The following is a 72,089-nucleotide window of genomic DNA, read 5'->3' on the forward strand; positions in this document are numbered from 1 at the left end:
ATATATATAGCTATATATATATATATATATAGGGGACCAAATACTGACTCCTGTGGTACACCGCTAGTTACGAATCCTCAGTCCAATTTGGTACCATTTATTAAAACCGAACTCTTTATTTTCGTCCTTTCAGCAAGGATGCTATCCATTTTAAGATGTCGCCGTCTATAACATGTGCTCTAACCTTCTAAGTAACCTTTAGTGTGGAACTCTGTCGAAAGCCTTATTAAAGTCAAAACTATAATATCGTAAGTTTGAACACCATGTACTACTTCATAGACCTCCGAGCAAAATTACATAAAGTCTGTGAGGCAGGATCGTCCTTCCATTAATCCGTATTGACTTTCTTTTATGAGATTAAAGCTTTCTGGGTCTACCCTTAGCCAGACGTCTTAATTCCGTAAGGGGTGGCCACAGACAAATCGCCTCCATGTCGCCCTTTCCCCCGCCACAACGCAGCCCTCCCCCCAACTCACACACCCTCTCTTATATACCTCTCCACTCCATCCCTCCATTTCATCCTCGGTCTCCCCTTTCCTTCCTCCCCCCTCTCCACCTCAATCACATACATTCTCCACGTTAGTTTCTGGCTCTCTATCCTCTCCACATGCCAAACTGCCTCAATGTATTTCTCCTAACGCTTTCCATCACATCCACATCCACACCACAGCGCTCCTTCACTTCATCATTTGTCAGGCTCTCTCTCCATGAAACTCCACATGCTTCTCTCAGAGAACTTATTTTCACTGCTCTCACTCTTGACTTAACAGGGTCCAAGATTCGCTTCCATACTTTAGAGTTGGTATAACAGTTTAATCATGCAGCGACCTTTTTACTTCCATGCTCTCACCCCTGTTTCATATCACTTCTTTCAAAGAACCAGTAACGTTTCTTCCCTGTTGTACAGTTTCAAACACTTCATCTTCTAAACTTCCATCCTTACCCATCACACTACCGAAGTACTTAAATGCACTCAAATTTTCCATTTCCTCATCCAACCTCACTCTGTATTCAGACTTCATTTCTCTCGAAGACCACAACTTTACTCTTCTCTATATTCACCTTTAAATTTTGTTTCTTACACACTCTCCCAATCCCATTCACCAAATCTTGCAGTTCTCCATCGTCTTCACTTAACAATTCATGATCATCTGCAGACAACAGAACAGGAAGTTTCCCAACCTGCCCCCTTTCATTAGGGCCGCTTCAACGTCCACTGCCCTACCCTGTATCTTTTTTACAACCCCATCTATATATAAACTGAACGACCGTGGAGGTAAGCCACATCCTTGTTTCAATCCAGCATTCAGATAGAAAAATTCACTCAATTCACCATCCACGTAAACTGTAGCCTTAGCGCCCTCACAAATACTCTTCCCGGCACTCAACAGCTTCCCATTTACTCCATGTATTCTTAGTATTTCCTACATTCCATGTCTATCCACTGTGTCATATACTTTCTCCAAATCCATGAAGGCAGCAAACAATTTCTTTCCCTTCTCCAGAAACTTTTCCACTGAAGAGGTTAGAATAAGGTGTGACCAGAGTTCCGCTTGTAGGCGGGACAGTCCCGCTTTTTGGACGTCCGTCCCGCTTTCTTAATTGTGACGTGTAATGTCCCGCTTTTTAAGCAAATTACCTTAACTGTCCCGCTTTTAGAAACTTACTATTGCATTAGATATAACATGACCTTTTATGAAATTAAGATGAATTAAAAAAACTATGCATAATCCTAACCAAATGAAATACCGAATTATTAATACATTAATACTTAGTGGGTATTACAGACTTTATATTATAAAGTCTGTAATACTCACTAGGTGGTAACTTTGGTCGACCCATTCACTGTACCGTACGGTATGTTCGGAGTTCGTAGGAGATTAGTGTTTGATTAGCAGCCTCAGTTTGAGGTGTAGCGCAGCAGCGGTCGGTGTCACATTAGTCAATCTCTCTCTCTCTCTCTCTCTACACACACACACTATGTAAAGACATAGAGGTACACAAAAGGTTAGGGAAATACGAGAAAAGCAAGACAAGACCTCTAAAGGTGACTTTCCAGAGTGTAAACTGTGGAAGAGATACTAAAAAATGCAAAAGAATCTTATGGAAAAAGAGGAGTTCAAAAATGTATGGATAAAAAGATGCCTAACACAAGAGGAACTGGAATTACTGAAAGAGAAAAGGGAGGAAACAAAAACAAAAAATGAGGGAAGATCAGAAGAGGAGAAGAAGAATTTTTTTTTTACAAAGTAATAGGATTGCAGGTACGAAAGTGGTACACAAACAGGATGGAATAAAAAGGAGGAAGGTAGTAGAACCAAGTCATGACAAGTATATAAACAAGATGATAAAGTTGATGTACTCAAATGTGGATGGAATGGTATCTAAATTACTATGAATGATTATGTCAGAGAAAATGAACCACAAATAATATGCCTAACTGAAACAAAATTAATACCAAGGACATCCAATGACATACTAAACTTAGAGGAATACAATATATGGAGAAGAGACGAAAATTTAAAAAAAGGAGGAGGAATTATAATATTAACTAAGAAAAATCTAAAAGTCAAGGAAATAAAACTAGATATACCATCACAAGTAGAACTGATTGCAGTAGAGATCAACACATCTGAAGGGAAAGTAATTGTAGCCAATTTGTACATGCCACCCTGATCAAACACATGGGAAAGAGACGAATATGAGGACCTGGCAGAGAGTACAATTCAGAGTTTAAGATCATTACTACATAAAATGGAAGAGAAATCGGAAAGAATTATAGGCTACTAACTGGGGACTTCAATACAAATATAAATTGGAATACTCTAGATATAATTAGCCAAGAAAGCTGTTGGGACCAAAGCTCCTGGATCTCGTGCAAGAGTTTTTGCTAACGCAACATGTGAAGGAAACCACCAGAAAAAGAGGACTTGATGTACAGTCGTCAGCATAAATTCGCTGCAAGTCTACTATTGTGATGTGAGTCCTTTTGTCTGGCAACAGTGTAAAGGGACGAGTTGCCACATAGACTTTTATTCACTTTAACCACGTGTTTTTCAAAAGTGGTACTAGAGACTGCCTAGAGTACAATTTTCTGTACACCGTAATTGATTAGTGTAAAAAACTGCAAGAGTGGACAATGTTATGGAACGACGTATGAGCGTAATACACAGGTATTCATTATAATCGTGTCTAAGCTCCCTTCCCCTCTCTCCCCCTTACTCCTCCTGATATTCCCCCCACCCCTCCCTCTCCCTCCTGTCCCCCACTCACTTTCATGCCTCTCCACTGTCTCCTTTCCCCACCCTCTCTACCTTCATTCATTTATCCACGGCACTAACCTGATTGGTGCATCGCAATTCTCTCTTGACTGTTTTCTAAACCAAGTCAGCCATATTCCCAGTTGCTTGCAGTACTACCAACTATATCCAAGGTTTATTATCAGTATTCCTTCCTGTTCTAGTCCCATTCTTACCCTCCTCGTCTCCTTCCCATTCCTCTCCAGTTGTCTTTCTGTTCTCCACCGTTTGTCACTACCAACAGCCGGGAGATACAGGAACATTGAGGTCTCGTTCTTGTGATGTATTCCTTGCTAGTATTTGTTTGAGTGAGCCTGGAAGTCTGTGCCTATTATATCAGTAGGCGAAATTAAACCAACATTTGTGCCCACTCCTCCTACTTCTCGCCCTCTCTCTTCCCTAGGAAAATGTTCCCATTCTCCTCTTACTGTTCACTGAATCACGAAGCAGTATCAGAAACATCAAAGTTTCGAACTGCTGCATCATGTTTGGAGTAACGAGTGGGAGAAAGAGACTGTTGCATGGCATGAAACTATCGAATGTTGGGGAGCAAAAAGGTTACAGGAATAGACAAGAAATAGAGAAGAGTGCAGTTTACTACGCAGATTAGAGTTGTGGGTGATATTAGGTAGACAGGGCGGAGAGAGAGAGAGAGGAGTGGAGATGAAGGATAGCGGGAGAGGGAAGGAGGAGGGGAGGGTGGGGAGGGACAAGGGATGGATACGAGGAAGAGAACAGAAGTTTCACCATTCGACAGCATTCATCTGTCGTCTTTTGCACATTTTTACGCTAATCAGATATAAAGAATATTGTATTCTGGGTGATTTATAGTACTAATTTTTACAAACACGTCCTTAAAGCGTATAAAAGCCTGTGTGGCAACTAGTTTCCATACACCGTTGCCAGACCAAACGACGCACATCACACGAGCAGGCTTGCAGCGAATTTGTGCTGACGACTGTACCTTCAGTGCTAGATCTAATATTTACTAGGCAAGAAAATGATATTGACAGTTTAATATATCACCCTCCACTCGGAAAAAGCGATCATGCAGTACTAAATTATAACTTCAGGATAGCATATGACATAGTAAACAGCAATGATAGTTACAAAAAGAGCCTAAACTATAAAAAGGGAAATTATCAAGACCTAAAGAAGTATTTCTTAGAAGTTGATTGGGAAAATGAGCTTAGAGGACAAGATTTAAATGCTGTATATAAAAAATTTTGTGAATTTTATGAAATAGGAGTCCAGAAGTACATCCCACAGCACAAAGAAGCAGATAAGAAAATACAGAAATGGTTCAATACAGAATGTAAAAAATCAAAAGAAAGAAGAGATTTGTTGTGGAATAGATACAGAAGACACAATAGTGAAAGGGCGTATAATAATTACAAACAGGCAAGAAACGATTATACAAGAATAAGGAGGGAAGCCCAAAAACAGTTTGAGGAGGATATAATAAATAAAAGTAGTGATCAACCAAAGCCGTTTTACAGCAATATCAGAAGCAAAACCAAAGTAAAAGATATAATACAATCCATTACGGACGAGGGAATCACTTATACGCAAGAGAAAGATATTTGTGAGGCACTAAATAAGAATTTCCAATTAGTTTTTACAGAAGAAAAAAATTTTGAGAGGGACTATGTGGAACATGCATGTCCACACATACTACCAGATATACAAATAGCAGAAAAAGTAATACAGGAGAAGTTAAGTAGATTAGACAGAGGGAAAGCAAGTGGTCCTGATGAAATTTCATGTTGGGTATTACGACAATGTGCAAAGGAGTTAAGTAAACCATTATTTTTAATTTTCAAGAAATCCTTGAGTCAAAGTAAACTACCTGATATTTGGAAAAAAGCAAATATTGTCCCCTTATTCAAGAAAGGAAATAGAGAAAATCCCCTCAACTACCGACCAGTATCACTGACCAGTGTTGTAAGCAAGGTATTAGAAAAGCTTATAAGAAAAGCTTGGGTAAATCATCTAGAAGAACACAGTATGATACCAGAAAGACAGTTTGGTTTCAGAAAAGGAAAATCATGTGTTACTAATCTGTTGAGCTACTATGACAGAGTAACAAACACAATACAGGAAAAGGAAGGATGGGTGGACAGTATCTATTTAGATTTCAAGAAAGCTTTTGACACAGTACCACACCAAAGACTTTTATGGAAACTGTACCATCAACGAGGAATTCGAGGCAAACTGTTTTGTTGGATGCAAGACTTTCTCATAAAAAGAGAAATGAGAACAGTATTAAGAGGAAACTACTCATCATGGAAAGAAGTGACTAGTGGAGTACCACAGGGTTCAGTGCTGCCACGAATCATGTTTTTAGTGTATATAAATGATATAAACAGTAACACTGGAAATGAGAGCTATCTGAATATGTTTGCAGATGATGCAGAAATACAAAGGAGAATTACTAACACAGACTCTTGTAAAGAGCTACAAGAAGAATTAAATAAACTTCATGAATGGAGTAGTACATGGCAAATGGAATTCAATGTGGACAAGTGTCATGTAATCAAGTTTGGTAAAAGTGGAAAAAGACCTGATTGGGATTATAAGTTAGGAAATAAAACCCTATACACATCAGAAAGAGAGAAAGACCTAGGTGTGATTATCAATAACAGACTATCTCCGGCTGACCACATCAGCTAGAAGGTACGGAACATGTATACACTGCTTGCAAATATGAGAATAGCATTGACAAACATAAATGAAGACATGCTAAGAAGGGTAATAATATCATTCATTAGACCAACCCTGGAATATGCATCAGTAGTCTGGAGTCCTCATTTCAAAAAGCACATAGACAAGATTGAAAAAGTTCAAAGGGCCGCTACAAGATGGATACCATGCTTAAGGGACCTAAGCTACGAAGAAAGACTAAATAAACTGAATCTACCAACACTACAGGAGCGAAGGAAATGAGGTGACATGATAATGCTATATAAGTGCATATCAGGGAAGGAGAAAATAGACATAAATGATTACTTAACATATGGAGAAGCATCAGCAAGAGGACACTGCAAAAAACTGCATAAGAAGAGAGGTGATAAAGACGTAAGGAAATTCAGTTTCCCAAACAGAGCAATTGATCAATGGAATGCACTACCGAATGAAATAGTGTGTGCCAAAACAATTCACAAATTTAAGGATATGTACGATAAATATGGTTTAAGACACGGGACAGTACGAGCTTGACTCATTCCTGTAAAGATACAATTAGGTAAGAACAATAGGTAGGTAAGAACACACACACACACACACACACACACACACACACACACACACACACACACACACACACACACACACACACACACACACAGTATCTATTTAGATTTCAAGAAAGCTTTTGACACAGTACCACACCAAAGACTTTTATGGAAGCTGTACCATCAAGGAGGAATTCGAGGCAAACTGTTTTGTTGGATGCAAGACTTTCTCATAAAAAGAGAAATGAGGACAGTACTAAGAGGAAACTACGCATCATGGAAAGAAGTGACTAGTGGAGTACCACAGGGTTCGGTGCTGGCACCAATCATGTTTCTAGTGTACATAAATGATATAAACAGTAACACTGGAAATGAGAGCTATCTGAATATGTTTGCAGATGATGCAAAAATACAAAGGAGAATTACTAGCACAGACTCTTGTAGGGAGCTACAAGAAGAATTAAATAAACTTCATGAATGGAGTAGTACATGGCAAATGGAATTCAATGTGGACAAGTGTCATGTAATCAAGTTTGGTAAAAGTGGAAAAAGACCTGATTGGGATTATAAGTTAGGAAATAAAACCCTATACACATCAGAGAGAAAGACCTAGGTGTGATTATCAATAACAGACTATCTCCGGCTGACCACATCAGCGAGAAGGTACGGAACATGTATACACTGCTTGCAAATATGAGAATAGCATTCACATACATAAATGAAGACATGCTAAGAAGGATAATAACATCATTCATTAGACCAACCCTGGATTATGCATCAATAGTCTGGAGTCCTCATCTCAAAAAGCATATAGACAAGATTGAAAAAGTTCAAAGGGCCGCTACAAGATGGATACCAAGCTTAAGGGACCTAAGCTACGAAGAAAGACTAAATAAACTGAATCTACCAACACTACAGTAGAGAAGGAAAAGAGGTGACATGATAATGCTATATAAGTGCATATCAGGAAAGGAGAAAATAGACATAAATGATTACTTAACATATGGAGAAGCATCAGCAAGAGGACACTGCAAAAAACTGCATAAGAAGAGAGGTGATAAAGCCGTAAGGAAATTCAGTTTCCCAAACAGAGCAATTGATCAATGGAATGCACTACCGAATGAAATAGTGTGTGCCAAAACAATTCACAAATTTAAGGATATGTACGATAAATATGGTCTAAGACACGGGACAATACGAGCTTGACTCATTCCTGTAAAGATACAATTAGGTAAGAACAATTAGGTAAGAACACACACACACACACACACACACACACACACACACACACACCGCTCGCTGGCTCAGTGGTAACGTTCTCGCTTGCCATCTGGTAGACGGGAGTTCTCGCCTCGCTCAGGTTGTGAAAAGTTTCACTGACGAAGTGGGTGGTTACTGTCCCCCTTGAGCAAGGGGATGGGTGTGTGGGTGTGTGAAGGTCACAGCCTTGCCCTTAGATCGGACTATATGAGCTCTCAGCTCCCTTCCGGGAGGGTAAAATGCTGACGATCTCGACCATCAAGTGATTCTGACCGACCCGGTGAATTACACACGCGCGCGCGCGCGTCCCGCTTTTAACGCCAATAAATCTGGTTACCTTACGTTAGAATGAATTATGTGATTTACGCAACCTCTTTCTAAATGCTCTCTACTTCTGTTTGCCAAAACTGATTCTAGGATTTTGCCAACTATTGATGTTAGACTTATCGGACAATAATTTGATGCAGCTAAATGATCAATTAAAAATGGGTACCGGTACTACATTTGCGATCTTCCACGCCTGTCGAACTTAAAGAATGATTAAATAACGTAGTATTTGGCCGACATAATTCTCCTCTGGTTTCCTTTATAATTTTTGCATATATACTGTATGTTAGAGAATTTGTGTAACCCGTGATTTCATTGAATCCCTAGGGAATTCGTGAAAAGAGTTTAACTTAGGATAGGTTAGGTTAATTTAGGCTGCAGTTAGGTTAGGCTGGGATAATCTAGGCTAAGTTAGGTTAGGATAGGATAGGTTGATTAGGTTGGGTTAGGTTAGGTTTATTTAGATGAATGCTATGTTAAGCGTTCATCTAAATTAACCTAACCTAACCTAATCTAATTAACCTAGCCTAATCTAAAGTTAACGTTGATTTACCCAGCCTAACTAGCCTGACCTAAACTTAACCTAGATTTACCTAGCCTAACCAAACCGCAGCCTAAATTAACCTAACCTTAATGAACCAGTCCCAGTTTAAACTCATTTCACGAATTCCCTAGGGATTTCATGAAATCACTGGTTTCACAATTTTCCTGTATTATATCATCCGGACCTGACGATTTTTGAGGCCTTAACTTATTAATTTCTTTCAATACTTGCCCCTTAGTAATGTTTTCTTTTTTAAGAATATTTCTCGTACTACCATAGTGAGTAACTGTTGCTTGAAGGATCCGATCAAGATTTGTTTTGGTAAATACTGATACAAAATAGTTATCTAGGATAGAGCACATTTCTGTCTGGTCCTTTCGCAGCAAGAAGTCCGTTCAGGGTGTGGCAGAAGTTGGAATTCCCCCTAGTGCGACGTTGCCATTTGACCACCAATTATCGGATTATCACTCTGACCTACCCCCATCCCACCTGTTTCTCTCTCTCTCTCTCTCTCTCTCTCTCTCTCTCTCTCTATATATATATATATATATATATATATATATATATATATATTGCATATATTTATTATTTATTTTCAACTTTTTTCCACACCACCTATGAGGTAAAAGTCTAGGCGCGTTTTATTTTTAAGAGGTTTCCCCTGTAGGCCTAATCCTCTCTCTGACCCTGGGTCCCTCGCCGACCTCGGCGTGGCAACATGGGAAAAAAGCACTGTCACGTGTCATAGAATTCATTCAAATCGTTGTTATAATTCTAAAAAGAGATAGTGTACTATATAGCTTCTTTTACTATATACAGAATATAAAAAACAATTTCAAATAGCACATAGATGGGAAATAAGAGAGAGAGAGAGGCATGTACTACGGCTGATTTGGCAGCATCGCAAGAGGTGATTCACCAGGTGGGCCCCACCCTGAACGGACTTCTTGCGGTGAAAGGACCGTTACCTGGTTCTGTTCTAAGAGGTCCTATCCTATCTTTATTTTTTGTACGGTACAACTGATAAAAACCCTTGGGGTTTTCTTTCGATTATCGAGCAAGCTTAATTTCATAACTATAGTTTTCTTTTCCATATCTCCCTCTTTGGTTCCCTGTTCAAAATCGCGTACCGGTTACGTAAGTGTCCCTCTCCTCTTTTATATTTTTCTATATATTCCTTTCCTTTGGCCCATGAGAAATTTTAAACTGCTGTTTAGTAATATAGGTTCTGAATTATTCGTTCTAAACGCTTTTGAAGGGCTATATCTCTTCTGGCCTTTGTTTAATGTGTTTACTAAATCATCATAAATCTCACAGACCGAACGGCCAAGTGGTACCTGCGTAAGGTGACCAGAGTCCCGCTTTTAGCCGGGACAGTCCCGCTTTTTTGACGTCTGTCCCGCTTTTTAAATGGTGACTAAAATGTCCCGCTTTTTGCACAAATTATCTTAAATGTCCCGCTTTTAGAAATTACTACTATTTTAGATATAAAATGACCTTCTTTTATGAAAATATGGTGAATTTGCAGAATTATGCACAATCCAAACCAAATGAAATACCGAATTGTTATTATATGTAATACTAACCGGTATCTTTGGTCGGCCCAACCGTACCGTATGGTATGTTCGCATTGTTCGTTTGAGACGTTAGTGTTTGATTAGCAGCCTCACGGTGGGGTGCAATGCTACATATTTAGCTCCAGTAACTCTGGTCACCTTATACCTGCGTGACCTGAGCTACACTCCCACCTATATCCTTTCCCTCACCTATGACCTGAGTTTCCACAGTGACTACAGTGACCTGACTTACCCTTCCACGTAAGTCCTGTCCCTCACCTATGACCTGAGTGGAATATAAAGTGGATGACATTATCAAGAAACCAGACAGACCTCTGACATCCATGTGCTCACGTCCCCTATTTCAGATCGTTTTTATTATTGTGAGGGGGGCCGACCCCCCTCACCCACAAGAATCATTAGGGGGTCATGCTCCAAAATATCGCATACGGATTAGTCCATTGTGAAATATGCATTAAGATATCAAAGCCACATCTGCTCTCCTTTCACTGAGATTTTTTTTTTTTTTTTGGGGGGGGACTAGCCCCCCTAAAAATAATTTCTGGAAAAATGTGTATATAGTGGAAGACCTTTGGAGCAACCAGACGAACTCACCTGAAAAGTTTCATCCAAATCCATTAAATAGCCTACAGTCGTTCTATTTTATCAAGTCAGTTTGCGTGGGGCTCTCTGGGACCTCACTCTGTTAGTTCTGTTGCCACATCGTCGCCACACACGTGCGCTCTCTCTCTCTCTCTCTCTCTCTCTCTCTCTCTCTCATATTATATATTAACTATTACTAATTGTATTTTCTTAATTTTTTCTCTTGTTTTCGACTTTTTTTCCACACCATCCCTGAGGTAAAAGTCTATAGGTACTTTTTTTTTTTTTTTTTTTTAAATAGCTTCCATGGCGGGAGACTGACCAAGTATGACCCACTCACGCAGGGCTGTCCCTCATGTCACCACCTGACAACGTCTCAAAGGCAACCCTGACAAGTCTTATGAGATTTATACTATACTACAGCTTTTTTATTGAATTACATCTATACAGAGTGTTTAAAATTCATTTATAAGTAGTTACTAGCTTAAAATAGGAGAGTGAGAGAGAGAGAGAGAGGTGAACACAAATAATTACACGTGTGTCGGCGGCGATGTGACAACAGAGCTAACAGTGTGAGGTCCCAGAGCGCCCCACCCAAACTGCCTTGATAAAATAGAACGACTGTAGGAGGAGTTCACACACACACACACACACACACACACACACACACACACACACAGGCAACTATATAGGGCGAGTTGCCGAAAATTCTGATTCGCAGGACTGATAGTTATTCATTAAAAGTCCATATGTGCGGAAGACACGCATGTGGTACCAGTTTTTATGAAGGGGGATAAATCTGATGCATCCAATTATCGTCCAGGATGCTTAACATCATTAACAGGGAATATGTTAGTCAATTATAGCAAGTAAAATACAACACGCCAAGTGCGGTTTAACTTTGTTAATGAAATTTAGTATCAACTCATGGAAGGTCGATCCTGCCGTAAATACTTATTAAAGTTTTTATTCTGAGGTGTATGAAGCAGTAGACAGCAGTAAGGCATACGATGTTATTTAACTTCAGCAAAGCCTTTGATATGGTTTCTCACGAGAGGTTAATTAGGATGGCTCGAGATATATATATATATATATATATATATATATAATCTAGACTTAGGGATCACTAGCAGTATGAGCGAACTGCCGACGGCACAAAACTAGATCGACTTGCGACTGCGTTAGACTTCAAAATGAACTAGATATACTGTAGATGTGGTCTAAGAAGTGACAAATAAAATCTGACATGGAAAAAACGTGAAACAACGCGAGCAAAACCATCGTAGATGGAAATGAAAAAAGAAAGGGGGGGGGTGAAGAGAATGTAAGGAGGATCTTGGAGTTTTCATTTGCGAAAACCTTAAACCTCGGCAACAGTGTGTTAGTGCAAGAAATAAAGCAAATTAAGGCCCTAGGATTTCTTTCTAGAAGTGTAAACTATAGGACATACCACGTAATGTTACAGCTTTATCCAGCATTAGTAAACCACATTTAGAAAATGCCTTTCAGTTTTGGTTCCGCACTATGCAATGGACATAAATCCCTTAGAGAATGTGCAGAGAATAATTACAAAAAATATATACGATATTCAGAACCCTCAATATGAACACAAACGTAAAAGATTAAACATGCCCTCAATAGTAAGGGGATATTTAATTGAGGTGTTTAAGTGGATTAAAAGAATAAATAAGGGAGATATTAGCAATGTTTTAAGACTGGGCACACAGGACAGAATTACATCAAACAGTTTCAAACTAAATAAATTCCGTTCTAGCAGTGGATAGGTAGAAACTGGTTTGGTAATAGAGTAGTAGATGAGTGGAATAAGTTAACTGGTGAAGCAGTTGCTTCCCCATCCACTGAGAGTCTCAAGCATAGGTTAAATAAACACATGATAAGGGTTTGAAGGCCACTTCCAAACTCAAAAAGGACACTGCAGCGAGTCACCGGGCGCAAAATGAAAACATAACCTAAATACAGGTCTTTTGCCTGAAGTTGCATTCTGACTGGTGGCTTTGAGAACAGGACCTACAGACGTATTGATCCCCACACATCAACGTCCTCATTATTTTCCCACGCCTCGCTACCACCCTCTCTGACGTGATCTAGCATATTTCCCTCAACGTCTTTTTTTTTTTTCCCTCTCTTCCTCACAGCCAGCTCACTCTCATCTATCTCTGTCTTTTAGGAGTGTTGGGAACAATGATTTCTGGCTGTAATTTTTAACATATAAAGTAGAAATTATACTGTTACACCGTAGAGTTCGTTGATAGGTTGAGAAGGCTGCATAGGCAAGCCAGGATGTTAATGAATGGCCGCTGAACGCTTCAGAATTTTATTCTTTCCGGGCACAGATGAGGTACACTTGCAAAACTCAATGGCTTCTCTTTCTCTCACGCTACCCCCGTCCTCACTCACTACTACTCGCTCACTAGCCGTCCACTGATTGACCACTGTCAGTAACTCTCTGACTGACTACTCCGTCCTTCGCTGACCAACTCTCACTGTCTGTCTTACACTGCCACTCTCTCTGTCACTGTCTGTCCGCCACTGACTAACTGACTGACTGACTCACTAATTGTTCACTGACTGTCCGTTACTGACTCTTTGACTCACTATCTGACTAGCTGTCATTTACTAACTGCTACTAGCTCACTGACTCACTGTTACACTCAAAACTCTGTCCGTTACTCTCTGGCCCACTCTGTCACTGTCCGTCCGCTACTGAGTAACTGACTCATGCTCGCTAACTGTCCTTTACTCCTCTCTGACTGGCTGCTGCGCACAAATTCACTGCCTGTTGCTGACTAAACTCTTGGAAGTGTTGTTGCTGGTGTAGATTTTTCCACCTGACACAGGTCAGAGTAGAAGCTGGCCTATGGGCCCGCCAGTGAAAAACTGCGGATGGAGAAGAGAGGACTAGCTAGTACTAGACGGTACGTTCAACTTCAGGATAACATGGACGACGTACTCTAAGCTGGCGACGTCATTGGCGTGGCTCTGGCTGGTCACAAGCAGGCAGTCAACGTGGCGGTCCTCGAACTGAAGGTGGTGGAAGTGCAGGCAGTTGAGGGAATCAGCGACATCCTGGAAGTTGTCCTCGAGATATCGATCCTGGTACTCGAATACTCGTACCTCGTCCCGTGAGAGTGACTCGAGGTAAGCGCGAGTTTTGGCGGGAAGCGGTGGATGGCGGGCCAACGTGCGCTGACGTCGTTCGGCGGGGGTGGTGCAGGCAGGAGTTGGAGACACAGGATCGTCAGTCTTCATCTCGTCAGGTGGAGGTGGCCTGGCTTTTTTCCCTTTCTTGTTTTTCTTCTTGTGCAGCTCAATGTCAGCAGCAGGTGGTGGCATCGGGTAGGGGTGGTCCTCTTCTTCCCGGTGGATTGAAGGGATGGGAGAAGGAGCCATTTCCTCGGCTACTGACGGCGGGAGGCGGGAATCATCAGGGGGAGTAGGATTGGTGGTATCCAGGGGCGGTGCAGAGGTGGTAGTGGAGGCGGCGGCGGCAGTCGCTCTGTCGAGGGGAGCGTCTAGCTGTAGCCTTTCCGCGGTGTTGTTCGGGGTGTGGGTGGCTGCAGCTTAGTTGCGCGACGCTCCTGACGAGGGGCAGGATGCACACCTCGGGCGAATCACTGTAGGATGACAATGCGCAGAATCCCGTTCTTCTCATATATATGTGAGAGAAATTGAGCTTCACCGCCTTGTCACCGCCTCAAATTGCCCGCGCCATCGCAATGCACATGGTGTCGATTGTGTCAATCTCCCTAGAACATCGAGGATCCCTGGGCCGGCGATCTCGGACCACGGGACGCCACCATAAATGAACAGAGCCCTGCACAGCTGCGCCCCCCGCCCCGGTGACGCCAATAGCCTCGGGACCCTTCGGTGTTTGTAGGAGATGGAACACAACCGACTCGCCCTTGCACAACGAGCGCTTCCGACCTCGTGAAATGGGAGCAACGATCCCCAGGCGGTGTATGAATACATTAGCGCCGGTGTCCTGGCGCCAGATGAACCCATACCCAGCCCCCACGTTGTACCACCTCACTGTGCACGAGGTGGTCTGGGCCTGTGGCGACTGGAGACCTGCCTCGTCAGCCCACCCTCAACGGGTAGAAGGCTAGAGCAGGCGAAGAGGGCGTCGCTGGTCGTGTTGCTGCCATCGCTGCTGGACCGGAACAGCAGGACAGTCCCTTCAAATATTCCCACCCACCCCACGACTCCACCTAGCAGAACATCACCAAGCACTCCACAGCCTAGGAGAGAACGTACATTTTCTCACAGAATACTGTGTAGTATAGATAACTCACATTTTTCCATGCAATAATGCACATAAATTAACAATACACAGTAACAATAATGATAAAAATAAATCTTAAGGTAAGAGAGAAAGAAAATCAGATATACATGTCGATGTTTATAGAATGTTCCTCTCATCTCCAGATATAAAAAATTAACCTAATCCCATGGCATAACACCAAATTTTTAGAATGTTCCTCACATCTCCAGATGTAAAACATGAACCTAATCCCACTGCCACAATAATATCATTGTTAAAACTGGATATTCGTTTTCTCCAGATGTTTAATATATTTATGGATGTGGTGATGAGGGAACTAAAAACACGAGTAATGGAGAGGGGGATGGCGTTGGTAATGAATGGTGATGGATAGAGTATCTAAAAATTGTTGCATGCTGATGATGCAGTACTTCTTGCAAATACAGGACAAGAACTTGGTAGACTAGTGCAGAGTTTTGCTGATGTCTGTGAGCATCGTGCCCTGGGAGTAAATGTAAAAAAGAGTAACGTGATGGTTATTGAGAGAGAAGGTGACAACCAGTGTGATGTTACAGTGAATGGAAGGAGACTGGAATTGATGCGAGAGTTCAAATTGGGTACAGTGTTAGAAAAGAGAGGAAAATGTGCAAAAGTGGAAAGTAGAGTGAAACAAGGAAAGAAAGTAGCTTGTGCAATGAAAGCCTCGATAAGAAACAGAGGTTTGAGTGTTGCAGCTGCACGAGGCTTACATGAAGGAGTGTTAGTGCCAACTTTAACATATGGATATGAGACTATGGTGTGGCATGAAAAAGAAAAGTCAAGAGTAAGAGCAGTAGAGATGGGACTGCCGAGGAATGTATGTGGAATACAGAGTGGACAGGATACGAAATAATGTGATTCGTGAAAGATGTGGAGTGAGGAAGTTTGTGGACACCAGAATCGAAGACAGTGTACTGAGATGGTATGGTCATGTGGAGAGAATGGATAACAGTAGAGTGGTGAGAAAGGTATATTTGAGCGAATTTAAAGGAAGGAGGAGGCGAGGTAGACGAAGGAGAAGGTGGAACGGTAGGATAGATGAATGTGTGAGGAAGTGAGGTTTTGAAGTCGGCGAGGCTAGGAGACTGACAAGAGATCGAGCTGGCTGGATGAATGTTGTGAGAAGAAGCGCATGATCAGGGATTTGGCACCCTATTTTTAACGTGACAGCGTCCGGACTGACTCTATCTGATACGTTTATGTGAAGCTACAGAACACGGTGAATATTTTTCGGCGTATCAGATAAAGCCAGGATTCCGGGGGCTTGAATGGTAAGTGAATTGAAACGTGGTCCATTGGATTGGGCAAATTTGGGCTGTCTGGACGTTGCTATTCCTCACTCTGCCCTAGGGTGGGAAAGGAGGTCCGGATGATGACGTTTAGAGATTATAATAACTAAAAAAAAAAAAAAAAATCCCTGACACTGGACTGGAACTTTTTTTTTTTTTTTTTTTTTTTTAATTATTTACTGATTAGAAATGAAAGCTAAGAGTTACTTGAAGTGAAGGATGAGAGGAAGGTTGAAGGATCTCGTGAATAAGGGTGCAACTAAGTTCACTCGTAAAAAGCAAGTGAGTGTCAGGTGTAAGAACGCATTCAGTGCTTTGTGTGATGAGTGTGAGGGGGAGAAGGTGAGAGAATGTGAGGGGTCTGCCAGTAGTCTGGGTGGTGCTGAACTATCTCACCCGGCCACTAGGGCTACAGTAAAAGGTAAAAAATTTTTATTGTAGTTGGAGACTCAGATAGGGTATTTAGACAGAGAGCTCCGTGTTTCTTTAAAAAAAAAAAAAAAAAAAAAAAGTGTCTTCCCGGGACCAAGGTAGGGACTGTACTGGGTAAGATGGACAGCATCATGAACGACAGAACAGATAATCCCATTGTCTGCATCAGCGTTGACGGAAATGATGTTGGTAGGCACAGGAGTGAGATACTGTGGCGACAGTTCAAAGAAACGTTAGAAACTGTAAAGGGGGAGGGTGGGAGCTCTGTTTTTCATGGAGTTCCTCCGAGAAGAGTTGGTAGGGAGCGGATGTCCAGAGCATGTTAGGACTCAACTGTCGCTTATACATTTAACTGCAGGAACCATGCAATACCATTCACTGACAACTGGGACAGGATCCACGGACGCAGTGCTAGTAAAACTAAATATATACAATTTACTAATAGACAGGTATTGCCAGAATCGTATATTACCTTCAGTGCTACAAATATTCCTATTTCCAAAAGTACTAAAATTCTCGGCATCTCGCTTAACAATGCCCTCAGCCGGACCTCTCATGTTAGATCACTTGCTAAAACCGCCTCAAAGAAACTTGGATTATTGTACAGAGTCCGTAACTTCTTTACTGACGAGCAGTTATAATTTATAAGAGTCATGTGCGCTCTCACTTGAATACTGCTCACCCTTGTGGAATGGTTGTGGAGAGGTTGCATTAAAACAAGTAGACAAAATTCAGAACAAAGCTGTTAGAATTATTAATAACCCTGCCATTACTAATAAACTACCTCCCCTACAAGTAAGAAGGAATGTTGCCTCCCTTGCATTATTTTACAGATATTTCTATAGCAAATGCTCAGACGAAGTTGCGTCCATGGTGACACCTCTCCATGCCTTCCCTCGTGCTACACGGGCAGCTGGCAGCGCTCATGCCTGGTATGTCACTCATCCATACTGCAGAATTTCTGCCTATCAGAATTCTTTCATTCCCCGAACTGCGTCTCTCTGGAACTCGCTTCCCCAGAGTTGTTTCCCTACAAACTTCAACCTACTTCAGTTCAAGTCTAACTGTTACAGATATTTTATGAACAGAGGACACCAGTAATCTGGTGCATGGATTTTTTTTTTTTAATTCATTTGTTTTTCCTTCCTCTGTTCTGTTATTAAAAAAAAAAAAAGTACAGCAGGGATGGGAATAAATCTTAGTAGGCGGGGGTTTCTACTTTAGCTTGGTCTGTTTATAGGGAGTTGGGGGAGTTTTTCGGAGTTGCTAGGTGCTTAGTAAGATGTAGCCAATCCACTCAGTCACCCTTAACATCAGATTTAGATAGATGGAACCATGTATATTTATATATATATATATATATATATATTTATATATATGTTTGTATATATATATATATATATATATGTATATATATGTATGTATATATATATATATATATGTATGTATATATATATATATATATATATATATATATATATATATATATATATATATATATATATATATATATAAGGTAAATACAACCATTAGTATAGACACATCCACTTGAGCACCTTAAATACAAACAGACGAAAAAAGTACTTCCCAATGTAACAACTTAAGTGCTAGTAATAATTTACAAGTGTATTATATCAACAGTAGGAGCTCATGTAGCGAAATGAACGAACCAAAGGCTATAATGAATACGAGAAAAGTAGATATTGCCGTTATTAGTGAAACGTGGGTGAATACAGACGCGAATTTCTGGCAGAGTATCAGATCCAGGAGGTATATTATTTTCAGTCTAACCGTTTGGGAAGAAAGGGAGACGGGTTAACCATTTACATAAAAGATTCTTTAATTTTTTACAGCAAAAGAAATATTAAAGTCAGACGGGATACTGAAAGAGTCTGGATTGAAATTAATACGAGTAATAACAAGGAGAAATTAATCATCGACGCTATATACAGAGCTCTAAAATTAAGCAGAGAACACAGGTAATACCTTTGGAAGGAGATCAAGAAAGCAGCGCGGTCCAGTTCAGTAACTATATCGTAAGGGATTTAAACATGCCCAGGACAGATTGGCAAAATCTGACATTGCATGCAGGGTCAGAAGAATTTCTAGAAGTAGTGCAGGATAATTTCCTTTATCAGTAATTCAGGGAGCCCACTAGAGGTAGTATACAAGATTTGCTTTTATCCAATAGAAAAAAAAATAAAACATTATTAGTGATATATATAGAAGTTGGAGGATGACTTGAATAAGGTGACCATGAAGAAACTAAGTTCTGTTGTAGCTGGAATATCCTTTTTACTGAAAACCGATTGAGTTTCCCAAATTTTCATTTAAGGGATTTTGATGGATTAAGAGCTTGTTTCAGAACCGTATTCCATGGGGAGACTGGTAACTTTAAAGAAACTGAGGTCACTGGGGAAGCTCAGGTCATAGGTGAGGGACAGGATTTAGATGGGAGGGTGCGTCCGGCTACTGCAATCACTGGGCAAGCTCAGGTCATAGGTGAGGGAAAGGATATACAGTAGGTGGGAATGTAGCTCAGGTCACGGAGATTAATTCAGGGCAGATACCACTTGGTCAGTGAGAAATATAATGATATAGTAAATATAATAAACGGAGGTCAAGATAAGTGCATCCCTTCAAAAGTGTTTAGCACAAATAATTCGGAGCCGATATGATTCAACAGCAGATTAAAATTTCTCATATGCCAAAAGAATGGAATAGCCTACACAGAAAAAAAGGTGAGAGGAACGCTTACGAAACCGGTTACACGATTTTGAATAGGGAAGCAAAGCGGGAGATACGAAGCGCAAAGTGAGGTTATGAAAGTAATATTGCTCATGAATCAAAAGAAAACCCCAAGGGATTTTATCGGTTGTATCACACAATAGAGAGAGAGAGAGAGAGAGAGAGAGAGAGAGGATAGGACTCCTTTGAACAGAATCAGGTAACGTTTCCAGTGAAGATAAAGAAATTTGTTCTATTCTAAATAATTAATTCGTATCAGTATTATCCAAGGAAGATCTAGACCTCATCCCTCAAGTAAAAGTTATTCACGATGGTAGTGCGAAAAATATTCTTAGTAAAATTACCATTAAAAGACAATGTATTGAAAAAAAAAAAAAAGCAAGTTAAAGCCTCAAAAGTCGCCAGGTCCGGACAGTTTATATGCAAAAATTATAAAAGCAACTAATTAGGAATTAGATGCCAAATACAATGTTATTTACTCTTTAAGTCCAGGAGAAGTTTCAGAGACGTGGAAGACCACAAACGTAGTACCCATTGTTTAACCCGCCGAGTGCCAGTGCCGTTTTAAAACGGTCTGACATAACTGGGCGGCCAGTGCCAGTTCCACTTTAAAACGGTCTAAAATAAAAAAACTTCACTGTGACCGCATTTTTCAAGATTCGCGGGTAAAAACTGGCAGGCATGTAAGGTAATTGCTCCTCTACCATCCCTCAGGCTGTCAAGGCCATACACTCACTCGCCCTCCCCCTCACGCTCGCTCTGCCTCACTCTGCCTGTGTGCCTCACCCAGTACTGTACATAGTGAAGGCATTTTGTAAATATTTTCATGTATGTGTAAGTTGTAAATATTTTCTTGTAAGTGTAAAGACTATATAGTGAAGTCAAGTAGTAAATACCTTCTTGTAAGTGACAGGACTGTACGTAATGAAGTCAAGTTGTACCTATCTTCAAGTAAGTGTAAGATAATGCATTCACAGTGAGAAAGACATGCAAATTGTGACAGATGCTGAAGTAATAAGTAATCAGAAAAGTATACTGAATATTGCAATACTTTCCCAGCATAAATACCTGAGTATACCTTACATAGAAAACGGCTTTCTCTCACATACGTAGTGAGCATGAGAGAGCGACTATACCTGTACACGAGTATACCAGACTGAATAAAACCTATTTCCGAGCCTCGGTCAGCATTTCAACGGTGAAATTCGTTATTTCCACATGAAAATCTATCATTTTAGCCAAAAAAAAAAGGTTGAAAAATGGCCAGCACTGGGGTGACCCATAGGGCTAAAAATAGGTGGCATGCGGCGGGTTATAAGGGTGGCCAATCAGATGTGTTGAATTATCGTCCAAAAGGTCTAACATCTGTAGCTGGCAAAATGCTAGAGTCAGTTTTGGAAAATAAAATTAGAGAGATCGTGTAAATGAAAGTCAACACGAATTTATGAAAGGACAATCCTGCCTCACAGACATGATATAAATTATATTGGAAGTTTATGACAGGTAGATACCAATAAAGCTTATGATATTACAGTATTTTTCATGACTTCAGTAAAGCTTTCGATAGAGTTCCACACGAAAGGTTAGTTAGGAAGATTAGAGCACACTATACCGTGTGCTGTAACAGTATATCTTAAAATGGATAGAATCCTGGCTGAAGTGACAAAAGCTGAGAGTTTTAATAAATGGTACCAAATTGGACTGGGGATTAGTAATGTTATGCGGGGTGTTTTTAGTTCGACCCCTCGTCCTAAAAATGCCCGCGACTGAGCGGGGTCCTCTTTCCGGACCGGAAGTAAAGCACCCACAAAGGAACAGGGCATAAAAACTCGGCGGTATACCTTAACACATCTATTGTATTAGTTCAACCACCTTACAATATAAGAACAGAGAGACACTGGATATGGCATAGACAAGAAGACAGAGTTGGTTTTCCAACACAAAATGTACACAAATACACAACGGTGTCAAGGGCAGAATTCATACATACACAGATGTTGATAGTTACTAGAACATGACATCGGTATTATACTCAGTGCATAATTGTTATTTACTGTTCTAGACTGGATGCACTATGTGTGGGTGGAATAAAGGGTCAGGTTGGCTAATATTTCTATACACTTGTTATAGCGCGAGTCATGGCACCAGGAATTGTCACTTAGCCGCGGCGACACTGTTTCACTAGTTTTCTCGTTCTTTTGCCACTAGTATTGACATGAAGTTTCTTTACATCCAGTCACCTTATTGTGCATGTTCACTGACCCTTACTTTCTGCCTTGGTGTTCACTTATATAGTATGTCACTTTATATTATTTTCCTCACTGTTTCACTGTCACCTTCATTCCTGTCTCTGGGGTCTACACTTATGCGTGAGTATGAGATGCGTTGAAGTCGCCACAAAGCCCCTGGTTCCTAGGCTAACAGAGGTGGCCCTACTGGGGAGACCTCCTGCAGGAGGCAGTGGACCACCCGCAGGGGTGTCATCGCCCGGGCCTGCTTCAACAGGGGGCTGCAGGGAGGCCCTTCCGTCTGGGGGCCTCGACCTGATAGGTGGTCCTCGTGCTGGGGCCTCGTTGGTGGGGTGCAGGGAGGCCCTCCTGTCTGGTAGGTGGCCCTCAGGGCTGGGGCCAAATAACTCCAGGAGCCGGGCCTGCCGCCTCTTACTCCTGGCTGAGGGCCGTGGGGGAGTGGGGCCCAGGCGGCCCTGCTGTGGGGCCTGCTGCTGGCCCTGGGAGTCTGGGTGCTGTGGTTGCCTGCAGGGTGGGGTGCCGTCAGGAGTGAGCTGTGGCACCTCTTCTGCCGGACTTCTGTCAGGGGCCAGTGTCATCCAGGGGTCGGCTGCAAGACCAGGACAGGACCATGCCACCACTCCAGAAATGGCAGCACCTCCGGGGAACCACACCTGGAGGGAGAGAGAGAAGGGCGTTCCATGCAGACGAGAGGTAGTAAGCAGGCCACACAAGGGATCTTCCCCTCCGGGAGAACCCTAGGAACCACGGATGAAGGACGTATGGGGGCCGCTCCTTCCCCCACACGTACAATGGCTGTTGTGGCGGTTCTCCAGTTCCTAAGGGTAGCAGCTGAAGGGCGTACGGTGGAAGCTTCTTCCCCCACACGTACGATGGCCATTGTGGCGGTGCTGCTCCCGAAGGAGGAAGAGGCAGATGAGGGGCATACGGTGGCCGCTCCCTCCCCAGTATGTATAATGGCCGTCACCGCGGCTCTGTCTGCCCGATGGGAAGTAACTGAAGGGTGTACGGTGGCCGTTCCTTCCCCGGTACGTACAATGGCCATTACCGCAGTGTTACTCCTGTAGGAGGAGGAGGAAGTGGATGAGGGGCGTACGGTAGCCACTCCCTCCCAGACACGTATGATGGCCGTGTTCGCGGTTCCACTTCTCCTTCCTTTGCCAGTCGGTGTGCGCTCAATAGCTGATGCTCCGAGGCTGTCTCCAGATGAGTCTATAACTGAAAGGCACACGATGGCCTCTCCTTCCCCCATACGTGCGATGGCTGTTGTGACGGTGTTACAGGGGGAAACAACTGAGGGGCGTACGGTGGCCACTCCCTCCCCGGTACGTGCGATGGCTGTTACCGTGGTGTTGTTTGGGACTGTTTCTGGAGCAGTCCCACCCTGAACCTGGTGAAGGCTGCTCCGCTCGCAGGGTCATCTCTTCTTCCTGCGTGGTTGTTGTTGGGTTGGTTGAGCGGAAGAGGGACATAAGGTAGGGGCGCCCCGGCGCCCTTCTCGCTCTGGGTCAGTTTCACCCTGACCTAGCCTGCCGTGGTGTCCTCCTGGGGTGGTGGTGGGGCTGTGACTTGGCAGCGGGGTGGGGGGTGGCAGGGTGGGTGGTCCAGTGGTGGCAAAGTTGTGTATTTTTTAACCCGCCCCGTCCCGGAGACGTGAATTCACGTCCTCACATGATGTGCATTCATATCCCAGAGACATAAATTAACGCAGCAACATTGCAACGTCCCTAATTTGCACAATTTTCAATTTTCGCGAGTGATTTTGCGAGTGATTTTTGGCACGTATACACGGGACACCTTCCTTTATTTCTCTACAAGATGCCAAGCAGGGACAATGCCTTACACTGCATAACCTCTCCTCCCCCCCCTGCACGCCATTGTCTTGGCAATTCACCTGTTACCAGTGACCTGGCCAATAAAGACATTCAGGGCCAGAGGGTTTCCCCAATCGATGACAATGTGGAGGACAAAGTTTACATAGCATTAGAGGAAGAAACAGTCAGAAATGATGATCAGGTAATGTGGGAAAAAAAGGTCATGAGTGGTGATGAGTTAGTGAGTGAAACAATGCTTATAATGCCTATATTACTGTTTGAAAACCAATATACTCTTGTACTTCATATAAATTCGTACCAAGTAAATAAATAAATACTGTTTATGAGTGGATAAAATAGTTACCCTCCCATAGAACTCGTTTTCTTTGGTGCCAGCCTGTTAGAAAACCCAGTCAGGTAAGGAGGTACTCGTACCTGGATCGAGTATTTTAAACCTCAGGTGAGCGATTTCTCTATGAATTTTCGATGTTTCTCACCAAAAGCGAATGTTTGAGCCTAAAAAAAAAAAGGTCCAAAAATGTCGGGACTGGGGCGTACCACTGCCCAGAAAACGTCGGGATGAGGCGGGTTAAGTAACTATAAAAACCTCATACCAATTAATCTGGCCAGGCATGTAGGGCAACACTGTTCCCGTCAAGATTCTGATTGGCTGGAAATGTTTGTTCGATTTTGTTGTTGCTTAAACCGATACTCTCTTTATTATCAGATGTGATATTGAGTTTGTCGAAGTACAATCATCAAAAGCAATAAGAAATCCGTTATATATTTAACAATAATGAATTTTGCATAGGAAGATAGAAATATGAGTCAACAAAGTATTATAACAGTCCAAGTCAAGGTCAGCATTCGAACAGTTCCTTTAAATCTCCGACACTCGATAATATAACAAAATTAAGGAAACCTGCTTAATCTAAGCGTGGTGTAACACACATTTAAATTTTAAGATCAGTCCTTACTGTGATAATAGAGAAGATATATGAAGTAGTTTTCCTTTAGCTTACTTTGATTTTCGCAATTTTTTCAAACCTCCCTCCCCGCACAACTCGTCTTTTCATTAGAATTTTTTAATTATTCAGAGTTGTTCTCGATTTAAGGGTGCGGACTGATCTTAAAATTTAAAAGTGTGTTACATCAGCGCTTAGATTAAGCAGGTTTCCTTAATTTTCTGTTATATTATCGAGTGTCGGAGATTTAAAGAAATTGTTCGAATGCTGACCTTGACTTGGACTGTTATAATACTTCGTTGACTCATATTTCTATCTTCCTACGCAAATTTCATTGTTGTTAAGTATATAACGGATTTCTTATTGCTTTTGAGATTGTATTGTCAACAAACTCAGTATCACATCTGATAATAAAGAGAGTATCGGTTTAAGCAACAACGAAATCAAACAAACACCTCCAGCCAATCAGAATCTCGACAGGAACAGTGTTGCCATACATGCCTGGCCAGGTTAATTGGTATGAGGTATAGCGGTGTACCGCAGGGGTTGGTACTTGGTCCCTTATAATTGCGAAGGTATGAACTAGAGCAGATGGAAGGGGTGGAAGACGTATGTAAGATATTCACGGAAGAGATAGGCACAGCGTGTGAGGCGGTTTGTGGAGAGAGGAGGAGATGCAAGGGTGTGCAAGGGACAGCATGGTGGAATGATGAGGTGAAACGAGCTGTGGAACAAAAGAAGAAGGCATATAGTGAATGGTTAGCGAGTAGAGGTAGGGGAGAAGATGAGAGAGAGAAGAGAGAGGTATATGTGAGCAGGAGAAGGGAGGTTAAGAGACTGGTGAAGGAGATTAGGAAGAAAGTGGACGAAGAGTTTGGGAGGAATCTGAGTGTGAAATGGAGGGAGAGTAAGAAATTGTTTTGGAAGGAGGTAAAGAAAGTAAGGCAGTGTGAAAGGGGAAATAGTAGGGGAGTGAAAGATAGGAATAATAGATTGTTGGTGGAGAAGAGAGAAATTGAGGAGATGGAATGAGCACTTTGAGGATTTGTTGAATGTAGAGAGTGAGAGCAGTGTGAGTATAAGTGGTTGGGGAATGGCTGGGAGAAGAAGAGATGAGAGGAGGGAGGAAGAGATCAGTAGGGCGGAAGTAGTGGAAGCAATGAAGAAGATTGAGTTGGGGAAGGCCCCAGGAATTGATGGAGTGTGTGGTGAATTGCTTAGGTATGGGGATGAGATTGTTGTGGAGTGGATATGGAAGTTGTGTAGATTGGCTTGGGAAGAGGGAAGGGTTCCAGGGGACTGGAAATCAGGTATAATTGTTCTTTTATACAAAGGAAAAGGGGAGAGAGAAGTATGTGGTAACAATAGGGGTATTTGCCTTCTTAGTGTGACTGGTAAAATATGTGGTAGAATACTCATTGATAGGTTTAGGCATATGACAGAGGAGCTAGTTGGAGAAGAACAAGGGGGATTTAGGAAGGGAAAAGGGTGTGTAGATCAGATATTTGTTCTAAGATGTTTAGTGGAGAAGTATCTAGAGAAGGGAAGGAAAGTGTATGCTGCCTTCAAGGACTTGAAGAAAGCTTATGACAGAATAGATAGGCAAGGTATGTGGAAGGTATTAAGAATATATGGAGTGGAGGGGAAATTGTTGAGTGCTGTGAAGAGTATGTACGAGGGAGCTAAGGCTACGGTGCGAGTGGATGGTGAGCTGAGTGAGTTCTTTGATCTCAATGTAGGACTGAAACAGGGTTGTGTGATGTCTCCATGGCTGTTTAATATATACATGGATGGGGTTGTAAAGGAGGTGCAGGGTAGGGCAGTGGATGTGGGGGTGGCTCTAATGAATGAGGGTGAGATTTGGAAGCTTCCGGTGTTGCTGTTTGCTGATGATACAGTACTGTTGAGTGAAGATGAATGGGAGTTGCAAGGTTTGGTGAATGAATTTGAGACAGTGTGTAGGAGGAGGAATCTGAAAGTTAATGTAAACAAAAGTAAAGTTATGGTGTTTGAGAGGAATGAAGTCACAGAGTGTGCAGTGAGGTTGGATGGTGAGGATATGGAGAATGTGAGTGCATTCAAGTACTTGGGTAGTGTGATAAGTAAGGATGGAACTTTGGGGGATGAAGTGCGTGAAAGGGTACAGCAGGGAAAGAAGGTTGTTGGTACACTGAAAACAGTGATGAGAAATAGGGAGGTGAGTATGGAAGTTAAGAAGTCACTGCATGATAGTATTGTGATCCCTACCCTGACGTATGGAAGCGAGGCATGGACCTTGGAAGAAGGGAACAAGTCAAGAGTGAGAGCAGTGGAAATGAGTTACTTGGGACGAGCATGTGGAGTGACGTGGAGAGACAGGTTGACGAATGAAGTGAAGGAACGCTGTGGGATGGATGTGGATGTGGTTGAGAAGATTAGGAGAAATACACTGAAGTGGTTTGGACATGTGAAGAGAATGGAGAATGAAAGACTGACTAAGAGGGTGTATGTAGGTGAGGTGGAGGGAGGGAGAGGGAGAGGTAGACCGAGGATGAGGTGGAGGGATGGAGTTGAGAGGTATGTGAGGGAGGGGGGGGTGAGTTGGGGGGAAGGTAGTCAAATGGTGGGTGACAGCGACTTGGAGGCGTTTTGTCTGTGGCCACCCTTTGCGGGATTAGGGCGTCGGGCTATAGATAGATAGATAGATTATTTATTTTTATTATTATTATTATTATTATTATTATTATTATTATTACACACACACACATTATATATATATATATATATATATATATATATATATATATATATATATATATATATATATATATATATATATATATATATATATAAGTATATATGATCTAGAGTCCTAGACTAAGGAATCACTAGCAATATTAGCAAATTCGCCGATGACACAAAAATCCGAGTTATCATTAGCTCAACTGACGACTGTGTTAACCTTCAAAAAGACCTCGATATATTGTCCAAATGATCTAGAGAGTGGCAAATGGAATTTAACGTTAAGATGGTTAGTGGAAATCTTAAACCATGGCATCAGTGTTTAAATGCGATATATAAAGCAACTAGAGTCCTAGGATTTATTTCGCGAAGCGCGAGCAATACTTCGTAGGACATCGAAATTAATACTGCAACTTTATCTAGTATAGTAAGGCCACATCTAGCCTTTACTGTGAAGTTTTGATGTTCGTACGATAGAAAAGACGTAGCTTCGTTAGAAAATGTAAAGAGAAGAACGACAAAAATAATACATGGTGTTCGGAACCTTTCATATGAAGACAAACTGAAGAGACTAAAATTTGCTCTCACAGAGGAATAGGAAACTTAACTGGGGTGTTTAGGTGGATGAAAGGAATAAATGTACTTATGGTAAGCATACAGGATAAAACTAGAAGTAATGGTTTCAAACTAGATAAATTCCGCTTTAGTATGGAAGTAGGTAGAAATTGGTTTGGCAATAGAGTAGTTGACGAATGGAAAAAGCTACTTAGTAATGTGGTTGCTACCCCTTCCACTGAGAGTTTCAAGCACAGGCTAGATAAGCATATGACAAGAAAGGATTATAAAAGAAAAAAAAATATCTAATAGCCTGTATTAATTCATTTATTTTCCCTTTCAAGTTACACCATGATATTCTCTTTTTTTACTTTCGTACTTTCTCATAAAATATCCTTGCCAATCTCTTTTTTACTTTCGTACTTTCTTATAAAATATCCTTGCCAATCTCTTTTTTACTTTCGTACTTTCTTATAAAATGTCCATGCCAGTCTTTCTCTCCTGCGTGGTGTTCCTTCGTAATTTTTTCCTGCCGGTTTCGGCTGGAGGGTTTGGTGGGCGGGGGAGAGCCTATTTTTTTTACTATCCTTGTCTTCTTATGGTAGTTTAGTTACTATTGTAGGAGCTGTCTCGCATGGGCCAATTGTCCTACTGCAGTAACTGTCTCTTCTTATGTTCTAATGTTTTCTTTTATTAAGCGCGGCTCCGCGTACATTTACTGAACCATTGTAATATGGGTTCTTTTGGCGTGCTTCAGTCAATAATGTATAAGTTTGTCTAGGGTGAAAACTAGATATTATCTACCCAAGACCCCAAAAGGCAGACCAATGAGCTTCCGGACAGTGGCTGCGCCAGTCGGAGGACAGGATCAAAAGTCTGACGTCTGGCCACTCTAAGAACATAAAAAGAGAGGATAACTGCGGTAGGGCAGTTGGACCATGCTAGGCAGCTCCTACAAGATTGACTGAATTACTAAAATAAGACAAGGACAGCAAAGAAGAAAGCTGTCTCCCCACCCACCAAACCCTCCAGCCAAAACCGGGAAGAAAGTGAGTAGGAACACCACGCATTATAGAAAAACTAGCATGGACATCTTATAGAGAAGTGCGAAAGGAAAAAGAAGAGGCTATCGTAGTGAAGCTTGAAAAGGGAAAAACAATGATTTAGTGTCAGTTACTATTCTTTTTTCTTTTTCTTTTCTTTTCTTTATCCAACCCTTATTTGTCACATGCTTATTTAGCCTATCCTTGAAACTCTCAATGGAAGGAGCAGCAACATCACTAGGTAGCTTATTCCATTTGTCCATTACTTTATCGCCCAATCAGTTTCGACCTGTCTCCTTATGAAAGCAGATTTTATTCAATTTGAAACCTTTACTTCTAGTTCTAGTCTGTATGCTCGCTTTTAGTCCATGGCTCATATGTCCCTTATTTACTTGCTTCATGCACTTAAACACCACAGTTAAGTCTCCTCATACTCTACATCTTTCTAGTGAGTGATAATTTAGCCTATTTTGTCCTTCTTCATATGATAGATTCCGAACATTATGTATCTTTTTTGTCAAACTTCTCAGTACATTTTCTGACAAAATTATAGTCATTCGATACTACGGACACTAAAATTGCACAGCGTAGCCCAAATGTGGCCTAGTAATGCTAGATAAAGTTGAAGTGTTGCTCGAGATGTCCCATTGCTCACGCCCCGCGACATATGTTCTTGGACGCTGTTTGCTTTATTTCTCCCATTAATATACTGTTGGCTTGGTATGAGGTCTTTACTGACCATGACTCCTAAATCTCCCCTGCATTTCAGTTTACTAGTTTCCTTATTATATAAATTCTACCTAGTATCAGCGACGGTCTTGTACACATTAAGTACTTTACAATTTCCCACGCTAAATTCCATTTGCTAAGGAATGGTTATAAAAAGTGTTTTACTAGTTCTTCGTCTTCTTTTTCTTGTTTTAGGTTACGAGCCTCAATCTCTCTCTCTCTCTCTCTCTCTCTCTCTCTCTCTCTCTCTCTCTCTCATCTTTTCCTATACTATTTCCATGTAAGTTTTTCTAAATTACATTGTATTATCTTTTCATATTCCCATGCCAGTTTTGCCTGGAGCGTTTGGTGGGCTTAGGATTTTTTTTTTCTGTCTGTGTATTATTCTAGTAGTCTATTCTTATTCTAGTGGTAGTATACTATATATATATATATATATATATATATATATATATATATATATATATAATACACTATAGCACTAGCCGTGTGTGTGTGTGTGTGTGTGTATTTTGGGCAGCCGAAACTACACATTCAAATTGCACCAAAATTGGCACAAAAATTGCAAAAAATTCACTGATGTGAAAAAACTTGGTCCCTCACAATTGAAAAACTTTTACTATATTTAATGAGCGATCACATTTTGACCAAAAAACGCTACTCCCGGCGCCCAGCATAGGATCTCTGTAGAATTTTTTGCCCACAGGTACAACTAAAGTATTTCGGACTTGTGTTCGGACAACTTGGATTCCATTCCCAAAGCAGCAAATAACACGATCAATTGGTTAGCTGCAAAAAATCCAAGTGACAACGTTACACTAGAACAGCACGTAAACGGACCATCATGGGCCCTTCGATGTCGCCTTGACGGCCAATAGTGACGTTAGACTAGAACAGCATGTAAATGTGACAGCCATCCGCAGGAGCAAGTGCAAGGGGCCCGAAGGGCCCACGAGCACTTGTGTGTATATATATATATATATATATATATCTATTGCCAGACGCCTCAATCCCGTTTGGGGTGGCCACAAACAAATCGCCTCCAAGTCGCCCTGTCCCCCGCCATTTCACTGCCCTGCTTCCAACTCACACCCCCCTCTCTCATATACCTCTCCACCCCATCCCTCCATCTCATCCTCGGCCTCCCCCTCCCTCTTCCCCCTCCACCTCACTCATATACACTCTCTTCGTCAGTCTTTCACCCTCCATCCTCTCCACATGGCCAAACCACCTCAGTGTATTCCTCATAACGCTTCCTATCACATCCACATCCACACCACAACGTTCCTTTATATCCTCATTCGTCAGCCTGTCTCTCCACGTGACTCCACAGGCTCCTCTTAAATAACTAATTTCCACTGCTCTCACTCTTGGCTTGTGTATATATATATATATATATATATATATATATATATATATTGGTATACTGTATATATACATATCTATGTATATAATATATATATACATATATAGTAATCCCTCCAATATCCGACGTAATAGAGCCATAGGCAGGTCCGGATAGTGGTCCTGTCCAGATATTGGGCCCCAGCTTATGGACTTGTACCTATGGACCCTAACTCAGAAAAACACCTATACAACTCCCTCTGGACATGCATTGCACCTATTTAAGACCCAAATCACGCCAATAAGGGACATAAAAGACTGAAATAAATGCAAAAGAACCATAAAATGAGGTTTTAAAGGTGAGTTTATACAATATTAAACATTCTGGGTACTTACAAGTCCCTTGCTCCTGGACTGGTTTGAACCGCCAGTTTGCAGTCCACAGTTAATCCTCTGCACTGTAAATTCTAATTTCTTAACACTGCACAACACTGTAAATTCCTGTGTGTTCTAGTGGCGAGGTATTGCAGTTTATTCACAAAAAAACAAGCACCTGTGGCTTGCACTGCTATGAGCATCTGCTCTCGATCGGAGTTAGACTGTGACTGTTGATGATGGCGAGGTAACAGAGTTGCCAGATTGCAACGGCCACATTACCAATCTCCTCAACTTTCATTACCAAATTTAACTTTTCATTGCCAAATTCGTAAAGCTAGCAATTATTCTTCACTAATTATATATACAAGTGGAAATACATGTAATCACTCTCCTTATAATTAACACCATGTTGATTATTTTCACGCTATGTAGGGTAGCAGATTAATCAGAGAGAGCAAACAATCCACCATCTCCATCCTGTGTATCCTCATACATGTGAAAAATCCATTTGGTAATGCATTATTCTGATTCATTACCAAACGAATTTTTCATTACCAAAGTGGCCCACACTTTTTTTTTTTTTTTTTTAAATAGAACGGAGGAAGGAAAAACAAATGGGTAAAAAAAAATAATCCATACACCAGATTACTGGTGTCCTCTATTCATAAAATATCTGTAACAGTTAGACTTGAACAGTTGTGGGTTGAAATTTGGAAGAAAACAACTCTGGGGAAGCGAGTTCCAGAGAGATGCAGTTCGGGGAATGAAAGAATTCTGATAGGCAGAAGTTCTGCAATATGGATGAGTGACATTCCAGTCATGAGCGCTACCAGATGCCCGTGTAGCATGAGAGAGGGCATGGAGAGGTGGCACCATGGACGCAACTTCGTCTGAGCATTTGCCAAAAAAATATCTGTAAAATAATGCAAGGGAGGCAGCATTCCTTCTTACTTGCAGGGGAGGTAGTTTATATGTAATGGCAGGGTTGTTAATGATTCTAACAGCTCTATTCTGAATTTTGTCTAGTTGTCTTAATGCAACCTCTCTACAACCATTCCACAAGGGTAATGAAAAATACCAAATGGCAACCCTGACAGGGGAGGGGGAAGAAGGAAGGGGTGAAGGGACCATGGTGTAACAGCTGTTCGGTGCCAGGCGGGAATTTCAAATTACGGGAGGGAAAAAAGTCAGATTTTTTTCTAATTTTTTACAGTTTTCGACCCATTTTGGGAATATTGGATCCCAGGACGATTATGTCCGGTTAGTGGGGATGTTCGGATATTGGGCGTTCAGATATTAGAGGGATTACTTTATATACAGTAATCACTCCAATATCCGGATCAATAGAGCCATCGGTAGGTTCGGATATTGGTTTTGTCCGGATATTGGGCCCCAGCTTATGGACTTGTACTTACGGACCCTAACACAGAGAAACACCTATACAACTCCCTCCGGACATGCATAGCACCTATTTAACACCCAAATCACACCAATAAGGCACATAAATGACTGAAATAAATGCAATAGACACATAAAATGTGGGTTTAGAAGTATGTTCATACATTAATAAACATTCTGGTACTTATGGACTCTAACCGAACCTAACCTAACCGAACTCTGAAAAACACATTCCTACTGCACATGCATGAGGTAGGTTTAGTATGGAAAGAAGTACAGTATGACACTTTCTGGTAAGTATAGTATGGGAAAAAATACAATATGAAACATTCTGGTAAATATAGTATGGAAAATAGTACAACATGAAACATTTTGGCTACTTACAGCAAGTCCCTGGCCACCTCGATGAATAACCGCCTCCTCTCGGACTCTGACAGTAAGAACGATTTCCTGAAGCACTTGCACTACACTCTTCCTGAAGTCTTGCACTGAACTTAGTCACTAACACACAGAAGTCCGTTCTTTTCACAGTGTTCACTTTAGTCCAAATAATGTTCCATTAAATTTAAGTGTTGCACATTAACTTTTCCCAAGTTTTTTTAAGTTTCCAAAGCCAAAACAAAGAAGGTTAGTTACGTTAAATTTCTTTTCTACTTAGTCTTTTCTCCCAACTTGAAAACCTTAACACAACACACCGTTTTTTTCACTGCACAACACTCAAAATTCCCGTGTGGTCTAGTGGAGAAGTTCTTGCTGTTTATTCACTGTCAGAGCCCGAGAGTATCACTGGCAGGCGTCCAAGGGGTGCATCGGTGGGTAGTGGTGATGGCGTACCGACTACAGAAGACTCTGAAGACAGCCGCAAACTCACGTCGAGCGGTGACTCCACTGTAGCTGATGTGCTGGGCTGTGGCTCGGAGCATGAGGGCCTGTCTTGGGGAGGCAACGGAGTGGAACCAGGGCTTGGCACAGCGGGGGTCACGGGCCTGAAAAACTGTCAATCGTTGACTGACGCAAGGACCGACGATTCTGGCGATTGATGATGCGCTGCCGGAAAGCACGCACTTCCTCCACGAGTCCCAAGGGCCCCATCTCCCTGTCGCAGTCCGGGTGTTCCAGGTAGTCTAGGACGAACTCTAGATGTTCCCGGAGTGCGCTCAGCTTGGGGATGGCTGGAGTAGTGTCCTGCTGGGCGGAGTCTGCATCATCATCGCCTTCGTCGTCGGAATCTTCAAGTTCGGGACTGACACCAGCAACCGAAGACGCGATCTCGATATCAGACAACGTCTGATACCCAGGATCGCCCTCGTCGTCGTCCAACCACTCACGAACATCGTCCACATCAACATCGTCGCCGTGCGTACGTAGCCGTGCATGGAAGTCATCCACGTCAAACCCTAGGAAATCGTACTCCACATCTGTTCCAAGAAGCAGATGAGACCAACCATTTTCAAGAGTTTTCACAGGGACTTCCTTCCATGCACTAGCCCAGTTGTACAGCGCAGACTTGATGTTGTAGCGGCGAAGGTTTTCCAAAGTCCGCTTGCCTCGAGTGTCACGTCCTTCCCTGCGCTCGTCCTCGTCCTCGAGAACCACCATCACCTCATCCAGGAACTTCCGACGGTACAGGCGCTTTGTTGCCACGATCACTCCTTGGTCCATTGGTTGAATGAGAGCAGTCGTATTAGGTGGCAGAAACATGCACCTAATACGGCCATTCTCAGCAACCAAGTCCTTGTCGCACGGGTGGGCAGGTGCATTGTCGAGGAGAAGGAGAGCCTTTACCTGGTCGCGAGGAATTCCCAGTGTCTTCGTCTGGTAATGTATGACCTCCTTGACGAAGTGATGGTGAAACCAGTCTTTGAAAATCACAGCTGTGAACCATGCTTTCAAAGAATGGTACCATACGACAGGAAGGACATCCATCACCCCACGAAGGCACCGAGGCTGCTTTGCACGGCCAACAATAACGGGCTTAAGCCGGTGCATGCCGTTAGCATTGGCACAACACAAAGCAGATATCCGTTCCTTAGAAAGCTTGCGGCCAGGTACACGCTTCTCCGTCTCATCGGCGAGAGTGTTCGTTGGCACCGAGCGATAGAATAGGCCAGTTTCGTCAGCGTTATAGACTTGACCGAGAGTGAGGCCCTCCCTGTCGATCAAGCCTTTCACCTTGTGCCGAAACTCGTCCACTCCATCCTCGTTAGCGTCCAATGCTTCGCCATGTGCTTTACGGTTAGTAAGGCCATGTCGCAACTTGAACGCGAAGAGCCAACCCTCGGATGCCTTGAAGTCTAGGGCGTCGTGAAGCCTTGCAAACTTCTCAGCAGCAGCCTTCAGCTCCGTTCCACGTACCATCACACCAGCTGCACGTTGCTGTCGATACCAAATCAACGTGGAGCGGTCGATCTCTGCATACTTGGGAGTAAACATAACCTTCCTCTCCACGTTGCGTTTGCTTCTCGACGAGAAGTCAGCCGTGTACTGCATGAGCTTGTCTCGGGAACGCTTGATATCAAACAAAGTCGACCGGGCCAGGTTGAACTCGCGGAGAATGCGAGAGGAAGACCAACCCGCATCAACCTTCTCCAATATCTCCCGTTTCTTCTCCAGAGTCAACACCACTCTCTTCCTTTTCTCAGGAGGCGGGGCCATCATCACACACACTAAGAGTAGGGCAGAGAGCAGCAGGAGGCCTTGCAGCAAGTACGGCACCACCACAAAAGCGAGCACGTGGGCAGCCATGACGAAGAGCGTAGGTCTAGTCGCGGTGAGAGACAGGCGGGAAGTGGGGAGGATGCAGCGGCGCTCTATCGGACGTCGGAGGAATGACGAACCAAAACAATGCTCTCACGCGGCGCGCGGCAAGTTCAAATTACGGACGGCAAAAAATCGATTTTTTTTCCAATTTTTTTGGATTTTCGAACCATTTTGGGAATGTTTGATCCCAGGACGATAAGGTTCGGTTAGTGGGGATGTTCGGTTATTGGGCGTCCGGATATTAGAGGGATTATTGTGTATATATATATATATATATATATATATATACATATATACATATTGTTACATAGCCAATGATTTCATCATCCTTTGTGTAATTTTAATGCACAGTATGCTGCATGTTTGATCACGAGCGTGTTCTGCCTCAGTCCCCCCCTTCTACCGTTATAGTAGAGTAAGTCGTCCTTTCTGTTGTTTAGTGCGGGATTGTCAACTCTTTGTCCCCATGGCTTCATTTGCGCGTCCTTCTTACAAGTTGTATCAAGCTCTGCTGGCCCCTATATAATGAGCTCAGTCTCTGCATCATTGCCACTTAGATCTACTCCTCATTTTGTTCACATCTCTGTCCTTCCCTGTACAGTTATTATTGTGAGTTTCTCAGGAAGTCTCCAACCATCTAGCAGCTGTGTGAAATTTGAGTATAACTGTTATTGCATTTTGTTCTTGTACTGTGTAGCATAAGGTTAATTCTTAGGCCTAGTAAGGTTCTTTTGTAATTAATGTAAAGTTTTTGATGTCAGTCATTTTTTATCATATTTTGTATGTGTAATAATTTATCTTGCATTAACTGAGCATTACCCAGTGTATTTTCATTTTATCAGGGCTGACTTAGGTAAATTTACTCTTGCTAATTTCGTGTTAATAAAGGCTATTGCAGTTAACCATATTTTTAACCTGTTTTTTGCCATTACATTATCCTTATGAGTCCTGAATGTTTTGTTGTTAGTTTGAGCATTAAACTTTGACTTGTAATTTTACCTAACTCTTTTGTTTTGAACCTGGAACTTTATGGGACAGTAGTGATTATTAGTATTCTCACTTAAAGTGTACATTATCTTTCTCTGTTCCGTAACATAAATTTGGCGACCTCATATCAGGATATTCAGGATATTATCATAAGGATATTGTTTGATATTTTGTGACTGTGATTTATTCATGATGTCTACTATTACTACACTTGATGAAGCCAAAGATTTTTTGTCAAATGTGCAAACAGTGTGTGATGTAGAAAACAGAACAAAGAATGAACTTAAGCTTGTTGCTCAACAATTGGGAATTGCAGTTCACTCTCATCATTCTAAAGATCAAATTGTTGGCATGATTAATAAAAGTTTGTTTAATGTAACTCCTCCAAATGAGCAAACGCAGATTGAATTAGCTAAGTTACAGCTAGCCCTGCAGGAGGCTCGTGTTAAGGAGGCTGAATTTCAAGCACGTGCTAAGGAGGCTGAGTCTCAGGCTAAGGAGGCGGAGTCTCAGGCTAAGGAGGCGAAGTCTCAGGCTCGTATTCAGGAGGCTGAATTTCAAGCAAATGCTAAGGAGGCGGAGTCTCAGGCTCGTATTCAGGAGGCTGAATTTCAGGCAAATGCTCGTATTCAAGAGGCACAGGTACAGGCTCAGGCACAAATTGAACTTGCTAGGATTCAGGCAGACCATGAGTATCGCATGAAACAAGGTGGAACTGGATCATCTAGCTCTGATGATTTTGATGTGGCTAAAAATGTTAAACTTGTCCCTCCTTTTAATGAATCTGATTTAACCAAGTATTTTCAGTTGTTTGAGAGGGTAGCTACAGGTTTTAATTGGCCTAAAAACTATTGGCCAGTACTCCTTCAAACTGTTCTCACCGGTAAAGCTCAAGTAACTTATGCATCTTTGCCTCAGGATCAATGTGATAATTATGATGTAGTTAAGAGCTTGATTCTTAAGGCCTATGAGCTTGTTCCTGAAGCCTATAGAGTAAAATTTAGGACAACTTATAAGCAAGATAAGCAATCCCATGTTGAGTATGCAAAAATCAAAGAAGATCTGTTAGAGCAGTGGTTAAATTCTAAGAATGTGGATTCTGATTTTGGTAAATTTAAGCAGATGATTTTGCTGGAGGACTTCAAAAGGTGCATTAGTAAAGATGTAAGCCTATATCTTGATGAGAGAAGAATAGATAATTTGTCTGATGCTGCAGTTTTAGCTGATGAATATGTTCTCACTCACAAGAGATATTCTAGAGAAAAAGGGAAAGCTGAGAGTAAGTACGTTGCCTCTACTCAGAGTACAGGTAACAGGAAAGAGAATAAAGATGATGTTTCTCAGGAAGTAAATACCAGCTTCACCTCTAGATTTCAGAAAAGTAAATGTACTTATTGTAGTAAGCTTGGTCATACTACGGAGAAATGTTTCAGGAGACAGCGTGATGTGAACAAAAAGGAGTCTTTAAATATTCAGTCAATTGGTCTAGTGTCCACTCTTGAGAGTTCCCAGAATTCTTTAACCGAGTTAACTGAACCTGCTTTGAGGGGTAACTTAAATTCTCATGATGGAGCTCCTCTTTTGAGCAGTAACGTGGGTGACACTCTCAAGAGTTCATGTGCTAATTTCCTGTCTGATGGTTTTGTCAGTCCTCTGGACAGTAACGACAGGAAATCAGTTAAAATATATCGTGATACAGGTGCTTGCCAATCCCTTATGCTGACCAGTGTTCTAGGCTCTAATGTTAATTCCTCTGATGAAACTGTAATCTTACAAGGTGTAGGGAATAATTACTTCTCTGTCCCTCTGTGCAGAGTGAATTTAGAGTCTGGTTTTGTTAATGGTTCCGTTATGGTTGGGTTGGTTGAGACACTCCCAATGTCAGGTGTAACTTTCTTACTTGGAAATGATATTGGTGGAAGTCAAGTGTGTCCGGCTCCTCAGTTGTCTGGTGAGCCGGTGGCTGCGTCCCGGGATTGTGATGTCCCTGATGTGTTCCCTGCATGTGCTGTCACTAAGGCTAAGTCTAAAGTTACTGGTGATTTAGAGGATAATGATGATGATGATGTTATCCTAGCTGACACTTTTCTTGCTAATTTGGACCACTCACCAGATGAGGCAGTACCCCGTAGTGTTGATAATTTGTCTCGTCAAGAGTTGGTTGAGTTGCAGGTTGCTGACCCTGAGTTGAAAGGTCTAGCTAACTCTGCTTGCAGTGAGGAAGAGTCAGCCGGTGCTTCTACTTGTTATTATATAAAGTCAGGAGTGCTTATGAGGAAGTGGAGACCCCCAACAGCATCAGCCGACTATGAATGGGAGGTTGTACATCAAGTTGTCATCCCTCATGTTTGTAGGCAGGATATCATTAGAGTAGCTCATGATTCCAGTTTGGCAGGACACCTTGGAGTGAGGAAGACTGTGGCACGCATTTTGAAACACTTCTACTGGCCAGGTATCTTCAGGGATGTTTCCTGGTATTGTAAGTCTTGTCACACCTGTCAAGTTGTGGGGAAGTGTAATCAGACCGAAAAGGTTGCACCTCTAGTTCCCATTCCTCCTTTTGAGGCGCCATTCACCCGTGTGTTGGTGGATATTGTGGGCCCTCTTCTTAAGACTTCTTCAGGATTTTCTTATGTGTTGACCCTGATTGATATGGCTACTCGTTATCCTGAAGCCATTCCACTTAGAAATATCTCAGCAAAGAACGTGGTTAAGGAAATGCTAGGGTTCTTCACAAAGTTTGGTCTGCCCAAGGAGGTACAGTCAGACCGGGGAAGTAATTTCATGTCAAACGTTTTCAAGCAGTCTCTGAAAGAGTTGGGCATCACCCAGATCACGTCTTCAGCTTACCCCCAGACCCAAGGAGCGTTGGAGAGATATCATCAAACACTCAAATCGATGCTCAAGAAATACTGTTTGGAACATCAGAAAGACTGGGATAAAGGTCTTCCATTCGTTGTATTTGCTGCAAGAGAATCTCCAAATGAATCACTGGGCTTCTCACCTTTTGAACTACTGTTTGGCCATGAAGTAAGAGGACCCCTTAAGTTACTCAAGGAATGCTGGCTGTCGGAGGAAGATGACGTCAACCTGCTGGAGTATGTGATGAAGTTCAATGAACGGCTGTCCACTGCTTTACAACTGGCGAGAGAGAATTTAGGAGCTGCTCAGGAGAAGATGAAGACTTGGTATGATAAGAAGTCCAGGTTACGCCACTTTCAGCCAGGAGATCAGGTTTTGATTCTGCTACCAGTTCATGGGCAACCTCTTCAAGCCAAGTTTAGTGGTCCTTATTTCGTGGAGAAGAAACTCAGTGATGTCAACCTTGTCATCGCCACACCAGATCGTAGAAAGAGCAAGCAACTATGTCACATCAACATGCTAAAGTTATATCACAGGTGGGACGAAAATAATCCAGTCTGCACTGTAGCTGTTCCACCCGAGTCTGCAAGTGAAGCTCTCCCATGCAGTATGAGCCTGAGTGATAGTTTAGGGAAGAATCCTGATATCATGAATGATCTCCAGACTAAGCTTTCTCACCTACCTCCCGAGGAAAGGCAGGAGTTTTCGGCATTACTGCGGGAGTACCCGCAAGTGTTCCGTGCCACTCCAGGAAGAACCACTGTGTTGATGCATGATGTCGATGTTGGAGACGCAAAGCCAATTAAACTGCCTCCTTACCGTGTGAACCCAGTGAAAGTTCCTCTCATCCAGAAGGAGCTTGGCTACCTGTTGGACCACAAGATGATTGAGCCCTGTCAGAGCGAGTGGAGTTCTCCTGTCACTCTAGTCCCTAAGCCAGGTGGGTCACAGCGGCTTTGCATTGACTACAGACGTGTTAATCAGATAACCAAAACAGACACTTACCTTCTCCCTCGTGTGGAAGATTGCATAGACAAGATCGGAAAGGCTAGGTACATAAGTAAGTTTGATTTGTTAAAGGGATACTGGCAAGTACCTATGACTGAACGTGCTAGGGAGATCTCATGTTTTGTAACATTAGGAAAGACTTGCATGTTCTGTAATGCCATATACAGATTGTTTTAGAGTAATAAGAAATTTCCTTTGTAAATTTCTTTTTTCTTTGTGGGGAGGTGTTACATAGCCTATGATTTCATCATCCTTTGTGTAATTTTAATGCACAGTATGCTGCATGTTTGATCACGAGCGTGTTCTGCCTCAGTCCCCCCCTTCTACCGTTATAGTAGAGTAAGTCGTCCTTTCTGTTGTTTAGTGCGGGATTGTCAACTCTTTGTCCCCATGGCTTCATTTGCGCGTCCTTCTTACAAGTTGTATCAAGCTCTGCTGGCCCCTATATAATGAGCTCAGTCTCTGCATCATTGCCACTTAGATCTACTCCTCATTTTGTTCACATCTCTGTCCTTCCCTGTACAGTTATTATTGTGAGTTTCTCAGGAAGTCTCCAACCATCTAGCAGCTGTGTGAAATTTGAGTATAACTGTTATTGCATTTTGTTCTTGTACTGTGTAGCATAAGGTTAATTCTTAGGCCTAGTAAGGTTCTTTTGTAATTAATGTAAAGTTTTTGATGTCAGTCATTTTTGATCATATTTTGTATGTGTAATAATTTATCTTGCATTAACTGAGCATTACCCAGTGTATTTTCATTTTATCAGGGCTGACTTAGGTAAATTTACTCTTGCTAATTTCGTATTAATAGAGGCTATTGCAGTTAACCATATTTTTAACCTGTTTTTTGCCATTATATTATCCTTATGAGTCCTGAATGTTTTGTTGTTAGTTTGAGCATTAAACTTTGACTTGTAATTTTACCTAACTCTTTTGTTTTGAACCTGGAACTTTACGGGACAGTAGTGATTATTAGTATTCTCACTTAAAGTGTACATTATCTTTCTCTGTTCCGTAACAATATATATATATATATATATATATATATATATATATATATATATATATATATATATATATATATTCATATACAGTAATCCCTCCAATATCCGACGTAATAGGGCCATAGGCAGGTCCGGATAGTGGTCCTGTCCGGATATTGGGCCCCAGCTTATGGATTTGTACTTATGGACCCTAACTCAGAGAAACACCTAAACTACTCCCTCTGGACATGCATAGCACCTATTTAAGACCCAAATCACACCAATAAGGCACATAAAAGACTGAAATAAATGCAAAAGAAGCATAAAATGATGGTTTTGAGGTAGGTTCATACAATATTAAACATTCTGGGTACTTACAAGTGCCTGGCTCCTGGACTGGTACTTATGGACCCTAGCCTACCCTGACTCAGAAAAACACCTTCCTACTGCACACGCATAGCTCCTAACACCCTATTCACACCAATAAAGGACATTAAAGAGTGAAATGAGGTGTTTGAGGTAAGTATAGTATGGAAAAAAGTACAGTATGAAACATTCTGCCTACTTACAGCAAGTCTATGGCCATCTCGATGAATAACCGCCTCCTCTCGGACTCTGACAGTAAGAAGGATTTCCTGAACCACTTGCAGTACACTGTTCATGAAGTCTTGCACTGAACTAAGTCAATCGCACTCAGAAGTCCGTTCTCTTCACAGTGCACACTCTTGTCTAACTTATGCTCCATTGTAACTTACTAAGTGTTGCACTCTGCACGTTAACTTTTCCCACTCTTCTAACCATTTTCTGAAGCAAAAACAAACAAGTCTATTTACGTTAAATGTTGTTTCAAAATTGTATTCTCACTCACAACTGTAAATCCTTAACACAAGACACTGTTTTTTTCACTGCACGACACTGTAAATTCCCGTGTGGTCTAGTGGAGAAGTTCTTGCTGTTTCATCACTGTCAGAGTCCGAGAGTATCACTGGCAGGTGATCTAGGGGTGCGTCGCTGGGTCATGGTGATGGCGTACCCACTGCAGACTCTGAAGACAGACACAAACTCACGTCGAGCGGTGACTCCACCGTGGCTGATGTGCTGGGCTGTGGCTCGGAGCATGAGGGCCTGTCTTGGGGAGGCAATGGAGAGGAGCCAGGGCTGGGCACAGCGGGGGTCACGGACCTGAAAAAACTGTCAGTGGTTGATTGACGCAAGGACCGACGATTCTGACAATTGATGATGCGCTGCCTGAAAGCACGCACTTCCTCCACAAGTCCCAAGGGCACCATCTCCCTGTCACAGTCCAGGTGTTCCAGGTAGCCGAGAACAAACTCTAGGTGTTCCCGGAGTGTGCTCAGCTTGGGGATAGCTGGAGTAGTGTCATGCTGAGAGGAGTCCGCATCATAGTCGCCATCCTCATCGGAATCTTCAAGCTGGGTACTGACACCTGCAACTGAAGATGCGATCTCGATATCAGACAATGTCTGATACCCTGGATCGCCCTCGTCGTCATCCAACCACTCACACACATTGTCCACATCAACATCGTCGCCATGTGTACGTAGCTGTGCATGGAAGTCATCCACGTCAAACCCCAGAAAATCGTACTCCACATCCATTCCGAGAAGCAGATGAGACCAACCATTTTCTAGAGTCTTGACAGGGACTTCCTTCCATGCACAGGCCCAGTTGTAGATTGCAGACTTGATATTGTAGCGGCGAAGGTTTTCCAAAGTCCGTTGGCCTCGCGTGTCCCATCCCTCCCTGCACTCGTCCTTGTCCTCAAGAACAACCATCACCTCTTCCAGGAACTTCCAGCGGTATAGGCGCTTTGTTGCCATGATCACTCCTTGGTCCATTGGTTGGATGAGAGCAGTAGTATTAGGTGGCAGAAACATGCACCTAATCCGGCCATTCTCAGCCACCAAGTCCTTGTCGCATGGGTGGGCAGGTGCATTGTCGAGGAGAAGGAGGGCCTTTACCTGGTCGCGCGGGATTCCCAGTGTCTTCGTCTGGTAATTGATGACCTCCTTGATGAAGTGGCGGTGGAACCAGTCTTTTAAGATCTGGGCTGTAAACCATGCCTTCAAAGAATGGTACCAGATGACAGGAAGGACATCCATCACCCCACGAAGACACCGAGGCTGCTTTGCACGGCCAACAATAACGGGCTTAAGCCGGTGCATGCCGTTAGCATTGGCACAGGACAAAGCAGATATCCGTTGCTTGGAGAGCTTGCGGCCAGGTACACGCTTCTCCGTCTCCTCGGCTAGAGTGTTCGTTGGCAAAGAACGATAGAATAAACCAGTTTTGTCAGCATTGTAGACTTGACCGAGAGTGAGGCCCTCCCTATCGATCAAGCCCTTCACCTTGTGCCAAAACTCATCAATTCCATCCTTGTTAGCGTCCAAAGCTTCACCATGAGCTCTACGATTGGTAAGGCCATGCCGTAACTTGAACGCAAAGAGCCAACCCTCAGATGCCTTGAAGTCTAGGGCATTGTGAAGCCTGGCGAACTTCTCAGCAGCAGCCTTCAGCTCCGTTCCACATACCATCACACCAGCAGCATGTTGCTGTCGATACCAAATCAACGTGGAACAGTTGATTTCAGCAAACTTGGGAGTAAACATCACCTTCCTCTCCACGTTGCGTTTGCTTCTCAACGAGAAGTCAGCCATGTACTGCATGAGTTTGTCTCGGGATCTCTTGATATCGAACAAAGTAGATCGGGCCAGGTTGAACTCGCGGAGGATGCGGGAAGAAGACCACCCCGCATCTACTTTCTCCAATATCTCCCGTTCCTTCTCCAAAGTCAACACCACTCTCTTCCTCTTCTCAGGCGCTGGGGCCATCATCACACACACTATTAGGAGGCCCGAGAGCAGCAGGAGTGCCTGCAGCAGGTAAGGAACCACCACAAAAGCGAGCACGTGGGCAGCCATGACGACGAGCGTGCACTCGCGACGAGAGACAGGCGGAAAGTGGGGAGGATGCAGCGGCGCTCTATCGGACGTTGGAGGAATGACGCGCCACAACAAAGCTGTCCCGAGCCGCGCAAGCCAAATTACAGGCGGGAAAAATTCGGTTTGTTTTTTAATTTTTTGTGGTTTTCGCACCATTTTGAGAATATTGGATCCCGGGACAATTATGTCCGGTTAGTGGGGATGTTCGGATATTGGGCGTTCAGATATTAGAGGGATTACTGTATATATATATATATATATATATATATATATATATATATATATATATATATATATATATATATATATATATATATATATATATATATATACATACATATATATACATATATACATATATATATATATATATATATATATATATATATATATATATATAGGTCTATCTATCTGTCTATTGCCAGACGCCTCAGTCCCGTTTGGGGTGGCCACAAACAAATCGCCTCCAAGTCGCCCTGTCCCCCGCCATTTCACTGCCCTGCTCCCAACTCACACCTCCCTCTCTCATATACCTCTCCACCCCATCCCTCCATCTCATCCTCGGCCTCCCCCTCCCTCTTCCCCCCTCCACCTCACTCACGTACACTCTCTTCGTCAGTCTTTCACCCTCCATCCTCTCCACATGGCCAAACCACCTCAGTGTGTTCCTCATAACGCTTCCTATCACATCCACATCAACACCACAACGCTCCTTTATATCCTCATTCGTCAGCCTGTCTCTCCATGTGACTCCACAGGCTCCTCTTAAATAACTCATTTCCACTGCTCTCACTCTTGACTTGTGTCCTTCCAACAATGTCCAAGCTTCACTTCCACATTGTTGGAAGGACACATACCTATACATACATATACATATATATATATATATATATATATATATATATATATATATATATATATATATATATATATATATATATACATATATACATATATATACACATAAATATATATATATATATATATATATATATATATATATATATATATATATATATATATATATATATATATATATATACACATAAATATATACATATATGTACATGTATATATATGTATATATATACATATATATATTCATATATATATATATACATATATATACATTATATACATATTGTATATATATATATATATATATATATATATATATATATATATATATATATAATGTGCACATATATATGTACACATATATATATATATATATATATATATATATATATATATATATATATATATATATATACACGTATATATATACACGTATATATATATATATATATATATATATATATATATATATATATATATATGTATATATATATATATATATATATATATATATATATATATATATATATATATATATATATATATATATATATGAAATACCTGCTGTGGCATGCCACCACCCAGACATCGCAATCCCCACCCCAGGAGAAGACTATGGAGTGGCTGGTAAGGAACGTGGGTCGTCCCGGCTAGAGGGACATACGTCCCCTACAGCCCTGCGCCCAATTTGCCCACAACAGACCCAGTGGGAATATTTCAGTCCGGATTTGTATGGATTTGATGGTGGGTTACTAAAAGGAGTGAAAAGTTTTTATGTAAATAGTAATGCGTGTGTAAGAGTGGGAAATGCTGTGAGTGATTGGTTTCCCGTGAGAGTGGGACTGTGACAGGGATGTGTGATGTCGCCTTGGTTGTTTAATATTTATATGGTTAGTGTTGTAAGGGAGGTGAAAGCAAAAGTTTTAGGTGGAGGTCTGAGTCTGGTGAATGTTGATAGTGGAGAGTGAAATCTGAAGCAGCTGCTGTCTGCAGATGATACTGCACTGGTGGCTGATTCAGAAGAGAGATTGAGACAGTTGGTAGAAGAGTTTGGAAGGGTGTGTGATAGGAGGAAATTGAAAGTAAATGAGAATAAGAGTAAAGTGATGAAGTGTATGAGGTTGGTAGATGGTATGAGGATGAATGTAGTTTTGAATGGTGAGTTGCTTGAGGAGGTAATGTTTTAAATATTTAGGGTCACATGTTGCTGTGGATGGAAGAATAGATGCAGAAGTGAAGTTTAGAATGAATGAAGTAGGTAAGGTGCTGGGAGGAATGAAAAAAGTGTTTAGATGTCGTTCGCTTAGAATGTATGTAAAGAGAAGGCTGTATGAGGGTGTTGTGGTACCGACTGCATTATATGGGGCTGAAACATGGAATATGGGTGTAGCAGAGAGGAAAAGTTTGAATGTAATGGAGATGAGGTGTCTGAGGAGTATGTGTGGAGTGGTGCATATGGATCGAGTGCGAAATGATGAAATGCGAAGGAGAACTGGAGTTATTCGGGAGATGGCTGGTAGCGTTGAGCAGAGGATGTTGTGATGCTTTGGGCATATGGAGAGAATGGATAATGAGCGATTGGTGAAAAAGATAACTAGATCTGATGTGAGAGATGTAAGGCTGAGAGGAAGACCACGAATAGGATGGATGGACAGTGTGAAGAGAGTGCTGGATGCGAGAGGGATGTCTGTTCAGCAAGGAATAGTGGCTGTGCATGACAGAAAGAAATGGAGAGAAATTGTGAATGAATAAATGATGATGCAGCCCTGAGGGGATATTCTCCTGCAATTGGTTTGATCAGCTAGTCAGGTCAGGTGCGGGTAAGGGGATGGGTCTATTATGATGTGGCAGGGGTAAACCAGCTCTACTGCCGGGCCCTGCTGCGGATGTCACTGATTGCACTGCACAGTTTACCCTTGTGCGGTGTTGTGCAGTGAGGATCTGTCCCTTCTACCCTTTGGGGCTAAGATGTGAATGAATGTGTTTGAATGGATGAGTAAATGGGGAGTGTGTCGTCCTGTCTCGGCTACCTCCCTTTCCTTGGGGGAAGCAGCCTAGGTATATAGAATGGATAGACATTTGGTAAAAACCTTTGGGGTTCTCTTTCGATTCACTAGCAACCTTAATTTCATAATTTCGCTTTGCTCTCCGTATCTCCCTTTTTACATCCTTATTCAAAATCGTGTACTGATTACGTAGGTGTTCCTCTCCACTTTTTGTTTTCCTATATATTCCTTTCCTTTTGCCAATGAGAGATTTTAATCTGTTGTTCAACCGTCTTGGTTCTGAACTATTCATTCTAAACGGTATTGTAGCAATATAGGCTATCTTGGTTACTGAATTATTATTTACTAACCAGTCATATTTCTTACTGGCCCAACGGCTGCTTGGTACCGGACCTGAGTTAATCTCCTTCACCTGAACTACACTCCCACCTATATCCTGTCCCTCACCTATAACCTGAGTTTCCCCAGCGACCTGGTGCACATTTCCACCCATTTTCCGCCCCTCACCTATGACTTGGGGTTCCCCTCTGACCTGACTCTCCCTAAAGTAACTAGTCCACCCATGAAATACGGTTCTAAAATAATCCCTTAATCCATCAAAAACTCCTACAAAAAATTAAGAACGATCGAGGGGTTCTCAGTGGAACAGACATCCCAAATAAATTTAAGCTTAATTTCTCCATGATTGCTATTACCAAGTTGTCCACCAATTTCTATATCACTAATGACGTTTTCCGGGCCAATGTATGGCCCGGCCTGCACTATAGGTGCAGGAAATCTGTAAACGAACGAACTTTATTAGATGAAACCAAATCAGGTTTATTATTACCTCTGGTGGGCTCCCTAATATACTGATGAAGGAAATTATCCTGTACTACTGTACCTCTAGAAATTCCTCTGACTCTGCATCCCCTGTCTGATTTCGCCAATTCATCCTTGGCATGTTAGGATCCCCCACAATTTTGCTAAGCTGGATTTGGCCCATTCCTAATTTCCTCCCAAAGGTATTTACTATCTGCTCTGCTTAATTTTGGAGATCTGTAAATAGCTCCTAAGACTAATTTCTCCCTGTTGTTAATAATTTCAACCCAGACACTTTTCGTGTCCCAGTTTACTTTAATGTCAGCTTTATTGTAACAGTTTAATGTTCAGACGTCTTCGCTCTGTCCAGATGTCTCCTGGCGTTCCTGATTTACGTAGCTGTACCCGGCTGTTGTGAGAATTGCCAGTGAGTCTAGTGACCTGTGACAGTGTTGTGTTAGTGTGTTGTAACGATCTGTGAGTGTTGTGCTAGTGTGTTCCAGTGTCCTGTAGTAGTGTTGTGCTGTGTTCTAGTGTTACGGTTGAGAGTGTTGGAAGTGCCGAAAGCTAGTGCAATTGTGTCGTGAATTTGTATTCCCTTGTGTTTCGTGTAATAAGTATATTTGTGAATTTTATTACTCTTGTGTGATTTCTGTGTGTGATGGCTTCCTCAACGGAGGGTTGTCCTCACTGCTAGTTTTGAGATGGACTACCTTGAGTTAAAGGAAGACCTTTTCAAATTAGAACGGAAAGTACAGGTTCTCAGGCAGGAGAAGTCACAAATGAGGGAAATGTCGGAGAAGATGTTGGAGGGGAGAGAGAAAAAGGCTGAAGGTTGGTCACTTGTTCGCAACGGTGCAACAAAGTTCACCCTTAAGAAATGAGCATACAAAAACCACAAATGCACTCGACACGCTATGTGACGATTGTGAAGGGAAAACAGTGAGGGAAGTAGAGGAGGAGGACAGCGACAGTACTTCCCGTAGGAATCCAGAGATCAAGAAAGGTAAGAAAATGTTGTCATTGTTGGAGACTCACAGGTAAGATATCAAAATAGAGCAGTTTATACTTATTACTTACTAACTACACATGTGTGTCTTCCGGGAGCCAGGGTAGGTAATGTGTTAGGAAAATTTTCAAATATCATGAAGGATAGTGGAGATAAACCCACTGTCTACCTCAGTGTAGGTGGCAACGATATTGGTAAGCGAAGGAGTGAGGTAATGTGGCAGCAGTACAAGGACATGTTGGAGAAGATTAGGGAGAGGGAGGGACCCCTGTAGCACTCAGTGTTTTGCCTAGAAGGGGGGTTAAACAGGCTGACAGGTTTTAATTGCCGCCTTGAAAGGTATTCCAAAGTTAGTGCAATGCCTTTCACAGACAGCTGGGACTGGTTTTATGGACGGAGTGCTATGTATAGTTGTGTTGGGACTCATCTTAGTAGGCAGGGGGTTACTGTTTTAGCTAGAACGATAGATCGGGAGTTAATTTTTTTTTTTTTTTTTTTTTTCCGAGGTTGAGAGTTAGATGTACAGGAAGTAGTAACAACTCCACACAGAAATCATTACCAGCAGGGTTGGATAGATGCATCGAGACTTGCAAAAATAAGAACAGTTTAACCATTAGTGAAGATACACCCACTCAGTCACTTCAAAAAGAGCAGGCGATGAGAGAGGGCAGAGCAAACGATCATAGAGGAGCGAGAAGTGATAGTACAAAAAACTGTTATATTAACAGAGTAGAGAGTTTCCCAATTATTAAAAAAAAAAAAAAAAGTAACTCCGAGTGTACAGATATAACTACTCTTCATAACCTGAAAGTGTACTACACAAACAGCCGGAGTTCACGTAATAAAGTGGATGAACTGAGGGCTTTAATTTGTAGAGAGAAAATAGACATTGTCGTTAATAGCGAAACTTGGATGAATACAGTCACTCGAGAATTTTTAGCAGAATACCAGATAAAGGGATATAATATTTTTGTGTCAAACCGTCTGGGCAGAAAAGGGCGTGTGGTAGCTATATATGTAAATGATTACATAAAAGCACAAGAAGAGAGGATAACTGCAGTGGGCCACTTGGCCCATGCTAGGCAGCTCCTAAAAGAGTAACTGAACTACTAGAACGAGATAAGGACAGCAAAGAAGAAGGCTCTCCCCCGCCCTCCAAACCTTCTAGTCGAAGCCAGCAGAAGGAACACCACGCAGTATAGTATATAGTGTGGACATTTTATAGGAAAGTGTGAGAGGAGAAAATGAGACTATCACTGTGTAACCTGAAAAGGAAAAAGAGTGAATTAGTGCTGGTTATAAGATTTTTTTTTTTTTTTTTTTGTACCCACCCCTTTTTGTCATCCTGCCTCACAAACTTGTTGTCATTCTACTCGGAGGTCTGCGAGGCAGTAGATAGCGATAAAGCTAACGATATTATTTATCTGGACTTTAGTAAAGCTTTTGATAGAGTCTCACACGAAAGGTTAGTTAGGAAGTTTCGAGCACACGGTATAGACGGCGATATTTTAAAATGGATAGAATCCTGGCTGAAAGGACGAAAACAGCGAGTATTAATAAATGGAACTAAGCCGTACTGGGGATTAGTAACTAGCGGTGTACCACAGGGTTCAGTACTCAGTCCCTTATTATTTATTACATATATATATGATCTAGACTTAGGAGTCAATAGCAGCATCAGCAAATTTGCCGACGATACAAAAATAGGGCGTATCATTAACTCGACTGACGATTGCCATAACTTACAAAAAGACCTCGATACATTGTCCAAATGGTCTAAATCTTGGCAAATGGAATTTAACGTTGAAAAATGTAAAGTACTTAACGTAGGCAAGACCATTGGAGACACTAAATACAGCTTAGATAACAAAGAAATTAGCAAATCGGAATGCGAGAGAGATCTAGGAGGTATGGTTAGTAACGACCTCAAACCAAGGGAACAGGGCATTAAAGCGAGAAATAAAGCAAATAGGGTCCTAGGATTTATTTCAAGAAGCGTGAGCAATAGATCATCAAAAGTAATACTGCAACCTAATCTAGCATTAGTAAGGCTACATTTAGACTACGCAGTACAATTTTGGTGTCCTTACTATAGAATGGATATTAACTCGTTAGAAAATGTACAGAGAAGAATGACAAAAATGATACATGACGTCCGGAACCTGTCATATGAAGACAGACTGAAAAGACTAAGTCTGCATTCGCTAGAGGGGCGTAGAGTAAGGGGAGACTTAATTGAGGTGTTTAAGTGGATGAAGGGTATAAATAAGGGAGACATCAGCAAGGTACTTAAAGTGAACATACAGGATAGAACTAGAAATTATGGTTTCAAACTAGAAAAATTCCGTTTCAATAAGGAAATAGGTAGAAATTGGTTTGGTAATAGAATAGTAGACGAATGGAATAAACTACCTATTAAAGTAGTTGCTGCCTCTTCCATTGAGAGTTTCAAGCATAGACTAGATAAGCATATGACTAATAAGGGATGGGTATAGAAAAAACAAAATCTTATAACCAATACTAATTCATAATTTTTCCTTTTCAGGTTACACTGTGATAGTCTCTACTCTTCTTTCACACTTTCCTGTAAAATGTCCACGCCAGTATTTCCATACTGCGTGGTGTTCTTTCTGACTTTTTCCTGCCGGCTTCGGCTGGAGGGTTTGGAGGGCGGGGGAGAGCCTTCTTCTTTGCTATCCTTATCTCATTCTAGTAGTTCAGTTACTCTTCTAGGAGCTGCCTAGCATGGGCCAACCGGCCTACTGCAGTTATCCGCTCTTCTTATGTTCGTATATGCTTATCTAGCCTATGCTTGAAATTGTCAATGGAAGGGGCAACATCTACTTTACGTAGCTTAGTTCGTTCGTCTGCCACACTATTGCCAAACCAATTTCTACCTATTTCCTTCCTAAAACGATATTTATATACTTTGAAACCATACTTGTAGTTCTATCCTGTATGCTCACTTTTAGTACCTTGTACATGTATGTACATTACTTGGGCCAAACAATGCAAACGTTCATCATGCTAGTGATAACTGGCGGTTAGCGAGCACTGAACGAAGGACAGGGAACTCAAAATTCGAACGTCTGGCACCCTATAGTATGTGATAACCAGCGACAGTGAAGAAATTGAGTCAGTTTATAACTCTCTCTCTCTCTCTCTCTCTCTCTCTCATCTTACCTGAGAAAACCCCTCCTCACCCATCTAGCCTATATCTGTGCTACACACACACACACACACCAACACGGCCAGTGGCAATACCTAATTAGTATCTTTGAATGAGTCTTCATTAGTATCTTTAAATGATTTTTCATTATTAAAAGGAAAAGAAATAATAAGTTTAAATAAGACTGGTTCAAACAGAACAAAGAACCACGACGCGTTCAGTCAGCTGGGTTTGTTTATACTACAGCAACACGGGGAAAGTGTACACACACTCTGTAAGTACATACTCTGTTCATTTAGTATTACAAAATGGATACATACTTCAGTAAAACAAATTTGGAAAAGAAAAGGGATAAAAGTAAAAAGCAAAATGATGATTTCTACCAAGAACTGGTTGAAGTGGAGACTCACAATAGACTGGTTCAACGTGTACATAAACTAGAAATGGCTTTCAAAAATGAAATTGATGAAATAAAGAAGCAAATGCACTTGCAAAAGGAAGAGATAGAAAAACTAGGAAGGGAGGCCAATAAGAAAGACACAACCATCAGTGAACTAACAGTGGAACTGAGTACGCTTAGGAAGAAAGTGAGTGAAATGGGAAGTACAGTAGTCAATCACGAGAGTGTTATGGAAGAGTTAAAAAATGACACAGAGACAATTAGACAAGCAAGCAGTCTTATGGACCAGAGCAGTGATATTGAGGAGAAGATAACACAGGTGAATGAAGCTGTGCAAAGCTACAAAAATGATGTAGAAACCACGTATGCTGAAATGGTGAAAGTAAAGAAAGATTTAGAAACAAGGGTGGAGGAAAAAAGCATTAAAAAGGAGGTGAAAAGAATAATCCAAAACAATCCAAAGTTAGTCAGAGATTCAGTAGAAATAAATAAATCAATAGTAATCACTGGTATATAAGAAGAAGAAATTAAAAACAAGATCACTAGAGACAAAAAGGAGATGGCAAATGTAATGAGCTTACTGAAAGAAGTATCAGAGGAAATCTGTAGTAAAGACATAGAGGAACACAAAAGGTTAGGGAAATACGAGAAAAGCAAGACAAGACCTCTAAAGGTGACTTTCCAGAGTGTAAACACTGTAGAAGAGATACTAAAAAATGCAAAGAATCTTATGGAAAAAGAGCAGTTCAAAAATGTATGGATAAAAAGATGCCTAACACAAGAGGAACTGGAATTACTGAAAGAGAAAAGGGAGGAAGCAAAAACAAAAAATGAGGGAAGATCAGAAGAGGAGAAGAAGAATTTTTTTTACAAAGTAATAGGATTGCAGGTACGAAAGTGGTACACAAACATGATGGAAGAAAAAGGAGGAAGTTAGTAGAACCATGTCATGACAAGTATATAAACAAGATGATAAAGTTGATGTACTCAAATGTGGATGGAATGGTATCTAAATTACTAGAGATGAATGATTATGTCAGAGAAAATGAACCACAAATAATATGCCTAACTGAGACAAAATTAACACCAAGGATATCCAATGACATACTAAACTTAGAGGAATACAATATATGGAGAAGAGACAGAAATTTGAAAAAAGGAGGAGGAATTATAATATTTACTAAGAAAAATCTAAAAGTCAAGGAAATAAACCTAGATATACCATCACAAGTAGAACTGATTGCAGTAGAGATCGACACATCTGAAGGTAAAGTAACTGTAGCTAATTTGTACATGCCACCCAGATCAAACACATGGGAAAGAGACGAATATGAGGACCTGGCAGAGAGTACAATTCAGAGTATGAGATCCTTGCTACATAAAATGGAAGAGAAATCGGAAGAATTATACTAACTGGGGACTTCAATACAAATATAAATTGGATTACTCTAGATATAAATAGCCAAGAAAGCTGTTGGGACCAAAAGCTCCTGGATCTCGTACAAGAGTTTTTCTTAACGCAACATGTGAGGGAAACCACTAGAAAAAGAGGACTTGATGTACCTTCAGTGCTAGATCTAATATTTACTAGGCAAGAAAACGACATTGACAGTTTAATATATCACCCTCCACTCGGCAAAAGCGATCATGCAGTACTAAATTATAACTTCAGGATAGCATATGACATAGTAAACAGCAATGACAGTTACAAAAAGAGCCTAAACTATAAAAAGGGAAATTATCAAGACCTAAAGAAGTATTTCTTAGAAGTTGATTGGGAAAATGAGCTTAGAGGACAAGATTTAAATGCTGTATATAAAAAATTCTGTGAATTTTATGAAATAGGAGTCCAGAAGTACATCCCACAGCACAAAGAAGCAGATAAGAAAATACAGAAATGGTTCAAAACAGAATGTAAAAAATCAAAAGAAAGAAGAGATTTGTTGTGGAACAGATACAGAAGACACAATACTGAAAGGGCGTATAATAATTACAAACAGGCAAGAAACGACTATACAAGAATAAGGAGGGAAGCCCAAAAACAGTTTGAGGAAGATATAATAAATAAAAGTAGTGATCAACCAAAGCTGTTTTACAGCTATATCAGAAGCAAAACCAAAGTAAAAGATATAATACAATCCATTACGGACGAGGGAATCACTTATACACAAGAGAAAGATATTTGTGAAGCACTAAATAAGAATTTCCAATTAGTTTTTACAGAAGAAAAATATTTTGAGAGGGACTATGTGGAACACGCATGTCCACACATACTACCAGATATACAAATAGCAGAAAAAGTAATACAGGAGGAGTTAAGTAGATTAGACAGAGGAAAAGCAAGTGGTCCTGATGAAATTTCATGTTGGGTGTTACGAGAATGTGCAAAGGAGTTAAGTAAACCATTATTTTTAATTTTCAAGAAATCCTTGAGTCAAGGGAAACTACCTGATATTTGGAAAAAAGCAAATATAGTCCCCTTATTCAAGAAAGGAAATAGACAAAATCCTCTCAACTACCGACCAGTATCACTGACCAGTGTTGTAAGCAAGGTATTAGAAAAACTTATAAGAAAAGCTTGGGTAAATCATCTAGAAGAACACAGTATGATAACAGAAAGACAGTTTGGTTTCAGAAAAGGAAAATCATGTGTTACTAATTTGTTGAGCTACTATGACAGAGTAACAAACACAATACAGGAAAGGGAAGGATGGGTGGACAGTATCTATTTAGATTTCAAGAAAGCTTTTGACACAGTACCACACCAAAGACTTTTATGGAAGCTGTACCATCAAGGAGGAATTCGAGGCAAACTGTTTTGTTGGATGCAAGACTTTCTCATAAAAAGAGAAATGAGGACAGTACTAAGAGGAAACTACTCATCATGGAAAGAAGTGACTAGTGGAGTACCACAGGGTTCGGTGCTGGCACCAATCATGTGTTTAGTGTACATAAATGATATAAACAGTAACACTGGAAATGAGAGCTATCTGAATATGTTTGCAGATGATGCAAAAATACAAAGGAGAATTACTAGCACAGACTCTTGTAGGGAGCTACAAGAAGAATTAAATAAACTTCATGAATGGAGTAGTACATGGCAAATGGAATTCAATGTGGACACGTGTCATGTAATCAAGTTTGGTAAAAGTGGAAAAAGACCTGATTGGGATTATAAGTTAGGAAATAAAACCCTACACACATCAGAAAGAGAGAAAGACCTAGGTGTGATTATCAATAACAGACTATCTCCGGCTGACCACATCAGCGAGAAGGTACGGAACATGTATACACTGCTTGCAAATATGAGAATAGCATTCACATACATAAATGAAGACATGCTAAGAAGGATAATAACATCATTCATTAGACCAACCCTGGAATATGCATCAATAGTCTGGAGTCCTCATCTCAAAAAGCACATAGACAAGACTGAAAAAGTTCAAAGGGCCGCTACAAGATGGATACCAAGCTTAAGGGACCTAAGCTACGAAGAAAGACTAAATAAACTGAATCTACCAACACTACAGGAGAGAAGGAAAAGAGGTGACATGATAATGCTATATATGTGCATATCAGGAAAGGAGAAAATAGACATAAATGATTACTTAATATATGGAGAAGCATCAGCAAGAGGACACTGCAAAAAACTGCATAAGAAGAGAGGTGATAAAGACGTAAGGAAATTCAGTTTCCCAAACAGAGCAATTGATCAATGGAATGCACTACCGAACGAAATAGTGTGTGCCAAAACAATTCATAAATTTAAGGATATGTACGATAAATATGGTTTAAGACACGGAACAGTACGAGCTTGACTCATTCCTGTAAAGATACAATTAGGTAAGAACAATTAGGTAAGAACACACACACACACACACACACACACACACACACACACATACACCTCTCTCTCTCTCTCTCTCTCTCAGGATCACGTGATGGTCGTGATAGTGTGTGTGTGTGTGTGTGTGTAATCACATGCAGACTCAAATGTGGATTCTGTGAAAACTCTACGCATGAGGGAAGGAATCACTCCTTTCCTTGGAAGCAAGTGTGTGGGCGCGGGAGATAAGGACAGCGGGATCTCCTCACAAGTGCCCAGTAATCAAGTTACAGGATCTCTCTCGCTTTTTTCCCTCCGCACTTCATTCCCAGCACTGCCTCCGGTTCCTCTCTTAAAAGTCGTCGTATTAAACATACCACTGCTGCCATCATAAGGGTTATACGAAGAGGCCTAATGTGAACAAAAACACGTAAAATCAACGCCTATTAACTATCGGCAACTGCTTCATGACGTCAACGAGCCCCACAACAAGCAACACCAGCGGCCGTTTATTAATATATTGGTTCTTTTACAGGAACTGTAGTGGAGCAACTTCTATCATGCGAGGTATTTTCCGTACGTAACTTTACCATCCAAGAATTCATTTAAAAGCGAGGGAAGGGCCACTTCTTAGAAACAGGCGTAACAAAATGTGGATGGGTGTATGTCAAGAATTAAGTACCGTACTCAGAGTTTTTCATTTTCATATCTTCTCTAAAGTGGTTTTATATATCTACTGGTCTAGTATACAGCAATAAGCACTGTAGGAGACAGAGAAGAGCTGAAGCAAAAGGAACTATGTAGCAAAGGATAAGAAAGCTTGATGATGGCTGGAAAATTTATAAAATGCATGTGTAGAACCAAGTTGTAGTATGAAAATGTTTTAGTCTGAAAGGAAGGGATTAATCTCGTGGAAAACCATTCTCATTTATTAAAATGAGTTACTAAGTCTGAGGTAATCATTTTTTTTTTTTTTTTTTTTTTTTTTTTTTTTTTTATGCATACAACTCTAGACAGGGGCTAGACAGCATGCATGTTCACGGGAGTTTATCGGTCTCCAGCAGCCCTCACACGTCACCTAGTTTCTGGGCTACTGTGAGAGATCTGGGGACGTATTTTATCAGCACTATTGATCTTAAGTATGTTAAATATCTTCCCATTGTACTTTTTGTCAACTCGTACAGCTACCGAACACATCACAACCAAACTTCAGTAAGTATTAAAGTGAAATTAATAACAATATATTACTGTATTTCTGATCAAAGTTACTCATTGTGGAGATTTGATTACCATAGAAATAAGCTAAGCCTTATGAGTACAACTTGTGGTGGTATGACATTAATGGGGTGTTTTTTATGATCACAGATGTTTTTATTTGTCGGTTGGACCATATAAAAGAGGGGTGAATATCGCAGTATCGAATTCGAATCCACAAACTGTTCCCTTCTTCTTTGACATCCTTGTCTTATTCAAGCAGTTAATCTCTCTTGTGGAAGCTGCCTAGTATGGCCAACTGGCCTACTGCAGCTATCCCCTCTTCTTATGTTCCTTTGCAGCAACGAGGATCGAACCCTCGGCCCGGGGCTTAATAGGACTCTAGGGTTCATATAAGCCGTAAGAAACCACCCTACGTCTCTGACAGCACTTGCAGGCACATGACGAAACCTAATCTGATAGCCATTTTGAATTCCCCAAAGTGGTCAGACCGTGTTTATCACAGTAAACTCACAAAATGTAACTCCTCTAAAATATCGTCACCAAAATCACCAGTGACGATAAACAATTGTGCCCTGTCCTAAATAATTATTTCGTATCAGTATTTTCCAAGGTAATCGAACAACATATATTTATTAAAATGCAGCAGGACATCGAAGCAGACAGCAACAATCCACCAGAAGGAGCCCACGGAGGAGTGTACACAGCGCGAATGAGCTCCGGACTGAAACGGCCTAAGTCCACCCGGGCCGCGCGCCCCTATGACACGGAACTCGTCCGCCGCCCCCATAGCAGAAATACAAGACGACCTGCTGGGCGAGCTGCCCATCAATCAGACCGGGGTGGAACTGTTTCTCCAGCTCCAAACAGTACCCCTGAGACGGCCGGTAGCCACTTGCCCTCCTACAAGGGACAGCTTGAAGCCGCTTCGGAGGCTAATCAAGAGATGGCCGGTACCCACTCCCGCCTTCGTCAGGAGACGGCCGGTAGCCGCTCCCGCCTTTGTCAGGAGATGGCCAATAGCCGCTCCCGTCTTTGTCAGGAGATTGCCGGAAGCTGCACTGAAGGTGCCCCTGGAGAGACGGCCGGTAGCTGCTCACCCTCCTACAGAAGATGGCCTGAAGCAGCTCCAGAGGTCAATCAGGAGACGGCCAGTAGCCACTCCTGCCTTCGTCAGGAGACGGCCGGCAGCTGCTCTGAAGGTTCCCCCAGAGTCGGCCTGTAGCCACTCTACCCTCTTGCAGGAGATGGCTGGTAGCCGCTCCGAAGGTGCCCCGAGACAGCCATGGCCAGTAGCCGGGCCCTACAGCCAGAGATGGCCTGAAGCCGCTCCTTCGTCAGGTGCTGAGCCCAGTCCACCCATCCACGACTTGGAGGGAGCCCCGAGCCTGGAGGAGTATTGGAGAGGCCCTGTGACCACCACCGGGCTCTTCTTCCTACAGCCGGTGGAGACGCCCATGACGGACCCCAGCGCTGGCTGACGCCGCAGCTCACTCCTGACGGCATCCCCGACCTTCAGGGACCGCAGCTCCCGCAACCTCGTGACTGCCCCCTCAGACTTCCGGGCGGGACCTCCCTGCACCCAGATGCCGGAGATCCTCATCCTCCGTCAGGCGCCTGATTTAAAAGTTCAGGCAACTGTTCAGCCCCAGCCCACAGGGCCAGACTCCCACCCCGAGCCCAGAAGCCTTGGGTCCCTACGCCCCCAGCAGCCCCAGACGAGAAAGGACGCCCCTACGCTCTGTCCCCTGCCCCCAGGACCTAGCAGCCCCTGGCAGATCCCAGCCCCATCAGTTGGGAGGCTGAGACTCCGTCGTCGCCCCTGCGCCTGACTGTGACACGTCCGACCTGACAGTGAGTGGAAGTGAACACATGCAGCATACAGACAGTGTAGGAGTGACAGAATAAAGCGAGCCAGTGGTTAGAGCGTAAAAGAAAGTGTTGGAAAAAGATAGTGCAATAGTGAAACAGTGAAGGACGGGTCTACCATAGCGAACAGTGCCGCCGTATCACGTGAAGATCATACTTAGGCCCCAGTGTTGAAATTCCAGTACCGCCAGCCCCACCCGGGTACATAGTGAAGTAGTGTAATACGAGTAGTGATCTAGGGGCCGAGGTACAGTGAACACTCTATCCAACAATGACGGCACATCTTGGTAAGACCACGCTTAGGCCCAGTGTAAAATATTAACGCTACCCTGGGAAATCAGACAACCACCACCACCGGCCTAGGAAATCTAAACTCCCCCACCAGCATAAGTGTCTAGCTCAAGTATCGTTCCCCCTAACCAATCTGGTCCTGTACAGTATCCTGCGTGATACGATTTTTCCATATCTGCAGCCCAAGGATTATAATTGTCCAGCTTGTTTGTATTTGTGACATCTGCTCGTTCCTGTGTAAAATTTAGTAATACACATGTAAGGTGTTGCCTTGAGTTTTTGTGTCCTGCCTCTCTCATATTTGTCTAAGCTCTGGTCTAGAAAAAGAACCCAGCTATTCACTAGGTGCTCTAGGGACGGGAGGCCGACCCTAAAACACCTAGCATTACATTTATGATGATAATATATAAGAACGTCAGAAGAGAGGATAACTGCTGTAGGCCAGTTGGTCCATGCTATAGACAGCCCCTACAAGAGTACAAGAGTGACTAACTACTAGAACATGGAAAGGATAGCAAAGTAGAAGGCTCTCCCCCACCCATCAAACCCTCCAGCCGAAAGCGGTATGAATGTGTGGAGAAACACAGTGAAGTATAGAAAGACTGGCGTGGACATTTTATTGGAACGTGCGAAAGGAAATAAAAGACTATCGTAGTGAAAACTGAGAAGGCAAAACAACTTCTTAGTACCGGTTATCATGAATTTTTTTTTAAATCCAGCCCCTTACTTGTCATATGCTTACCTAGCCTATGCTTAAATCTCTCAATGGAAGGAGCAACAACTACATCATTCTTATTCCATTTGTCCATAACGCAAGCATTAGTAAGGCCACATTTAGATTATGCCGTGAAATTTTGGTTTCTGTACTATAAAACGGATATAAATTCGTTAGAAAATCTACAGAGAAGAATTATAAAAATGATACATGGTGTTTGGAACCTTTCATGTGAAGACAGACTGAAAAGACTACATTTGCACTCGCTAGAAAGGCTAGTAAGGGGAGATTTAACTGAGAGATTTAAGTGGATGAAGGAATGAACAAGGGAGATATTAGCAAGGTACTTAACGTGAGCATACAAGACAGAAATTGAATTATTAATGATTAATTTCAAGTTAGATAAATTCCACTTTAGTAAGGAAATAGGTAGAAATTGGTTTGACAATAAAGTAATGGACGAATGGAATAAGCTACCTAGTGATGTGGTTGCTGCCCCTTCCATTGTGAATTTCAAGCATACAGTAGGCTTGATAACCATATGACAAGTAAAAGTTGGATATAAATACAAATAGTAACTGGTACTAATTCATTTTCCTTTTCAGGTTTCATTACGGTGGCGACTTTTCTCCATCGAACTTTCCTGTAAAACGTCCATGCCAGCTTTTCTATACCGCGTGGTACTGCTTACTTTTTCTTGCCGGTTTCAGCTGGAGGGTTTGGTGGGCGGGGGAGAGCCTTCTTCTGTGCTATCTTTATCTTATTCTAGTAGTTTAGTCACTCATGTATGAGCTGCCTAGCATGGGCCAACTGGCCTACTGCAGTTTTCCTCTCTTGTTACCTGAAAAAATTATCGATGTAACAAGATGGATTCAGCCTAGATACACTGCATTTCCTTATGCTCTCGATTTGCGTTAAGTATTCGACAGTAAATGCCATCAGCGTTCACCGGAGGGGGGAAATGGGTATGACAAATGTGATATGTGAGGGAAGATAAGGGGGAAGGAGCAGAATAGGAGATACAAATGAACATAAGAACATAGGAAGAGAGAATAACTGCAGTAGGCCGGTTGGCCCATGCTAGGCAGCTCCTAGACGAGTAACTGAACTACTAGAATGAGATAAAGACAGCAAAGAACAAGGCACTCCCCCGCCCTCCAAACCTTCCAGCCGAAGCCGGCAGGAAAAAGTCAGAAAGAACACCACGCAGTATAGAAAAACTGGCGTGGACGTTTTATAGGAAAGTGTGAAAGGAGAATAGAGACTACCATAGTGTAACCTGAAAAGGAAAAAGTATGAATTAGTATTGATTATAAGATTTTTTTTTTTCTATACCCACCCCTTATTTGTCATATGCTTATCTAGCCTATGCTTGAAACTCTCAATGGAAGAGGCAGCAACTACTTTAATAGGTAGTTTATTCCATTTGTCTACTACTCTATTACCAAACCAATTTCTACCTATTTCCTTATTGAAACGGAATTTTTCCAGTTTGAAACCATTATTTCTAGTTCTATCCTGTATGCTCACTTTAAGTACCTTGCTAATATCTCCCTTATTTATATCCTTCATCCAGTTAAACACCTCAATTAAGTCTTCCCTTACTCTACGCTTCTCTAGTGAATGCAGACTTTGTCTTCTCAGTCTGTCTTCATATGACAAGTTCCGAACATCATGTATCACTTTCGTCATTCTTCTCTGCACGGTTTCTAACGAGTTAATATCCATTCTATAGTAAGGACACCAAAGTTGTACTGCGTAGTCGTAAGTGTGGCCTTACTAATGCTAGATTAGGTTGCAGTATTACTTTTGATGATCTATTGTTCACGCTTCTTGAAATAAATCCCAGGACCCTATTTGCTTTATTTCTCGCTTTAATGCCCTGTTCCCTTGGTTTGAGGTCGTTACTAACCATACCTCCTAGATCTCTCTCGCATTCCGATTTGCTAATTTCTTTGTTATCTAAGCTGTATTTAGTATCTCCAATGGTCTTGCCTACGTTAAGTACTTTACATTTTTCAACGTTAAATTCCATTTGCCATGTTTTAGACCACTTGGACAATGTATCGAGGTTCTTTTGTAGGTTATGGCAATCGTCAGTTGAGTTAATGATACGCCCTATTTTTGTATTGTCGGCAAATTTGCTGATACTGCTAGTGTTTCTTGGCGCGATTCCACCGGGGCAACACAGGCAACATTTAGCATGCGATTTCCCTGGCTTTCAACATGTATGTTCCATGCGGCATTTAACCAGGAGACATGTTGACTGTCTTCTTACCTACCTACCTAATTGTATCTTTACAGGAATGAGTCAAGCTCGTACTGTCCCGTGTCTTAAACCATATTTATCGTACATATCCTTAAATTTGTGAATTGTTTTGGCACACACTATTTCGTTCGGTAGTGCATTCCATTGATCAATTGCTCTGTTTGGGAAACTGAATTTCCTTACGTCTTTATCACCTCTCTTCTTATGCAGTTTTTTGCAGTGTCCTCTTGCTGATGCTTCTCCATATGTTAAGTAATCATTTATGTCTATTTTCTCCTTTCCTGATATGCACTTATATAGCATTATCATGTCACCTCTTTTCCTTTTCTCCTGTAGTGTTGGTAGATTCAGTTTATTTAGTCTTTCTTCGTAGCTTAGGTCCCTTAAGCTTGGTATCCATCTTGTAGCGGCCCTTTGAACTTTTTCAGTCTTGTCTATGTGCTTTTTAAGATGAGGATTCCAGACTATTGATGCATATTCCAGGGTTGGTTTAATGAATGATGTTATTATCCTTCTTAGCATGTCTTCATTTATGTATGTGAATGCTATTCTCATACTTGCAAGCAGTGTATACATGTTCCGTACCTTCTCGCTGATGTGGAGCCAGAGATAGTCTGTTATTGATAATCACACCTAGGTCTTTCTCTCTTTCTGATGTGTATAGGGTTTTATTTCCTAACTTATAATCCCAATCAGGTCTTTTTCCACTTTTACCAAACTTGATTACATGACACTTGTCCACATTGAATTCCATTTGCCATGTACTACTCCATTCATGAAGTTTATTTAATTCTTCTTGTAGCTCCCTACAAGAGTCTGTGCTAGTAATTCTCCTTTGTATTTTTGCATCATCTGCAAACATATTCAGATAGCTCTCATTTCCAGTGTTACTGTTTATATCATTTATGTACACTAAAAACATGATTGGTGCCAGCACCGAACCCTGTGGTACTCCACTAGTCACTTCTTTCCATGATGAGTAGTTTCCTCTTAGTACTGTCCTCATTTCTCTTTTTATGAGAAAGTCTTGCATCCAACAAAACAGTTTGCCTCGAATTCCTCCTTGATGGTACAGCTTCCATAAAAGTCTTTGGTATGGTACTGTGTCAAAAGCTTTCTTGAAATCTAAATAGATACTGTCCACCCATCCTTCCCTTTCCTGTATTGTGTTTGTTACTCTGTCATAGTAGCTCAACAAATTAGTAACACATGATTTTCCTTTTCTGAAACCAAACTGTCTTTCTGTTATCATACTGTGTTCTTCTAGATGATTTACCCAAGCTTTTCTTTTAAGTTTTTCTAATACCTTGCTTACAACACTGGTCAGTAATACTGGTCGGTAGTTGAGAGGATTTTGTCTATTTCCTTTCTTGAATAAGGGGACTATATTTGCTTTTTTCCAAATACAGTATCAGGTAGTTTCCCTTGACTCAAGGATTTCTTGAAAATTAAAAATAATGGTTTACTTAACTCCTTTGCACATTCTCACAACACCCAACATGAAATTTCATCAGGACCACTTGCTTTTCCTCTGTCTAATCTACTTAACTCCTCCTGTATTACTTTTTCTGCTATTTGTATATCTGGTAGTATGTGTGGACATGCGTGTTCCACATAGTCCCTCTCAAATTTTTTTTTTTTCTGTAAATACTAATTGAAAATTCTTATTTAGTGCTTCACAAATATCTTTCTCTTGAGTATAAGTGATTCCCTCGTCCGTAATGGATTGTATTATATCTTTTACTTTGGTTTTGCTTCTGATATAGCTGTAAAACAGCTTTGGTTGATCACTACTTTTATTTATTATATCCTCCTCAAACTGTTTTTGGGCTTCCCTCCTTATTCTTGTATAGTCGTTTCTTGCCTGTTTGTAATTATTATATGCCCTTTCACTATTGTGTCTTCTGTATCTATTCCACAACAAATCTCTTCTTTCTTTTGATTTTTTACATTCTGTATTGAACCATTTCTGTATTTTCTTATCCTTTTCTTTGTGCTGTGGGATGTACTTCTGGACTCCTATTTCATAAAATTCGCAAAAATTTTTATATACAGCATTTAAATCTTGTCCTCTAAGCTCATTTTCCCAATCAACTTCTAAGAAATACTTCTTTAGGTCTTGATAATTTCCCTTTTTATAGTTTAGGCTCCTTTTGTAACTGTCATTGCTGTTTACTATGTCATATGCTATCCTGAAGTTATAATTTAGTACTGCATGATCGCTTTTGCCGAGTGGAGGGTGATATATTAAACTGTCAATGTCATTTTCTTGCCTAGTAAATATTAGATCTAGCACTGAAGGTACATCAAGTCCTCTTTTTCTAGTGGTTTCCCTCACATGTTGCGTTAAGAAAAACTCTTGTACGAGATCCAGGAGCTTTTGGTCCCAACAGCTTTCTTGGCTATTTATATCTAGAGTATTCCAATTTATATTTGTATTGAAGTCCCCAGTTAGTATAATTCTTTCCGATTTCTCTTCCATTTTATGTAGCAAGGATCTTATACTCTGAATTGTACTCTCTGCCAGGTCCTCATATTCGTCTCTTTCCCATGTGTTTGATATGGGTGGCATGTACAAATTGGCTACAATTACTTTACCTTCAGATGTGTCGATCTCTACTGCAATCAGTTCTACTTGTGATGGTATATCTAGGTTTATTTCCTTGACTTTTAGATTTTTCTTAGTAAATATTATAATTCCTCCTCCTTTTTTTAAATTTCTGTCTCTTCTCCATATATTGTATTCCTCTAAGTTTAGTATGTCATTGGATATCCTTGGTGTTAATTTTGTCTCAGTTAGGCATATTATTGGTGGTTCATTTTCTCTGACATAATCATTCATCTCTAGTAATTTAGATACCATTCCATCCACATTTGAGTACATCAACTTTATCATCTTGTTTATATACTTGTCATGACATGGTTCTACTACCTTCCTCCTTTTTATTCCATCCTGGTTGTGTACCACTTTCGTACCTGCAATCCTATTACTTCGTAAAAAAATTTCTTCTTCTCCTCTTCTGATCTTCCCTCATTTTTTGTTTTTGCTTCCTCCCTTTTCTCTTTCAGTAATTCCAGTTCCTCTTGTGTTAGGCATCTTTTTATCCATACATTTTTGAACTCCTCTTATTCCATAAGATTCTTTGCATTTTTTAGTATCTCTTCCACAGTGTTTACACTCTGGAAAGTCACCTTTAGAGGTCTTGTCTTGCTTTTCTCGTGTGTGTGTGTGTGTGTGTGTGTGTGTGTGTGTGTGTGTGTGTGTGTGTTCTTACCTAATTGTTCTTACCTAATTGTATCTTTACAGGAATGAGTCAAGCTCGTACTGTCCCGTGTCTTAAACCATATTTATCGTACATATCCTTAAATTTGTGAATTGTTTTGGCACACACTATTTCATTCGGTAGTGCATTCCATTGATCAATTGCTCTCTTTGGGAAACTGAATTTCCTTACGTCTTTATCACCTCTCTTCTTATGCAGTGTTTTGCAGAGTTCTCTTGCTGATGCTTCTCCATATGTTAAGTAATCATTTATGTCTATTTTCTCCTTTCCTGATATGCACTTATATAGCATTATCATGTCACCTCATTTCCTTCTCTCTTGTAGTGTTGGTAGATTCAGTTTATTTAGTCTTTCTTCGTAGCTTAGGTCCCTTAAGCTTGGTATCCATCTTGTAGCGGCCCTTTGAACTTTTTCAATCTTGTCTATATGCTTTTTGAGATGAGGACTCCAGACTACTGATGCATATTCCAGGGTTGATCTAATGAATGATTTTATTATCCTTCTTAGCATGTCTTCATTTATGTATGTGAATGCTATTCTCATATTTGCAAGCAGTGTGTACATGTTCCGTACCTTCTCGCTGATGTGGTCAGCCGGAGATAGTCTGTTATTGATAATCACACCTAGGTCTTTCTCTCTTTCTGATGTGTATAGGGTTTTATTTCCTAACTTATAATCCCAATCAGGTCTTTTTCCACTTTTACCAAACTTGATTACATGACACTTGTCCACATTGAATTCCATTTGCCATGTACTACTCCATTCATGAAGTTTATTTAATTCTTCTTGTAGCTCCCTACAAGAGTCTGTGCTAGTAATTCTCCTTTGTATTTTTGCATCATCTGCAAACCTATTCAGATAGCTCTCATTTCCAGTGTTACTGTTTATATCATTTATGTACACTAAAAACAAGATTGGTGCCAGCACCGAACCCTGTGGTACTCCACTAGTCACTTCTTTCCATGATGAGTAATTTCCTCTTAGTACTGTTCTCATTTCTCTTTTTATGAGAAAGTCTTGTATCCAACAAAACAGTTTGCTTCGAATTCCTCCTTAATGGTACAGTTTCCATAAAAGTCTTTGGTGTGGTACTGTGTCAAAAGCTTTCTTGAAATCTAAATAGATACTGTCCACCCATCCTTCCCTTTCCTGTATTGTGTTTGTTACTCTGTCATAGTAGCTCAACAGATTAGTAACACATGATTCTCCTTTTCTGAAACCAAACTGTCTTTCTGTTATCATACTGTGTTCTTCTAGATGATTTACCCAAGCTTTTCTTATAAGTTTTTCTAATACCTTGCTTACAACACTGGTCAGTGATACTGGTCGGTAGTTGAGAGGATTTTGTCTATTTCCTTTCTTGAATAAGGGGACTATATTTGCTTTTTTCCAAATATCAGGTAGTTTCCCTTGACTCAAGGATTTCTTGAAAATTAAAAATAATGGTTTACTTAACTCCTTTGCACATTCTCGTAACACCCAACATGAAATTTCATCAGGACCACTTGCTTTTCCTCTGTCTAATCTACTTAACTCCTCCTGTATTACTTTTTCTGCTATTTGTATATCTGGTAGTATGTGTGGACATGCGTGTTCCACATAGTCCCTCTCAAAATTTTTTCCTTCTGTAAAAACTAATTGGAAATTCTTATTTAGTGCTTCACAAATATCTTTCTCTTGTGTATAAGTGATTCCCTCGTCCGTAATGGATTGTATTATATCTTTTACTTTGGTTTTGCTTCTGATATAGCTGTAAAACAGCTTTGGTTGATCACTACTTTTATTTATTACATCCTCCTCAAACTGTTTTTGGGCTTCCCTCCTTATTCTTGTATAGTCGTTTCTTGCCTGTTTGTAATTAGTATACGCCCTTTCACTATTGTGTCTTCTATATCTATTCCACAACAAATCTCTTCTTTCTTTTGATTTTTTACATTCTGTATTGAACCATTTCTGTATTTTCTTATCTGCTTCTTTGTGCTGTGGAATGTACTTCTGGACTCCTATTTCATAAAATTCACAAAATTTTCTATATACAGCATTTAAATCTTGCCCTCTAAGCTCATTTTCCCAATCAACTTCTAAGAAATACTTCTTTAGGTCTTGATAATTTCCCTTTTTATAGTTTAGGCTCTTTTTGTAACTGTCATTGCAGTTTACTATGTCATATGCTATCCTGAAGTTATAATTTAGTACTGCATGATAGCTTTTGCCAAGTGGAGGGTGATATATTAAACTGTCAATATCATTTTCTTGCCTAGTAAATATTAGATCTAGCACTGAAGGTACATCAAGTCCTCTTTTTCTGGTGGTTTCCCTCACATGTTGCGTTAAGAAAAACTCTTGTACGAGATCCAGGAGCTTTTGGTCCCAACAGCTTTCTTGGCTATTTATATCTAGAGTATTCCAATTTATATTTGTATTGAAGTCCCCAGTTAGTATAATTCTTTCCGATTTCTCTTCCATTTTATGTAGCAATGATCTTATACTCTGAATTGTACTCTCTGCCAGGTCCTCATATTCGTCTCTTTCCCATGTGTTTGATCTGGGTGGCATGTACAAATTGGCTAATTACTTTACCTTCAGATGTGTCGATCTCTACTGCAATCAGTTCTACTTGTGATGGTATAATGTATCTAGGTTTATTTCCTTGACTTTTAGATTTTTCTTAGTTAATATTATAATTCCTCCTTCTTTTTTAAATTTCTGTCTCTTCTCCATATACTGTATTGTACTCCTCTAAGTTTAGTATGTCATTGGATATCTTTGGTGTTAATTTTGTCTCAGTTAGGCATATTATTTGTGGTTCATTTTCTCTGACATAATCATTCATCTCTAGTAATTTAGATACCATTCCATCCACATTTGAGTACATCAACTTTATCATCTTGTTTATATACTTGTCATGACATGGTTCTACTACCTTCCTCCTTTTTATTCCATCCTGTTTGTGTACCACTTTCGTACCTGCAATCCTATTACTTTGTAAAAAAATTTCTTCTTCTCCTCTTCTGATCTTCCCTCATTTTTTGTTTTTGCTTCCTCCCTTTTCTCTTTCAGTAATTCCAGTTCCTCTTGTGTTAGGCATCCTTTTATCCATACATTTTTGAACTCCTCTTTTTCCATAAGATTCTTTGCATTTTTAGTATCTCTTCCACAGTGTTTACACTCTGGAAAGTCACCTTTAGAGGTCTTGTCTTGCTTTTCTCGTATTTCTCTAACCTTTTGTGTTCCTCTATGTCTTTACTACAGATTTCCTCTGATACTTCTTTCAGTAAGCTCATTACATTTGCCATCTCCTTTTTGTCTCTAGTGATCTTGTTTTTAATTTCTTCCTCTTCTATACCAGTGATTACTATTGATTTATTTATTTCTACTGAATCTCTGACTAACTTTGGATTGTTTTGGATTATTCTTTTCACTTTCTTTTTAATGCTTTTTTCCTCCACCCTTGTTTCTAAGTCTTTCTTTGCTTTCACCATTTCAGCATACGTGGTTTCTACATCATTTTTGTAGCTTTGCACAGCTTCATTCACCTGTGTTATCTTCTCCTCAATATCACTGCTCTGGTCCATAAGACTGCTTGCTTGTCTAATTGTGTGTGTGTGTGTGTGTGTGTTCTTACCTAATTGTATCTTTACAGGAATGAGTCAAGCTCGTATTGTCCCGTGTCTTAGACCATATTTATCGTACATATTTTTAAATTTGTGAATTGTTTTGGCACACACTATTTCGTTCGGTAGTGCATTCCATTGATCAATTGCTCTGTTTGGGAAACTGAATTTCCTTACGTCTTTATCACCTCTCTTCTTATGCAGTTTTTTTGCAGTGTCTTGCTGATGCTTCTCCATATGTTAAGTAATCATTTATGTCTATTTTCTCCTTTCCTGATATGCACTTATATAGCATTATCATGTCACCTCTTTTCCTTCTCTCCTGTAGTGTTGGTAGATTCAGTTTATTTAGTCTTTCTTCGTAGCTTAGGTCCCTTAAGCTTGGTATCCATCTTGTAGCGGCCCTTTGAACTTTTTCAATCTTGTCTATATGCTTTTTGAGATGAGGACTCCAGACTATTGATGCATATTCCAGGGTTGGTCTAATGAATGATGTTATTATCCTTCTTAGCATGTCTTCATTTATGTATGTGAATGCTATTCTCATATTTGCAAGCAGTGTATACATGTTCCGTACCTTCTCGCTGATGTGGTCAGCCGGAGATAGTCTGTTATTGATAATCACACCTAGGTCTTTCTCTCTTTCTGATGTGTATAGGGTTTTATTTCCTAACTTATAATCCCAATCAGGTCTTTTTCCACTTTTACCAAACTTGATTACATGACACTTGTCCACATTGAATTCCATTTGCCATGTACTACTCCATTCATGAAGTTTATTTAATTATTCTTGTAGCTCCCTACAAGAGTCTGTGCTAGTAATTCTCCTTTGTATTTTTGCATCATCTGCAAACATATTCAGATAGCTCTCATTTCCAGTGTTACTGTTTATATCATTTATGTACACTAGAAACATGATTGGTGCCAGCACCGAACCCTGTGGTACTCCACTAGTCACTTCTTTCCATGATGAGTAGTTTCCTCTTAGTACTGTCCTCATTTCTCTTTTTATGAGGAAGTCTTGCATCCAACAAAACAGTTTGCCTCGAATTCCTCCTTGATGGTACAGCTTCCATAAAAGTCTTTGGTGTGGTACTGTGTCAAAAGCTTTCTTGAAATCTAAATAGATACTGTCCACCCATCCTTCCCTTTCCTGTATTGTGTTTGTTACTCTGTCATAGCAGCTCAACAGATTAGTAACACATGATTTTCCTCTTCTGAAGCCAAACTGTCTTTCTGTTATCATACTGTGTTCTTCTAGATGATTTACCCAAGCTTTTCTTATAAGTTTTTCTAATACCTTGCTTACAACACTGGTCAGTGATACTGGTCGGTAGTTGAGAGGATTTTGTCTATTTCCTTTCTTGAATAAGGGGACTATATTTGCTTTTTTCCAAATATCAGGTAGTTTCCCTTGACTCAAGGATTTCTTGAAAATTAAAAATAATGGTTTACTTAACTCCTTTGCACATTCTCGTAACACCCAACATGAAATTTCATCAGGACCACTTGCTTTTCCTCTGTCTAATCTACTTAACTCCTCCTGTATTACTTTTTCTGCTATTTGTATATCTCGTAGTATGTGTGGACATGCGTGTTCCACATATTCCCTCTCAAAATTTTTTCCTTCTGTAAAAACTAATTGGAAATTCTTATTTAGTGCTTCACAAATATCTTTCTCTTGTGTATAAGTGATTCCCTCGTCCGTGATGGATTGTATTATATCTTTTACTTTGGTTTTGCTTTTGATATAGCTGTAAAACAGCTTTGGTTGATCACTACTTTTATTTATTATATCCTCCTCAAACTGCTTTTGGGCTTCCCTCCTTATTCTTCTATAGTCGTTTCTTACCTGTTTGTAATTATTATACCCCCTTTCACTATTGTGTCTTCTGTATCTATTCCACAACAAATCTCTTCTTTCTTTTGATTTTTTTACATTCTGTATTGAACCATTTCTGTATTTTCTTATCTGCTTCTTTGTGCTGTGGGATGTACTTCTGGACTCCTATTTCATAAAATTCACAAAAATTTTTATATACAGTATTTAAATCTTGTCCTCTAAGCTCATTTTCCCAATCAACTTCTAAGAAATACTTCTTTAGGTCTTGATAATTTCCCTTTTTATAGTTTAGTCTCTTTTTGTAACTGTCATTGCTGTTTACTATGTCATATGCTATCCTGAAGTTATAATTTAGTACTGCATGATCGCTTTTGCCGAGTGGAGGGTGATATATTAAACTGTCAATGTCATTTTCTTGCCTAGTAAATATTAGATCTAGCACTGAAGGTACATCAAGTCCTCTTTTTCTAGTGGTTTCCCTCACATGTTGCGTTAAGAAAAACTCTTGAACGAGATCCAGGAGCTTTTGGTCCCAACAACTTTCTTGGCT

Source organism: Coenobita brevimanus, chromosome 101, assembly GCF_032717465.1.
Source record: "Coenobita brevimanus isolate Jiangsu-jjx chromosome 101, ASM3271746v2, whole genome shotgun sequence".
Taxonomy (NCBI): domain Eukaryota; kingdom Metazoa; phylum Arthropoda; class Malacostraca; order Decapoda; family Coenobitidae; genus Coenobita; species Coenobita brevimanus.